Here is a 72,089-nt window from a genome sequence, read left to right on the forward strand (position 1 = left end):
TGGCAAAAAATGAAAAATTGAGAGTAAGAGTCAAGTGTAAAGGGGTGGTTCCAGATTCCACTGATGGTGGGCCCTCCACTGTAAGTAAAGCCACATCGAAGGGCAAAACTGTAATTTCACAAAAAGAGTCTTGTCCTTTTGCTATTCAGATATCTAGATCTACGGAAGAGGAACAATGGTTGGTGAAGACAGTTATTGATGAGCATTTATGCTTACAAAGTAGAAATGTGAAGGCATGTACATCTAGATATCTTGCAAGCACTATTCTCCAAAAAGTGGATTCCAACCCTCGCATCCCAGTAACAGCCTTACAAGAAGAGCTTCAAATGGATTTGGAATTAAGCATATCAAGAATGAAGGTGTTTAGGGCTAAATCGATTGCAAAGGAACAACTGTATGGTGACTATGAAAGGCAATATAATTTGCTGAGAGATTACTGTTTGGAGTTACAAACCAATAACCCAGGTACAACAGTGAAGCTAGAAGTGTGTGATGAACCAAATCCTGATGTTCAAACTCGTATTTTCAAGAGGATATACATTTGTCTTGGAGCACTTAAGTTGGGGTTCAAATCTGGAAAAAGGGAATTATTAGGACTGGATGGATGTTTCTTGAAAGGACCACACCCTGGACAAATTCTAACAGCTGTAGGTCTTGATTCCAACAATGGAATATATCCACTAGCTTATGCAATTGTGGAAGCTGAGACAACAAGTTCATGGACATGGTTCTTAGAATGCCTTGGTGATGATTTGGATTTGGATGCATCATGCAACTTCACTTTTGTATCTGACAGACAAAAGGTATAATACATATAACATAAGTATCTTTTAAAGCTTGTAACAATACTAACTATAATTTACATTATATGTAGGGCATAATACCTGCAATAGCAAAAGTGTTTCCAAATGCAGAGCATAGATGGTGTATGAGACATATACATGAAAACATGAAGTTGCAATGGAGGGGAGAAGAGTTTAGAGATCACTTATGGAGGTGTGCTACACATACAACCATTAGGCACTTTGAAAGGTCAATGGATGAGTTCAAAGATTTCAATGCAGAGGCTCATGAATGGCTAAGTAAGATTCCTCCAGTTCATTGGGCTAGGTCTCATTTCTCAGGTAGAGCCCATTCAGATTGTCTTTTAAACAATTTGTGTGAAGTATTCAACTCTAAGCTAGAGCATGGAAGGGACAAGCCTATAATTACATGTTTGGAGTACATAAGAGTGTACTTGATGAAGAGACATTGCATTGTACAAAAAGAAATTGATAAATGCAAAAGTCTATTAACCCCCACTGCAACTACCATACTTGACACAATCAAAACAGCTGCAAGCAAATATAGGGCACTCTTTTGTGGTTCTGGAAAATATCAAGTGACTGGTATGATGTTTGATCAGTATGTGGTCAACTTGAAAGAGGGTACATGTAGTTGTAGGTATTGGGAGATAACAGGGATAGTCTGCAGGCATGGAGTTTGTGCAATATGGGAACATATTCAAAATGGTGAAAAAGCCCAACAACCTGAATATTGGGTGCATCCTTGTTATAAGCTAGAAACATGGAGGGCAATGTACTGTAACAAAATAGATCCAATCAATGGCAGGAGCATGTGGCCAAAATCTAGATGTCCAACCACTCTTATACCACCTACACATCACACACAAGTAAGTTGAATGTTAGTTAACATAATTTATTATTCATCCAGTTTTAACATTTCCTTAATATTTTTGTAGGTTGGAACGCCAAAGAAAAAGAGGAGGAGGGCTATAGATGAGGCTAGTAACCAGTCAAAAAACCTATCTAGGAAATTCTTGACTGTTACTTGTTCCAAGTGTCATAACAAAGGACATAACTCTAGAACATGTAAGGGGCAAGGGGGGTCAAGTCAGAGAGCAGCGGGTGGATCAAGTCAAGGTGGTGTGGGTGGATCAAGTAAAGATGCATTTGGTGTAACAAGTCAAGGTTCAGTGGGTGGATCAAGTGAAGATTTCATGGGTGGGTTAAGAGCAAAGAAGATAGACAAGGGGAAAAAAGCCTCAAGTAGGACCTAAGTGAAGTTGGATACAAATGAAAGCATGACTAATCAAGTTATTTGGATACCTTTTGTTTAAGATTATAAACTTGTGTTGATGCTTTTGTTAAAAAATGTTTAATCTAGATAATTACATCTTTTTGCAACTACCTAAATTAGTGATGTAATTAAGTTGATACTAGCCATATGTCATGCTACATTTCTGGTTATAATGATCTCAGTTATCATGTTTTGATATGGTGTGTTTCTCATTCCATTCCATTGTTTAATAATGACCAAAACTCATTCCATTTCATTGTTTGATAATGTCCAAAACTCATTCCATTCCATTGTTTGATAAATGACCAAAACACATTCCATTCCATTGTTTACTTATAGGGTTTTGATTTTGTATTTTTCTCATTCCATTCCAATCTTTGATAAATGGACACAACTCATTCCATTCCAATCTTTGATAAATGGACACAAATCTTTCCATTCCATTCCAATATTCCTAATCAATAATAAAAAAAAACAATGCTTTATAATTAACATAAGACAAAATGCCATTAAACTGATTAACTAAAACCATACATTACATTAACATTCTAATACATGACATCCCATCCCAAAATAACTGGTAATATCCCATTCCAGTTCTACACACCATCCGACATTACATATCCAAAATACACTGACCAAATACATCCCCAAATCCAACTACTACTTAGTGCATACGTATATAAACGAAAAAAAAGAACCAAGACAGAATAAGCATCCACTTGAGCTTCACAACATCTGCACGAGCTTGAATCAACATCATTTGAACATTGTTCATTCTCCTCAGCAAGCCAGGAATCACCTCCACAGCTCTATGGCACATCGGATCATCCACCCACCCAAGAAATGGACAGCTTCGACCATTTCGAGCACAAGACCAGAATCGCCTTCCTGGGTTGAGGTCCGTCCAAGATGTGACTCTCACAGCAACACTTCCACACGTACAAATCACCATTCTTGCAAGAGAGGAGAGCTTCGATCTTTCAGAGATGCTAGCTTGATTTTTGTGAACGTTGGTTAGGGCTTATTAAAGGGGGTGGAGAAGCAAACGTAAAAAGACGAATATACCCCCAACTTAATGACCCTAAACGACTAAAATTGACAGTGTTATGAAAAAGGACCTCCAATGCAACTTTTACAAACCACAATGGCCAAATGCATCAAAAAAAATAGATAGGGACTAAGTTTGTTACTTTTGACAAACCACAGGGACCATTTTTGTAATTTTGTCAAAAAACAAACTAATTTCATTCTTTCGAACTAATTAAACATGCCAAAGAAAGAGGTGTTAGGGAGTGTTGATTTAAATGATTTAAACACTTATTTTTGTTAGCTTATTAGGTTATAATGGTATAAAAATGAAGTTTTTAAAAGAATGTTTTGGGAACTTTCGATAAAATTTGAGATAATTAACTTTATGTATAAGTTATAAAAAGAATACATATCCAAACATTTAGGGGAAAATGACTTAGGAGGGTAACTATCTCTTATCCGTGTTCACATATTAACAACTTCTTCTTTTTTGTACATAATAAAACAACTAACTTGTTTTAACTGTTTAAATTACACCAATATTATTGGCTAACACCTGTTTTAACCGGTAACTGTAACAACGGAAATTTTAAAACAAAATTTTCATTTCTTAAAAATGTATTTCCATTAAAATAAGGCATAAAAATCCAATGTATCATGTCATAGTACAAATCATATAATCCCAAGATCATAAATCCTCCATCAGTGTGTACAGATCACGTCGGCGCCTTCCCACGGTCCTTTCTAGTACCTGAAACACATACACAACAACTGTAAGCATAAATGCTTAGTGAGTTCCCCAAAATACAACCTACACACATACGCCTTTCCAGGCCCTGACCTTCCGGTCCATGTGTCTCAGGGAACTTCCGTCCCGACTGGGTAAACCTTCCGGTCCTACCCACACCAACCTTACGGTCCACAATACAACGCCTTCCGGCCGATAACATATTCGCCCTCCGGCCCATAACATAATGTCTGCCGGCCCATATCAAGCATATCATACATAGCACAAACAACAATTAACTTATCACACACAGCACATATGTCTCATACCATATCCGACCTTCCGGTCACACAGTCAAAACCCTTCCGGGTATAGTATAGTGAGAAGACTCACCTCGTGAATCTCGATAGCTCGCAAATCCTGGAATCACTCGCTCGATCCTCCGAGCTACTAAACCCTATAACAATCATATGTCTCTAATTAACACTTTTACCACTAAGGTTGACTACCCCTATCAAGTCAACACCAGTCAGCTCTGGTCAACGGTCAACGGTCAACTTTGACCGGACTCGGTGAGCGCACTAGGGCGACTCGGCGAGTCTAGACGTTTTCACCAACTCTCTAGGATTCCCTTTTCAACACGTCGAGTATTCCCTGACTCGACGAGTTCCACCTGGTAAGAATCGCGGCCACCCCGACTCAACTCGCCGAGTCTTAAGAACAACTCGGCGAGTTCCAGCTCGACTCAGTCCACCTGTCAACTTCTAACTCGCCCTGACTCACCGAGTCAACCTATAACTCGGCAGGACCACTCACTGAGTGGTTTGGGACAATTTTCATGCTACTCGCCGAGTCTGTTCGTTGGACTCGGCGAGTCCATGCCATGCATCAACTCAAACTTGCTTCTGAGGTCAGATCCGCTCCAACAATTCATAGATCTGGCCTTCCTAAGCTTATTCATCACGTAAAGTCCTTATCTTGGTGTTCATAACACACCCCATGACTCATAAATGGTGTTTTGACCTTAGGCATAAGGATCTCAATCCAAAACCCCCATGGATTCATAAAAAGCTTGGGCAAAGAGACACTCTGGACCTCCAAGGGTCCAGATCTATAGTCTAATTCGCTTAAGGGACCAAGGAAGCACTAGATCTAGCCACAAAAGGCTCAATAAGCCCTAAATCAATATAAACATCAACATAACAGAAAATAGCTTGAAGATAGTACCTCAAATGTGATGTTCTGGACCTCAAACCTTCAGGAAATGGCTCCTCTTGTTTTCCCTTAGCTATTTCTTCCTTTCCCTTGCAAGATGACACCTCCAAGGTCAATAATGGCTTCCTACTTTGCTCCAAATGCTCACACTCGCTAGGGTTTCACTCAAGGGACTGATGAGCACAAATGACGGCCTAAAGGCCCTTTAAATAGGTCCCAAACCTGAGAAATTAAGGTTTCATTAAACAGCGCGGACTCGCCGAGTCCATACCTTGGACTCGCCGAGTCCAGGCGCGAACCCGTGTCCAGAACATCGATTCTACTCGGCGAGTCTGAGCTTCAACTCGCCGAGTCTCCTCACAAAACATCAGATCATAAGCATAAAAGATACCTGGAAATCCGGGCTGTTACAACTCTCCGCCACTAGAACTAGACTTCGCCCTCGAAGTCTCGCTCTGAAAATAGCTCCGGATGGTACTCACGCATCTCACGCTTCGGCTCCCAGGTCATCTCTGATCCCTTCCGATGTTGCCACTGAACCAACACTAGGGGTACCTCCTTGTTCCTCAGAACCTTGATCTTCCGATCTCTGATGGCCACTGGTCTCTCGGCATAATTCAGGCTCGCATCCACTTGAATATCCTCTAATGGAACCACCGCCGACTCATCGGCTATACACTTCCTCAGCTGCGACACATGAAAAGTGTCGTGAATCTTCCCCAACTCTGCCGGAAAATCCAAACGATAAGCTACCCGGCCTACCCTTGCGATCACACGGAATGGACCAATATATCGGGGCCCCAACTTGCCCCTCTTCCTGAATCGAATCACTCCCTTCCAAGGAGAGACCTTCAGGAGAACAAGGTCGCCGACCTGGAACTCAAGCTCGGACCGGCGTCTATCTACATAACTCTTCTGTCGGCTCTGAGCGGTCAACAACCTCTGTCTGACTTGCTGAATCTGCTCTGACGTCTGAAGCACGATCTCTGTACTGCCCATCACTCTCTGCCCAACCTCTCCCCAACAAATGGGGGTCCGACACCTCCTCCCATACAACAGCTCAAAGGGTGGCATACCAATGCTCGAATGATGGCTGTTGTTGTAGGAAAACTCTGCCAAGGGTAAATACGCATCCCAACTACCCCCGAAATCCAACACACATGCTCGGAGCATGTCTTCAAGCGTTTGAATCGTCCGCTCACTCTGACTGTCTGTCTGGGGATGATATGCGGTACTAAAATGCAGTTTAGTACCCAACTCCTCATGAAATTTCTTCCAGAATCTGGAAGTGAAACGCATGTCACGGTCTGAAACAATCGAGATCGGCACCCCGTGCCGAGATACTACTTCCCTCACATACACCTCCGCCAATTTCTTTGCCGAAGAACTCTCACTGATGGCAAGGAAGTGAGCGCTCTTCGTCAACCTGTCTACAATCACCCAAATTGCATCAACTCCTCTGGCAGTCCTCGGCAATTTGGTGATGAAATCCATAGTGATCTGTTCCCACTTCCACTCGGGAACCTCCAATGGCTGCAACTTGCCATGCGGCCTCTGGTGCTCGGCCTTAACCCTATGGCAGGTCAAGCACCTCTCAACAAACCACGCGACGTCCCTCTTCATATAGGGCCACCAATACTCATTTCTCAAATCCAAATACATCTTTGTAGCCCCGGGATGAATCGAGAATTTCGATCTATGCACATCGTCCATCAAAATAGTACACGTACCGCCTACAAACGGTACCCAAATCTTACCCTGAAAAGTCATAAGCCCTCTACCATCCGTAACGAATCCTGATACCAAACCAACAACCCGTTCCCTCTTCTGCATCTCAGGTTGCACAGCCTCGGCCTGTGCCCCACGAATGGCATCCAACACCGGAGTCATCACGGTCAATCTCAAACATACATCCTGCAGTGGAGTGCTCTCCGCCCTGCGGCTCAACGCATCGGCTACCACATTAGCCTTGCCTGGGTGGTACAGGATCTCACAATCATAATCCTTGACCACATCCAACCACCTTCTCTGTCGCATATTTAGGTTGGGCTGATCCATCAAGTACCTCAAACTCTTATGGTCCGTGTAAATCGTACACCGAACCCCATACAAGTAGTGACGCCAAATCTTGAGGGCGAACACTACTGCCCCCAACTCAAGATCATGGGTGGGATATCTCGTCTCATGAGGCTTCAGCTGCCTCGATGCATATGCTATCACATGTCCTCTCTGCATCAGCACTGCTCCCAGCCCCAAAATCGATGCATCACAATATACCACAAAGTCCTCCATCCCTTCCGGGAGAGCCAATACCGGGGCTTCGCACAACCTTTGGCGAAGTGTCTCGAATGAGGACTGCTGCTCCGGTCCCCACGAAAAAGCAACACCCTTCCGGGTCAATCTGGTGAGTGGCACTGCGATCTTGGAGAAATCCTTGATAAATCTCCGATAATACCCTGCCAACCCTAGGAAACTCCTGATCTCAGAGGGTGACTTCGGCACCTCCCAACTCATCACCGCTTCAACCTTGGCCGGATCGACCAATATCCCTTCCTGGTTAACAAGATGTCCTAAGAACTGGACCTCCTGCAACCAGAAATCACACTTGGAGAACTTTGCATAAAGCTTCTCCGATCTCAGAACCCCAAGGACCTCCCTCAAATGCTCCTCATGCTGCTCCCTAGATCTGGAATATATCAGAATGTCATCGATAAATACAATCACCGACCGATCCAACATCGGCCTACATACTCGGTTCATGAGATCCATGAACACAGCCGGGGCATTGGTGAGCCCAAAAGGCATCACCACAAACTCATAATGCCCATAATGCGTCCTGAACACTGTCTTCTGGACGTCCTCATCCCGCACTCTCACCTGATGATATCCAGACCTCAAATCGATCTTGGAGAACCAAGATGCTCCCAGCAACTGATCGAACAAATCGTCGATCCTCGGTAATGGGTAACGGTTCTTGACCGTCAGCTTGTTCAACTCCCGGTAATCAATGCACATCCGGTGTGAACCATCCTTCTTCTTGACGAACAGGATAGGCGCTCCCCACGGCGAGCTGCTCGGCCGAATAAACCCCTTCCCTAGCAGCTCCTGAAGCTGCGAGGATAGCTCTTGCATCTTTGGAGGTGCAAGACGATAAGGCACCTTAGCAATAGGCGCGGCCCCCGGAACCAAGTCAATACTGAACTCCACTTGCCTCACAGGAGGCACACCCGGCAACTCCTCGGGAAAAACATCTGGAAACTCACGCACCACCGGAACCTCCTCAACTGAACTCGGCCTCTCGGAAGCCACCCGCGTATCCATCACATACGCCACAAAACCCTTACAGCCCTGTTGTAGACACTGCCTCGCCCTAGCGGCCGAACAAAAAGCTGATCCCGAACGTGTACCCTAGCCGTACACCGAAAGAACTCCCCCACTAGGGTCTCGTATGGTCACCAGCTGTCGCTCGTAGTCGATAACTGCGCCGAATCTGCTCAACCAGTCCATGCCCACAATGACACAGACATCACCCATCGCAATAGGAACCAGATCAATCGGAAACTCCACCCCGAAAATCTATAACACACATCCCCGGAGTATCTCCGTGGCACAAATCACTCTCTCGTCAGCTATGGAAACCCTCAGAGGCCGACTCAACGCCTCACGACTAACACTGATATGCTGACTAAAGGCCAAAGATACGAAAGACTGACTCGCACCCAAGTCAAATAATACTAAAGCAGGTACAGAATTCACAAGAAAAGTACCTACGCATAAACATGAAATAAGCATAACATCCCATAAAGAATAATAATTACATGAAAGAATACATACCAGCCACAACGTCAGGCGCCGCGCGGACCTCCTCCGCGGTTAACTGGAAAGCTCTCCCACGAGCCCTCGGGGCGTCGACCTTCACTGGTCGAGTCTCAGTAGTCCTGGCAGCAGGTGCAGATCCCTGGTGAAGCTGAGGGCACTCGGCCTTCCGATGGCCGGTCTGGTTGCAATGAAAGCAAACCATAAACCCCTTGGGGCAATCCCTAGCAATGTGCCCCTCCTTGCCACATTTGTAGAAAGCACCTGATCGACATGTCCCCTCGTGACCCTTGCCGCACTTTCCGCAAGTGCGACCCTTCTGACCTCCCGTCCTCGAATCGGCGGACTTAGTCCGCTTGGCTGTCGGCTGAGACTGAGCCGGCCGCCTATCCACCCGTTGAGACTCGGCCTCCTCCCTGGCCTGGGTCTCCAACTCGATCTCGTGCTTCCTGGCACTCGCCTGAAGCTCAGCAAAAGTATGATATGTCGAGTTCGATATGAACTCCCGGATATCCCTCCTCAACACACCCAAATACCGGCTCATCCGAGCCTGCTCCGTGGACACCTGCTCGGGGCAGAACATCGCCCTCTCATTAAACTTCCGCGTGATCACCGTGACAGAATCATTACCCTGCTTGAGGGTCAAGAACTCCTGAACCAACCGTTCCCTCTCCACCGGGGGAACGTACTCGTCTCTGAACATAGTGGTAAACCTCTCCTATGTCACCGCTGAAACCTCTGCCAGAGTGAAGTTCGCCGTCACGAACTTCCACCAATCCTTTGCTCCCAGGCGGAGCTGGTTCAAGGTGAACCGTACCCTCAGACGCTCCAGACATGAATAAGTGTAGAAGCATCCCTCAATATCAGCAATCCATCTCATCGCAGCGATCGGATCCTGCGTCCCGTCAAACTCAAGTGGCTTCGTGTTGCTGAACTCCCGAAACAGCAACGAGTCACCTTCCTGAGGTCTGGCAGCGGCCACAGCTGCGGTAGCTGCAGCGGCTGCAGCCTTAGTCAACACGGCGTACCGCTCATCAAAGGTCTCCATCAGAGTGGTCTTAATAGACCCAAACATCTCCGGAATCTCAGCCCGGATCGCTGCAGCCACCTCCTCATGAATCATCTGACGAATCTCCTCGTCACTCACACTGCTCGTACTAGGTCTGTGGTGTGGTCCAACCATGATGTCTCTGAAATACAACATAGAAATATCAGAGACTCTATCGAGCATAATCGCACTCGATAACGCAACCCTACTCAGTCTCCGATACCCAGGGATTCTTACTTGGGTTGCCCACTGACCCGGTGCCTTCGGTAGTACGGGCCCAATACTACCGACTACACCGCATCAGTATTCATCCCAAGTCCTCCTCCCCAAACCCCGGATCCTGAGTACTCTACTCTTGCCATGCACTACTATCCGCTCGCTCTCGAAGCATCTCATAGTAACAGATTTCCCTAGACTAAGGCATCACAAATTAGACCACTCTAGTCCAAATATGAATACCTAGTCTTCTAGCACGCATATCATATCATATCTCATAACACAACATTGTAAGGGTATTTTGGGGATTTTTACCGTTCGGGCGCTGGCTGATCGTACACACTGCTTCATTCTTGTTTACCACAAAATCCTTTATAAAAATTTTATGCCTTTGTTTTTAAAAGTTTTCCTCAAATCCTCGATTTGAGTTCAGTTACGCCCGAAGGTGTACCCGAATCCCTCAAACCTGGCTCTGATATCAACTTGTAACAACGGAAATTTTAAAACAAAATTTTCATTTCTTAAAAATGTGTTTCCATTAAAATAAGGCATAAAAATCCAATGTATCATGTCATAGTACAAATCATATAATCCCAAGATCATAAATCCTCCATCAGTGTGTACAGATCACACCGGTGCCTTCCCACGGTCCTTTCTAGTATCTGAAACACATACACAACAACTGTAAGCATAAATGCTTAGTGAGTTCCCCAAAATACAACCTACACACATACGCCTTTCCAGGACCTGACCTTCCGGTCCATGTGTCTCAGGGAACTTCCGTCCCGACTGGGTAAACCTTCCGGTCCTACCCACACCAATGTAACACCCAGGATTTTGAAAGCCAAGAAAGTAAAGGAAACCCTAAATTTAAGAGGGACTCGACGAGTCAAAGGAAGGACTCAGCGAGTCGGAGCGGGATCCGGGTCGATAAGAAAGTGATCAACTCGACGAGTCGGCCAAGTGGACTCGGCGAGTCTGGTCTGTGCGAGGAAAACCCTAAATCCGGGGCTTGGAGCCTATTTAAGCATCTTAATCTTCTTCCTAGGGCTCCTTTACAGTCTCTCGCACCCAGAACGCCGCACCTTAAGCCCCCATTGTGTTCACTCAAGCTTCTAGCCATTTTTGAGTGGGTTTAAGGAAGAAGAAGGAGTGGGAATCCTTGAAGCATCAGGGAGTGGCTTTGGATCTGAAGTTTGGGAAGCATTTCAGAGCATTGGAAGGTATCAATTCGTTTCTCTCCTCCATATTTTTCCTTGGTTATGAGTTTTGGGGCTTTTAAGCCATGTTTAAGACCAATCTTGAGCTTGAGGTCCAGATCTGAGGTTGCTACCTCAGATCCATGTTTATTTTGGTATGTAATCCCATAAAGTATCAGCCATTGGGTGGAAATTGGAGTCTCTTGGTCCTAAACCCTAGCTATGGATGTATTTTGCCTAGATCTCACTCTCTATACGTAAAGGTTGCAACTTTACGTGGGAAATAGGCTTAGGGAGGGTGGATCTATAGTTTGAAGCTCATGCATGACTCGGAAGTCCTCTGCATGTAAGTGGATCTTAGTGGACTCGACGAGTCCTTCGAGTGGACTCGGCGAGTAGCTTGGAGATGAGGAGGAACTCGACGAGTGGGATGAACAGCTCGTCGAGTCGGATGAAGATGGGCATGAACTCGGAGAGTTGGATGAACAACTCGTCGAGTTGGATGAAGTTTGTCGTGTGCTCGGCGAGTCTGTTCTTAGACTCGGCGAGTCAGGTCGAGTGGTCCTAAACCCTTCGAGTTAAGACTCGAGTCAGCGAGTCGAGCCAGGACTCAGTGAGTTGGTCAGGACAGGAATCGAGAACCAGTAAACTCGACGAGTCAGGGGCTGACTCGGCGAGTAGAGTCGCGAGTGGAAGGACTTCGGATTTATGGACTCGGCGAGTCAGCAGGGTGACTCGGCGAGTAGGGTTGACCTGGAGGGTTGACTTTGACCAGGACATCGACTTTGACCAGAGTTGACTTGGTTAACCTTTGGAGGTCAGTTAGACTAAGTGTTGGGTTGTTGTTGGTAGCTCAGGGAGCTAGCGGAGCAGCAATTCGGAGTTAGCGGTCAGGTAGCGGTCGAAGGGGTTAGCAGCGGCAGTTCGGCAATATCAGGTGAGTTACCTTCCAGTAGCGGTGGGTCTAAGGCCACAATGCCGACCCACCAGTAGGAGTTGTATGATAGATGATTGTCTTTGTGATATCATCTAAGTTCGCTAGTACCTGATATGTTATATGCTAGCATGATATGTTGTATGTGTTAGTAGCCGAGTGTTTGGTTGTTAGGACCGAAGGGTAGTCAGACACCCCAGATACGTCTGACAGTATGTGATGATATGTTTGCATGCTGGCTTGTTATGTTATATGCGATAGAGGTAGTATGAGGGGACCAGTCCCCGTGTTCGGTTGTTAGGACCGAAGAGTAGTTCAGGCACCCCATATATGTCTGATAGTATGTTTATGTTATGATATATGTGATAGTAGCAGTAGGGGGTGGAATAGTCCCCGAGGGTCGGTTGTTAGGACCGACGGGTTGGTCAGCACCCCAGAATGGCTTGACATGGGTTGGTCAGCACCCCAGAATGGCTTGACACGGGTAGGTCAGCACCCCAGAATGGCTTGACACGGGTAGGTCGGGCACCCCAGAATTGCCCGACAGTATGTATGCTATGTGATTGTATGGTATATGGTATGATGGGGGAACTCACTAAGCTTCGTGCTTACGGTTTTCAGTTTTGGTTTCAGGTACTCGGTTTGCGAAAGAGGAGCTCGGGAAGATTGCAGAGCACACACCATAGTCAGTTAGCCTGGGAATGTTTGACTCTGATAATGATATTACGTTTTGAATTTAATACTCAAAGGTTATGTTTGACTTATGATACGTTGTTATAAATCTATTTTTAGTAATGTTTAAAAGAAATTTTTAGTCATGATTTTTGGGTCGTTACAAGTTGGTATCAGAGCCTTGGTTTGAGGGATTCGGGCATACTCTCGGGTGTGCCTGAACTCAAACTGAGGGGTCGGATAAAAAAAAAAAGTTTTCAAAATGTGAAAAGACAGTTTTTGTAAAAAGAATTTTGGAGAATGAAAAACAGTTTTAGAAAAGCAAAAAGAATCCAGAAAGAAAAGAACTTTGAAAAGAGAAAAAGGTGTGGTGCATGCAATCAACCGAGCTCAAGTGAGTACTCCCAATTTACCCATACAAGTTATGTTATTATTTTCAATATCAGTTTCAGTTTCAGTTCAGTTTCAGTTCCAGCTTCAGTAGAACAGCATGCTAGAATAGGACTAAGGATCTAGGATGATGCCTTATGTGCCTGCTTTATGTGTTCCAGCTTGATGAGAATTGCATGCTAGTAATGAGTAGACGGTAATAGGATAGCCTGTGTAGGTTATGCCTGATAGTATGAGCTTAGCATTATGTGTTAGTGCAGTTTCTTGTTATAAGAATAGTTTTGCCTGAGTATGTTTCCTTTATCCGAATGTTGCTTGCTTTGTGCTTTGTGGGACTCTGAGTGAAGGGAGTTAGCCATTAGGTGAATACGTCACATCACATGTGATCAGGGTTGAATAATCTCAGAGTGCTGGATTTGGCCCTACTGCGCAGCTCTCGTCTGAGTCTAACCGTTGTAGGGACGAGACTTTTACTCGAAGGATTATCCGAGCCTCATTGCATGTGATGGTATTCAGGTGGTGGCTAATTGGCATTACAAGGAGGCCTTCAGCAGCTGAGGACTGGGTTGGGTGGAGTCAGAAGTTCCCTAGGGCAAGCCTAGGATGAGAGTAGCAGAGATCAGTAGTAGAGAAAAGGGGATTTGGTGGAGTTGAGGTAACTCTTGAGGAAAGTACGGATAGATGTGGAAGGTAGTAGGGGCCCATACTACTGAAAGCAGAGGATCCGTACTCGATTCAAGAGGGGCCAAGACGAAACCAGGGAATGGTAGAGTGTGTGAGAGGTCCCTCAGCAGTAGTATGTAAATTGATCAGGATTTTGTTATATTTTCAGCATGGTGACATTGCGCGAGCTACCAGTTAGCAGTTCAGGCGTCGAGGAGGGATCTGGCTCAGGTTTTGGAGTTGGGCAGCTTGATGATCAGATGAGGGATTTCATTTCTGCAGAGATCATGCGTAATATCATCGATCAGACTCCAGTGATTTTCGGTTCAGTTAGAGAGGCCATTGTGGAGCTCATGGACAGTCATCTTGAGGCCTTTAGGGCCGGGATAGTTTCAGGGCAGTTTGGGGCTCGTCTAGAGCCCGATTCTTATGGAGATCGGGGATCCATCAGAGAGGGGGATTCCATTTCTGACTTTTACCATCAGGGGTCAGGAGTGAGTGGGGCACCCTGCCTCCGGGAGAGACCCTTGCATGATTGGGTAGCTAATGAGGTTTCGCTAGTCATTCGTGAGGAGTTACCCAACATCATTGAGCGGGTCACTGATCGTTTGGCCGTTAAGTTCCAGGGACAACCAACTGCTCTTCATACGGTTGATGGAGTAGTCGGGGTCACTCAGGAGCAGGAGATTGGGAAGAAGTGTGGAGTCCTACTCAGCTGACTCGGGCGCTGGAGGTCAGGAGGACCTAGAGGTGTGTGGTAAGTGTGGAGGAACTCATGGGTTTGCTTGTCACAAGTTCAGGTGTTTCAAGTGCGGGGAAAGGGGGCATGTGTATCGGGATTGTAAGCAGGATCAGAGATGTTTTCATTGTCATCAGCCAGGTCATTTCAGGTCTCGCTGTCCCGTCTTGGTGGTGGAGAGAGTTCAGGGTCAGGCACCCATCGTTCCATAGGAAGTCAAGATTGAGCCGCACTAGATCTCAGGTATGTTGTTGAATTCCTTCCTTTGTAGTAACTTTATGGTTATGGTATTGCATCGATGTTAGTAAGCAAGTATCTATGAGTATTATGTTGCCTGCTTGTGAATGAGTTATATGCCATTTGCATACCTTGGTTTTAGATTGATAGTCAGCGGTTGCTCCCCAATAGAGCAGGTTATCTAGGTTGCGGAAATTGTAGCATGCTTGGGAGGGATTTGGTGCGTCACGCTAGTTCGGAGTGGCATAGTGTTAAGAGATGGATTGGTTAGATCCCTAGCTATGGCAGGCTTGGGTTCCTTAGCAGAATGATTATGGAATGGCAGCAAAGATCGGGATCTCTTTTGAGTATGAAGCAGCAAGGGGTAAGCAGGATCGAAGTGGGGGAGAACCCTCCGGGTGTATATGGATAAGAGTCTCGCAGACTCAGAATGAGTGTGCGACCTTTAAAAAAAAATGGTAGTAGCACAGTGATGGATGGATTGAGAAGTTCAGAATTAGGAGTTCGAGAATTTTTCCCAGCAGTTAGTTCATGTAATCGAGATGGTTAGAAGCTGGTTGGGAATCCAAGATTGGAGGACCACCTGTCGGACGCATGAGAGTCGGAATGAAGATCCTGAGAACGGGTAACAAGAGATGTTTTCGTATTAGTAGCCAGTGTCTGAGGCAGCATGCAGGTTGCGTAGATTCAGGACTTGGGAGGTTGGAAACTTCCCAACAATAGCTTCTTGTATCCGGATTAGTAGACGGTTGGTTTGGGAACCAAGCCGAAGGATTCCTCGACGAAGCGCTTAGTATATCAAGGATATAAGATGTCGAGGATGATGCAGAATTCAAAGTTTAAGGACTGTTTTTTTTTAGAAATCGGGATGAGGAATCACTAGCGGGACTAGGGATAGTCAGGATGTTCTCGAGATAGTGGTAGTGTTGTAAGTCTGCGGGGGGGGGGGGGGGGGGGGGGGTAGCCGTAGCATTCACTAGCAGTCAGATGGTAGTGGTAGTGGTGTTGTAAGTCTGCGGGGGTAGCCGTAGCATCCACTAGCAGCCAGATAGTATTAGGGAGTTGTAAGTCCGCGAGCGTAGTCGCAACCTTTTATCAGATTGGTAGGTAGCATGAGCGCATGTTAGACGCGGGAAAGCAGTTGTACCCACCAGTTCGGGTGCAGCAGTGAGGATATGGGAATCCACGGGTTAGCTTTCGGATTTCCCAAAGGGATCAGTTATGGCTAAGTCAGCAATTTGGGCTATAGATCGTCACATCAGTTATGAGATCAGAGTCGCAGTGGACCGTTGGGGTTCGGGTATGTTGTGGGCTACCGTCAGTCTGGGAGCCACCATGTTGTTAGTCGTGGAACTGATGATGTCAGGAGGTGACATATGAACCCGATCGGTTGGATCGGAAGGTTGCTAGAGCCACAGTGACAGGATAACTAGTGGAAACTAGTCCTAGAGGAAGATTTCGTTCAGGAGTCGTGGAAGCGACTAAGTGAGGAGTCCCTTGACTCCACAGTTGGGTTGGAGTTCAGTGTTTCAGGCAGCTCAGTGTTCCAGCCAGTTCAGTGTTTCAGGCAGCTCAGTGTTTCAGCCAGTTCAGTGTTTCAGGCAGCTCAGTGTTTCAGTCAGTTCAGTGTTTCAGGCCGTTCAGCGTTTCAGGCAGTTTAGTGTTTCAGGCATGTTCATTATTGCAGGCAGTTCAGTGTTTGGAAGGTTTCAGGGTTTTGGGTCAGTATTAGTTTTGTGTTGGAATGCAAGTGCTGTCGGTATAGTTGGTTGATTTGGAAATGGCAAGTCTCTCTGCAGGATCAGTTGAACCTTCTGCCAAGTGTAAGTGATCTGTAAGGATAGCTGGGCAGGTAGCCTTTCTTTCAGGATGGAAGGCTCGAGTTAGTAGGAGTTGAGTAATCAGATGGGATATAAGCAAGCTGTTCCAGCAGCATCGTTTCAGTATGAGCGGCATAATAGATATAACAGTTATAGATAGTCGAAGTATCTTCAGGAGTCGCTGGAAGAGACTAGGAGTTTGCGATGGAGTGTAGTGACCGGTGGGGGTCCGGTAACTCAGATATAGGGAGATTGGTTAGACCAGAGTAGTCTCAGTGCATCCGGTAGGCAAATGGGAGGCAGCAGGATTTTCAGTCGGAGGAAGTATCGTTGAGGAAATTATGGAAAAGAGAGGGATTCAGCATGTTCCAATGGTAATGATCGGCATGGTGAGTGGCTGGAGTGTCGGGCAAAAGGGGTGTTAGTTTTCCAGACAGAGAATTGGGGGCAGTTCGCAGGCAGTTGATCATAGCAAACTTCGAGGACGAAGTTTAGTTTAAGTGGGGGAGAGTTGTAACACCCAGGATTTTGAAAGCCAAGAAAGTAAAGGAAACCCTAAATTTAAGAGGGACTCGACGAGTCAAAGGAAGGACTCGGCGAGTCGGAGCGGGATCCGGGTCGATAAGAAAGTGATCAACTCGACGAGTCGGCCAAGTGGACTCGGCGAGTCTGGTCTGTGCGAGGAAAACCCTAAATCCAGGGCTTGGAGCCTATTTAAGCATCTTAATCTTCTTCCTAGGGCTCCTTTACAGTCTCTCGCACCCAGAACGCCGCACCTTAAGCCCCCATTGTGTTCACTCAAGCTTCTAGCCATTTTTGAGTGGGTTTAAGGAAGAAGAAGGAGTGGGAATCCTTGAAGCATCAGGGAGTGGCTTTGGATCTGAAGTTTGGGAAGCATTTCAGAGCATTGGAAGGTATCAATTCGTTTCTCTCCTCCATATTTTTCCTTGGTTATGAGTTTTGGGGCTTTTAAGCCATGTTTAAGACCAATCTTGAGCTTGAGGTCCAGATCTGAGGTTGCTACCTCAGATCCATGTTTATTTTGGTATGTAATCCCATAAAGTATCAGCCATTGGGTGGAAATTGGAGTCTCTTGGTCCTAAACCCTAGCTATGGATGTATTTTGCCTAGATCTCACTCTCTATACGTAAAGGTTGCAACTTTACGTGGGAAATAGGCTTGGGGAGGGTGGATCTATAGTTTGAAGCTCATGCATGACTCGGAAGTCCTCTGCATGTAAGTGGATCTTAGTGGACTCGACGAGTCCTTCGAGTGGACTCGGCGAGTAGCTTGGAGATGAGGAGGAACTCGACGAGTGGGATGAACAGCTCGTCGAGTCGGATGAAGATGGGCATGAACTCGGAGAGTTGGATGAACAACTCGTCGAGTTGGATGAAGTTTGTCGTGTGCTCGGCGAGTCTGTTCTTAGACTCGGCGAGTCAGGTCGAGTGGTCCTAAACCCTTCGAGTTAAGACTCGAGTCAGCGAGTCGAGCCAGGACTCAGTGAGTTGGTCAGGACAGGAATCGAGAACCAGTAAACTCGGCGAGTCAGGGGCTGACTCGGCGAGTAGAGTCGCGAGTGGAAGGACTTCAGATTTATGGACTCGGCGAGTCAGCAGGGTGACTCGGCGAGTAGGGTTGACCTGGAGGGTTGACTTTGACCAGGACATCGACTTTGACCAGAGTTGACTTGGTTAACCTTTGGAGGTCAGTTAGACTAAGTGTTGGGTTGTTGTTGGTAGCTCAGGGAGCTAGCGGAGCAGCAATTCGAAGTTAGCGGTCAGGTAGCGGTCGAAGGGGTTAGCAGCGGCAGTTCGGCAATATCAGGTGAGTTACCTTCCAGTAGCGGTGGGTCTAAGGCCACAATGCCGACCCACCAGTAGGAGTTGTATGATAGATGATTGTATTTGTGATATCATCTAAGTTCGCTAGTACCTGATAGGTTATATGCTAGCATGATATGTTGTATGTGTTAGTAGCCGAGTGTTCGGTTGTTAGGACCGAAGGGTAGTCAGACACCCCAGATACGTCTGACAGTATGTGATGATATGTTTGCATGCTGGCTTGTTATGTTATATGCGATAGAGGTAGTATGAGGGGACCAGTCCCCGTGTTCGGTTGTTAGGACCGAAGAGTAGTTCAGGCACCCCATATATGTCTGATAGTATGTTTATGTTATGATATATGTGATAGTAGCAGTAGGGGGTGGAATAGTCCCCGAGGGTCGGTTGTTAGGACCGACGGGTTGGTCAGCACCCCAGAATGGCTTGACATGGGTTGGTCAGCACCCCAGAATGGCTTGACACGGGTAGGTCAGCACCCCAGAATGGCTTGACACGGGTAGGTCGGGCACCCCAGAATTGCCCGACAGTATGTATGCTATGTGATTGTATGGTATATGGTATGATGGGGGAACTCACTAAGCTTCGTGCTTACGGTTTTCAGTTTTGGTTTCAGGTACTCGGTTTGCGAAAGAGGAGCTCGGGAAGATTGCAGAGCACACACCATAGTCAGTTAGCCTGGGAATGTTTGACTCTGATAATGATATTACGTTTTGAATTTAATACTCAAAGGTTATGTTTGACTTATGATACGTTGTTATAAATCTATTTTTAGTAATGTTTAAAAGAAATTTTTAGTCATGATTTTTGGGTCGTTACAACCAACCTTACGGTCCACAATACAACGCCTTCCGGCCGATAACATATTCGCCCTCCGGCCCATAACATAATGCATGCCGGCCCATATCAAGCATATCATACATAGCACAAACAACAATTAACTTATCACACACAGCACATATGTCTCATACCATATCCGACCTTCCGGTCACACAGTCAAAACCCTTCCGGGTATAGTATAGTGAGAAGACTCACCTCGTGAATCTCGATAGCTCGCAAATCCTGGAATCACTCGCTCGATCCTCCGAGCTACTAAACCCTATAACAATCATATGTCTCTAATTAACACTTTTACCACTAAGGTTGACTACCCCTATCAAGTCAACACCAGTCAGCTCTGGTCAACGGTCAACGGTCAACTTTGACCGAACTCGGTGAGCGCACTAGGGCGACTCGGCGAGTCTAGACGTTTTCACCAACTCTCTAGGATTCCCTTTTCGACACGTCGAGTATTCCCTGACTCGACGAGTTCCACCTGGTAAGAATCGCGGGGCCACCCCGACTCAACTCGCCGAGTCTCAAGAACAACTCGGCGAGTTCCAGCTCGACTCAGTCCACCTGTCAACTTCTAACTCGCCCTGACTCACCGATTCAACCTATAACTCGGCAGGACCACTCACTGAATGGTTTGGGACAATCTTCATGCTACTCGCCGAGTTTGTTCGTCGGACTCGGCGAGTCCATGCCATGCATCAACTCAAACTTGCTTCTGAGGTCAGATCCGCTCCAACAATTCATAGATCTGGCCTTCCTAAGCTTATTCATCATGTAAAGTCCTTATCTTGGTGTTCATAACACACCCCATGACTCATAAATGGTGTTTTGACCTTAGGCATAAGGATCTCAATCCAAAACCCCCTTGGATTCATAAAAAGCTTGGGCAAAGTGACACTCTGGACCTCCAAGGGTCCAGATCTATAGTCTAATTCGCTTAAGGGACCAAGGAAGCACTAGATCTAGCCACAAAAGGCTCAATAAGCCCTAAATCAATATAAACATCAACATAACAGAAAATAGCTTGAAGATAGTACCTCAAATGTGATGTTTTGGACCTCAAACCTTCAGGAAATGGCTCCTCTTGTTTTCCCTTAGCTAATTCTTCCTTTCCCTTGCAAGATGACACCTCCAAGGTCAATAATGGCTTCCTACTTTGCTCCAAACGCTCACACTCGCTAGGGTTTCACTCAAGGGACTGGTGAGCACAAATGACGGCCTAAAGGCCCTTTAAATATGTCCCAAACCCGAGAAATTAGGGTTTCATTAAACAGCGCGGACTCGCCGAGTCCATACCTTGGACTCGCCGAGTCCAGGCGCGAACCCGCGTCCAGAACCGCGATTCTACTCGGCGAGTCTGAGCTCCAACTCGCCGAGTCTCCTCACAAAACATCAAAATCATAAGCATAAAAGATACCTGGAAATCCGGGCTGTTACAGTAACTCAAAGGGAAAATGACTTAGGAGGGTAACTACCTCTTTTTCGTGTTCACATATTGGCAACTTCTTATTTTTTGTACATAAGAAAGCAACTAACTTGTTTTAACTGTGTAACATCCCAAAAATCATGACCAAAAATTTCGTTTTTAATTTAATACCAAAACCATAATTGTCAAACCATTAATTTAATACTTCGGCATCGGGCCCTGCTTGGCATCAAGCCCCGCTCGGTATACAGATCTGCCTCTCTTAGGCCCCGCCTGCTAAACACATACAATCATATAACATGCTAACACATAAATAAACATACTCTACTGTATCGCTGTCCTAAGAAACATACTCTGCTAATAATGAGATACAGAACATCGTCCGTACTCAGCTAGTGATGAGATACGGGACCTCACCCACACTCACCTCCTTACCAGGCACATACAAGTATCATACAAACAACAAGTATAATCTAACATGCAAACATTCCTCGGGCACCCGCCCGACATCAGACCTTGGTCTAGAATAACATACTAGCATACAATGCCTAGGGCTAACCCCCGGGTCTTCCTACTCATAGACTACATGGGCTGGCATTGTGGCCTTAGACACATTTTCATAGTGAGGAGACTCACCTTGCACTGCTGAAGCCCTGGCTGGAACTAGCTGAGTATGGACGAAGTTCCGTATCTCATTATTAGCAGAGTATGTTTCTTAGGACAGAGATACAGTAGAGTATGTTTCTTTATGTGTGGCCTAAGAAAGAAAGATTTGTATACCGAGCGGGGCTCAATGCCGGGCGGGGCCCGATGGCGGAGTATTAAATTAATCGTTTGACAATTATGGTTTTAGTATTAAATTAAAAACGAAATTTTTGGTCATGATTTTTTGGGATGTTATATAGTTAAAACAAGTTAGTTGCTTTTTTATGTACAAAAAATAAGAAGTTGCCAATATGTAAACACGAAAAAGAGATAGTTACCCTCCTAAGTCATTTCCCCACTAAAAGGAGTGAGAGTGTTAAAAAGGCTCCCTATACTTGCTAAGAGTGCTTGAACACTGCCTCCTAAGAGTGGCTAGTGGCTAATGCCCTTTCCTCCTTACCATTTTGGTGAGATGAGAGAGAGTATGTGAGTGTAATTTGATTGGTTCATATGCATTTGACCATATTGCTTATATATTGACCTAATTTATTATTTATGGAGTCTTTTGAATTGTTACAACTCCCATCAAATGTTAAAAATAGGTGGTAAATAGAGAAAAATAAGAAGGCCTAAACCACTCCCCTTAACCTTATTATAAAGTCATCACGTTGGGATGGATACTAACAGCCTTATTATAGTCTTACGATGTTTTATTCCATCACATTCATGTTACGACAGAAACAAACAAAGACCATTGATTTTAGACAAAATTCTGATTTTTTATTAGACTATTAAACGTCGGTAAATAATCCAAGATTAGATTTGTGGTTTACTCATATTTTGATGTATATGATAGCAAAATGACGAAAACGTCTAGATACGTATTTTCAACTAAACTTATCCTCAGACCTCAATATTCAAACAAATGCCGGTCTATCACTACCCGTTGACCCGGGTTAATACACATACACAGTTGATGTTTCCACTCCTACACTCATGCTTTACAACTTTATACATTGTTCAACAAAGAGAGTACTTTATTTTGGATTTGAATAAAAGAAATCCCCACATTAAATGATTTAAATCCATTTATAATCACACCTCATAATTTCTACAATAAAATCAAATAAAACCCGCCGGAAACCACCATGGCCACCACTCGAACTTCACCACTGTTAATGTTATCGATCTTCTTCATACTCAATTCCATTCCAATCCCATCATCCTCATGTCCAATTCATCAAAAACAAGCTCTTCTCCAGTTCAAATCCACCCTCACCACCATCCTCAATTCCAGTTCCCTTCTCGAATCATGGAATCCCAATTCCGACTGCTGTTCTTGGGACCTCGTCAATTGCAGTAGAACCAAAACAAGAACTGTAACCGAGCTCCACTTATCCGACATCGTCCCTACATTCACTCCAGTTCCGGTGTTCTCTCACATCTTAACCCCGCTTTTCCATATCCAGACATTGAAATTACTTGATATCTCCATGAATTGGATGCGAGGGGAGATCCCCGGAGATGGATTTGCGAATCTCACTGAACTGGTTCACCTTGACATGATGCAGAATAGCTTCAATGGCTCCATCCCAGACCAATTTTTCCGGTTAAAGAATCTCCGTTACTTGGACATGAGCGAGAATAGGCTTGAAGGTGGACTACAATCCGAACTGGGTTCTTTCCCGAATTTGACAACACTAAAGTTAAGTTTGAATCGTTTCCATGGTTCAATTCCTCCTCAACTATTCGAACTTGAATCTCTACAAGTTCTTAACCTAAGTAACAATATTCTTCAGGGTGTTTTAAGTAGTCGCCTTTCTGGGTTAAAGAATTTACGTTACTTGGACTTGAACAGCAATTCGTTACAGGGGATGTTAGGACCTGAATTGGGGTCTTTTCCGAATTTGATCTCACTAAGGCTAAGTTCAAACCTTTTCCATGGTTCAATTCCTTCCGAACTTTTTGAACTCGAATTTCTTCAGATTCTTGATCTTAGTAACAATACTCTCAAAGGTGTTTTAAGCCCTAAAGTTGGTAACCTTCGAAATCTTGAATCATTGAAGCTGAATGATAATTTTCTATCCGGAAACATCCCGGAAGAGGTTGGAAATCTAACCAAACTAAGGGAATTTTCGGTTGGAAAGAATCATTTCTTCGGCGGAATCCCATCTTCGATTGAAAATATCAAGGGACTCGAATCACTGGACTTATCTGAAAATTCATTCTCCATGGAAATTCCGGCGAGCATTGGAAAACTACCCAACATGATCTTACTTGATCTGAGCAAGAACCAGTTCCCAGGTCCTATACCACCATCGATTCGAAACTTGAGCAAGTTAGAAACCCTTCGGCTACACAACAATAAACTAGCAGGAGAAATCCCTACATGGTTATTCGAGATCAAAACTTTAAAGAATTTGTTCATTGGAGGAAAAGAAAGCAACTTGATTTGGAATAACAAAGCAAAGATCGTTCCAAGATGTAGTCTACAACAGCTCTCCATGTCATCCTGTGGAATTTCCGGTGAGATTCCTGAATGGATTTCTTCACAGAAAGATTTGATTTTTCTTGATTTGAGTGAGAATCAATTGGAGGGAGGATTTCCAGATTGGCTCGCGGAAATGGAATTTGAAGGTATAGTCCTTTCAGATAACAACCTCACCGGAGCTCTCCCACCTCGTTTATTTGAATCCATGAGTTTATTGATCCTTGCTTTATCCCGGAATAATTTCTCTGGTGAATTGCCGGAAAATATAGGCAACGCTAAAGGGATCATGGTTCTTATGTTGTCAGATAACAATTTCTCCGGTCAGATTCCTAAGTCCATGGCTAGCATTTTCTTGCTAATGCTTCTTGATTTGTCCAAAAACAAATTTTCCGGCGACAGTTTTCCTATTTTTAGAGATACCCGTCATCTTGTTTACATAGACCTATCCTACAACGATTTCTCCGGCAAGATTCCGATGAATTTCTCATTAGATACCCGGATTCTTTCTTTGGGTGGTAATAGATTTTCCGGCGATCTACCCAGAACTTTGACTAAATTTGTCAACCTCGAACATCTTGATGTTCATGACAATGAGATTACTGGAAATTTTCAAGATATCCTCCCTCAAATCCCAACCCTTCAAGTCTTAAGCTTAAGAAACAATTCCGTTGAAGGATTTATCCCGAGAACAATCTCCAATATTACTTCTCTTCGGATTCTTGATCTTTCCGGGAACAACCTAATCGGAAGCATTCCACCGGAAATTGCAAACCTTTCAAGCATGATTAAGACTCCGCAAATGTCAACATCTGATTACATTCTCCCATCTTACGTTACCAACGTTGACATTTTCAATAACGTCATTGAGTTTCAGGATTTGATTGTGAACTGGAAGAAATCTTTTCAAGGTCTTGCAAGTCGCAACCTTGATATCTACTCGTTATTGGACTTGTCTGAAAACCAGATATCAGGTGAAATTCCGGCGTCGTTAGGCAATCTCAAAAGCCTGAAAGTGCTCAACGTTTCACACAACAGGATCTCCGGGCAAATTCCGGTGTCTTTTGGGGATCTGAGGGATGTAGAAAGTTTGGATTTTTCATACAACGAGCTCTCGGGTTTGATTCCTCAAACACTATCGAAGCTTGACCAACTCACAATTCTAGATGTGAGCAACAACAGGCTGACAGGTAAGATTCCGATGGGTGGGCAAATGGACACGATGAATGAGTTGGATTATTTTCAAAACAACAATGGATTATGCGGGATGCAGATTGGGATCATATGTCCTGAGGATATCCCACCACCTGAAGAAAACAAGGAGGAAGATGATAAAGAGTTATGGTTTTTGTGGGAGGGGACTTGGGTTGGTTTCCCTGTTGGATTCTTCTCATCGATTTTGGTCATGGGCTACTTTCTGAATTTTTTAAATTTCTTCAAATTTTGGTGAATTTCTTTTAGCAATGTTTAGATCTTTGTTCAGTAATATATCATAGAATCTAGGATTTCTTATTCTTTGTAATCAAGATTCAGAATTCCATAAGTTTAATCCATATATAGCTATACTGTGAAAAATATACCTTACATTTACTTTAAGTAACACTACAATATCATGATTCAGACCCAACCTGCATTAATTTGATTCTTTATGCCCCTTAGCATTATTTTATAGCATAAGTTAAACATTTCAAATCACTTATATAGTTTTGATCAAGTCAAAATTAAAGATTTTTTTTTTCAAAATGAAGTTGCGAAATAAATAAATCATTCAATTTGAAACCAAACACACCAATGATATCTCTTTCAAAAAAACACACCAATTATATTTCAAATGGGTAACATTGGTTAAACAGAAAGAAAGAAAGAAAAAAAGAAAGAAAGAAAGAAAGAAAAAGTGAATAAGCGAGTATCCTTGATGTGTACGGTACAATATTGAAATATCATACCCAAAATTTGATGGAAAACGTAGTTTACAAAATCCTATGCACTAAGCGGAAAACATTTGACAATTAAAAGATTATGACACATGCAACCTATAAAGGATCTATGTCTTTCATGTAAAAGCAATATACTATGAACTATCAAAACTACAAAACTTCTTATCTAAATCTGAATTCATAAGATGAAATACATACTTTGTTGATTGTGTAAGCAAACAATCAAGAAACCCTTTTGTTGATCTTTTGGAAGCAAGCACTACAAGCAGGGGCGGAACCACTTAGTTGGCAGGGGTAGCCTGTGCTACCCCTAAAAAATTCCCGAGAAGAAGTCAGGAGAAGCAAATCAATGATATGTGTCTCGAGTACACATGGTGCTACTCCTTATATAAATTTTGTTCAACTCAAGAGCTTGTCGGAAACCTTAAATAATCATGAGTCTGCAATTGCTCTGGATCAAGGCTACCGCACAAGGCCAATATTTTGAGGGCCCAAAATCTTGTATGACTATTAAATACGTCCACAGGATATGAATTATATCACTAATAGCGAGACAAATTTTTCGTTCCTGAAAAAGGGGGAGAAACAATGAAACATATGCCAAATATTTATATATTGTGAGCGAGGAAAAGGCTCTCTATCACCCCTAACCACTACTCATATGCGGCTGCACGATTGTTGTCCTAGTATGTTTGGTGACTCTATTCCCTCCTTTTTAATTTCCCGTTTGGGTTTTCTATTTGGGAAGTGTTTGGTTAATTTTATTATGACTAAGATGATGAAGAAGCTTGATAGGCGAGTGTAATTTTTTTTGACCCGTAAAATCTTTGGATGATATAATATTATAATATTTTTTTTTGTATCTAAATTCTCTTAAATTGGGTAGTAAAGATGAGAGCAGATTGTTTTAAGAACCTAATTGTTTGAGAAAATGCATATTAATAATTTTTCGGTATGTTGACTTTCTTAAAGGTTGTGGTTTAATGTTTTTCTTGGATGATGATAGTTAAGTAGTGGACTGATAAATTTTATTGTTCACTTATTTTTTTGTTTGCAATTTGCTTTCAGTTAAGGGTTTTTGGCTTTTTAGGAACTTCTACATGTCAAACTTGTTTTTGTACCATCTAAAGTGATTTGCTTACTTTTATTCAAGTAGCATTATAGAAGATTTCACTAATGTGATGGTCCTTTATAGTTATCCTCTTTTTTCGTTGGTTTTATTAATATTCAAGGTTGTAGTTTGTAGAGTTTATGCAGTTTGGACCTTTTTACCCCTGCTTGGTTTCTTTGGTGTAGAGATGTTTTGATGCTATTTCTTTTAATGTTTCACCTCTCCTTGGGTGTTGCTTTCTTTGGATGTTTGTTGGTGTGTGGAAGTCTCTGTTGGAATAGTGTCTAAGGCAACAACTATATTAGGCAAGTATTTGACCCGGTTGTGCATGGTCCTTTTGGGTTGCCTTCACCATAGCAACTTGACAGGATGATTTATAATGAAAGAAGGAATATTATTAATATATTATAAGAATAATATAAGGAATAATAATATTGTTATTTGATTAATATAAGTCATAAATTAATTAGGAATTAATTTAGTGACTTAAGGAGATTAATTGAATAAATGGGCATAAACTGTCAAATGTGTGATAGTTATAGTTTGTGCTATAATTCCCTTATGGATAAAGGGTGGCCGGTTTTAAGGAATTTGGATAGGCATTAAAATCGTCCAAAGGCTTATCATGAAGGGATTAGGATTGCGTAGGGCCTAAGTTATCCAATTAGGGTTTAAGGGTGAAACCCTAGGAGCCTAACTAGTACAAATAGACCCTAGGAGTCAAGGGAAATTGGCACTTGTGCTTAGAGAAGAAACCCTGGCCGACTTGATCCCCTCTCCTCTCTCCTAAATCATCATCTTTCTAGTTGGTGTTTGTAAGCCATTAGATGAGTGACAGTTGTGACTCTAAAGCCTCAAGGACAAGAAGATCAAGCAAGTGATTCAAGGTAAACTTCTAATCTCTGATTTCATATTGTTATTATACTCTATTAGCCATTAAAAGTCTTGGATTCAATGTATGTTCAATTAGAGAAACCTAGATCCAAGCATTAGGGTTGCATGTGCACATAGGAATGTTCATATGGCCAAAACCCATCAGTGGTATCAGAGCCTAGATTGGTTTCTATTGAATTGATGCATTGATTGCTTGTTTGTTACTTGAAAAATCGTTTTTTTCCTCTGCCTGATGAACTCGGCGAGTCCCATGGTGGTACTCGACGAGTCCATCTGGGTACTCGGTGAGTTCGAGCGTCAGAAAGAGGAAACTTCGGGATTTCTTGCTGTTTGTCTTTGAGATACTTGCCTTAATCATATTAGATCAATATAAATCAGATTTTATGATATATATGAGTATATTCTTGACCTAATTGAAGACATTTATCAATTAATAAAATATTTATTTCCTTATGTGATAATTGATTAATTATTTTAATTTAATTGGTAAATTGTTTTGCAAGAAATCATTAAATAAATCAAATATGGATAATTATGTGATTAATTGTGAATTTAGATTATTTGTTATTTGATCCCCTATGTTTTAAAAAGTTTAAAACTTGCCCTCAAGTTTTGAAATTTATGTTTTGTAATTAAAAGTTTAATTTGGACAATTTAAATTTCAAACCCTAGAATTTTACAAGTTTAAAATTCAACCCTATACTAATATAATATTACAAGATTAATATATATATATATATATATATATATATATATATATATATATATATATATAATTAAAATGCTAGTCTTACCGTTAGTAGGCCTCATTCACGAAGCCGGTCTATAAGGTGGGTGTAAGGTTGTTGTCTATAAAATGACGCTTAATGGGTGTACACTCACACTCACCGCTTGCTTGATCGGTGGAGGGTCGTTAGCCAAACGGGTAGGATAGGGCAACATCATCTCTTCATTAAAACTATAATATGAAATACAAAGTAACTACATGTTTTTCAAAATTTCCCAATCTTAGTTACTTTAGGAAAAGTGAATTGATGGAATCCCATGAAATTACACTTTGCACCCTTGCTAAGAAGTTAGTGGAGCGTGTGTGATTTACCGGCACACTAATTGGTTCTAAGCAAAGGTGGCAAAGGGTGATTCATTGTTTATCATAGTTCGATGGAGCGTGTGTGGTTTACCGGCACATCGAATAGGTGATTGTTACAATGAAGGCACCATGTGAATTTGCATGGTAATTCACACCCACTTTGTGATCCTCGGTATCCCAGTCACAAACGAGAGGGGCATATCGACATTTAAACATGCCATTGAAAAGTTTCAATGAATCTCATCCAAACCTAGGAATTCTCAATACATTTAGAACTTAAAGTTATGTTTTCATGGCGGATAATTAGTGAATCGTCATTCACTTACCTTCATATTATTTGCATGTTGGATTACGGCATCCCTTTTCTAATATGTAAATATTGTTGTTGGATCCTAGCCCTAATTTTCTTATTGGGTGATAATTAGGGATTCAAATTCTAATCTATCTTTGTCCTTTCTATTTGTAGATGTTGAACGCAAACAACGCTGCTGCTAGTTCATTCACATTGATGAGCCTTTGTCAAAAGGTGACTTTCGATGGGACGAACTTTAGCGAATGGATAAGATACATTCGCACGATTGCTCGCTACGAGGACAAGGAGTATGTCCTCGATGAGAAGCTCGAGAAGATCAACCCAGAAATCGCTACTCCGGCTGAAATGACTGCTTTTGAAACTCATGAACGTGATGCCACGAAGGTACATTGCATCATGATAGCCACCATGAATGCCGAATTTCAAAAGTCCTATGAGGACATGTATCCGTACGAAATGCACCAAGACTTGCTGGAGAGATACCACCAAAACGCGAGGCAAGAGCGTTACAAGATTTTCACTAACATGATTTCCGCCAAAATGGGTCATGGAGAATCTCTTACTGTGCACCTGCAAAAGATGCAAAGCTATGTCGATTGTCTTCGCAAGTTGAATGTTGACTTTGGGGAAGACTTGGCGATCGACATGGTGCTTCACTCTCTGCCTCCGTGTTACAATCAATTTAGGATGACCTACCACATGAACAAAGAAGAGGTCACCCTAAGCAAGCTCCAAGGTCTCCTTAGGGTTGCTGAAAGCAACCTCAAGGACAAGTCTGTTGCACCCACTCCCAATCCACCCGCTGCTCCTGTTTTGGCCATTGGGCAAAGGAGAGGCAAGAAGAGGAAGGCTTCGTCTAAGAGCCACCGCAAGGGAAAGTCCCGAGATGGTTCCTCCTCTAGTGGGACCAAAGTTGATCCCGCTAAGCCTAACCCTAACCCTAAGGAGGCAGAGTGCCATCATTGCCATAAAATAGGGCATTGGAAGAGAAGCTGCCCAGACTACCTGCAAGCCATAAGGGAAGGAAAGATCAAGCCGTCTTCCGCAGGTATATATACAATTAAATCCAATGATTCATCTCATGCTATTTCTTGGGTCCTTGATACCGGTTGTGGTTACCACATTTGTTCTGAATTGTAGGGACTAAGAAGAAATAGGGATGTGGAGCATGGAAGAATAAATCTAATCATGGGGAACAGAAGATCGTCGCCTGTGACCAAGATTGGAGTGTATTCTTTAGTGCCTAGGAATGGTTTATGTTTAGATTTGAACAATTATTGCGATTCGCCAGAAATGGCAAGAAACATCATTTCATTTCATGGTTTGTTTAGACAAGGTTTTAGATTTTCTTTTAATAATGAGAATGGTTCTATTCTTGCTTATCTAAATGGTGTCTTATATTTTGAAGCAATACCGTGTAATGGAATTTATGAAACTGTTATGATTGTAGATAACTTAGGAAATGATGTTTTATGCATGGATTCTTCCAATGGTATGGATAGAGCATCCTTGTGGCATTGTCGTCTTGGATATGTCAACAAGAAGCGCATAGCCCGACTCCAAAAGGATGGAGTGTTGGAGTCATTCGACCTTAGGGAAGATTGTTTGGTGTTCATTTGATGAGCACCATTAAACGACCTTAGGGAGTCCATGGGGGACTCGACGAGTCCAAGGGAGAGTTCATCCTACTCGTCGAGTAGGTTCATGCACTCGGCGAGTAGGAGGCCCTGTGTGCAGATTCTCGATTTTTGTTGCTGGAATTAGACTAGAATCATTACCCTAAACTGTTTTGGACTTGTAAAATCTATTTTTGATGTGGTAATGATTATGCTAATCCAATTTCAATGATAATTATCAAAATTTCAAGTTTTATATTATGTTTATATGATTCTTGAAAATTGTTGATATGGGTGTTCATGCTTATGAGTTTTTGTAGATCATAAGAATTATTTGCAAATTATTTGTTAGTGTAATTCTTGATCTAAATGTCAATTAAAGGACTCCATAACTTGTCCTCAAATTATGGAATTCCAAAAGTAATTTCTTTAAAACCATTATGACTCATAAGTTATAGATATGAAAAGTTTTTGAATAGTTTCAAAACATGCCCTCAAGTTTTTGAATTTGTAAAGTCTCACACACACTTTAGTTCCAAACCCTAGAGTTTTAAAAGTTAAAATTCAACCCTTATACTTTATAGTATTATAAGTTAATTATATATATATATATATATATATATATATATATATATATATATATATATATATATATATATATATATATATATAAGATCAAGTCAGTCTTACCGTTAGTAGGCCTCATTCACGAAGCCGGTCTATAAGAGGGGTATAAGGTTGTTGCCTATTGTAGTGGCAAAGAACATGGTTTGGCATGCAGAATTAAAGATTTCACAATTGAACATGGTGATTTGGGTGATTAAGAGATATATTGAATATGTATGGTGTTACAAAAAGGATCTAGATCTAGACTACATAAATAACACACACTTACACACTCACTTCTACATCTCTCAAGCACACCTCTACAAGTGGACAAACCCACCTTATATAGAGGTGTTTACATGTCTCTCTCTCACTCTAACATACAAATGGATCTAAAGGATAAAGCACCACATGCAAGTGGGTTGTACAAAAGTTAAACATTTACAAAGTCATGAATGAAGAACTTTGCATCCCAACATTCTCCCCCCTCAAAGTTAGGAATGAATGACCCACTTCAAATCTTCCAAAATCAAGCACTACGCGGTTTGAGCCTCAAAGGTGACACATGTCGAAACGAACTTCAATCTTTAATTCTTCCATGACTCTTCAATTTGGGCTCTAGGATGTGAGACCTTACAAACCGAGCAGCAACGAATAATTAAGAGTATTCCAAACTCCAAATAATCACCCAAAAGTTGCGCATAAAAACACACCCCAAAATCTTCAATAAAACCAAACCCATTTCGAATACATCACTTCCGAACATCCAATTGCATCATCTCGTAATCTTCAAAACTTCAAGATCACTTCAATCATCAAATCCGCGTAATATGAAAAATTCAAGTTCGAATTTCCATATTAAACTTCTCCCCCTTTTTATAATCGAAATTTGATTATAAAACTCCAATGGAAAAAGAACGTGCTCTATTCGGAATTTTTCGTGTCAAAACTCCCCCTTAACATGTGGCATAAACTTTGTGCTTCAATCCGAAAATCCAAAAAATATTCAATTTTTATTGCCGTTAACGGATTGCCTTTGACAAAATTTCTCAAAAATGGGTAGAAATTGTCAATTTCAAAATTCTGCAGTGACCCGTTGCGCCCAAAACAGCAAAATATGCAAAACTCTCCCCCTTTTCCAAAGCTGGGTAGAAAGCGTCAATTTGCACAAAATGCAGGGGCCTGAAATGCACAATCTTCAATTTTTAGCAAAAAATAGTCCTTTTTCGAATTTGGGTGCAAACTGCCAAAAATTCGAAGTTTCAGGGACCATCTTCGTAAATTCTGCCCTTTCTCTCAAACATACGAAGACTTGTTCCACAAATGCTAAGCCTTAAACAATTTCCGAAGTTAGGTGAAAAGTGTCAAACATACGAAACATGCTTTAATTTTCAAAGTGTCAAAAATTTGAAGGTTCGGGGGCTGTTTTTGAAACTTTTTCCTTTTCCATGCCAAAACACACGAAGACTGCAAAACATACGAAGAGTTAGAAAAGGTGTTAAGCTGTCAAAAGTTTAAGGGCTAATTTCGAAACTTTGTGCTATTTGATCAATTCATTCGAAGACCCCAATTCATACGAAGTACGAAGCATACAAAGACTCATTAATGAACAGTAATAAACAGTAAAAGTCTTCGTATAAATTTCCAAAATACCCCCTTCGAAAATTCAGAATATACCCTTCGAATATTCAACATTAAACCCCTTCGAATCCAAATCACAAACACCCATTCGTTTATTCGAATCAAATAACAATTTAACCATTCGAATACCATAACATCCTTCGTTTTTTTTTCAACATAATCTTCGTTAATCAACATTACAAACATAAACTCCCTTCGTTCATATTCTTTATACCCCTTTGAATGAAACAAATCCATCCTTCTATATCAAAACATTCGAACATCAACTAATTCTTCATCTGTTCGTTCTTCATCCATTCAAATAAAATCGATTCCTATATACAAACAAACACCGATCCTTCGTTCTTCATTAATCATTCGAAAATTGACATCAAACCCAAAAATCGATCAAATCGGTGCTCCAAATCATTCCTCACAATCGATTCTTGCTACTCAACAAAATATCACCCATCTGTTCGTTATTAATTGTTGACCATCGAATCGTTGTTTTTCATTCACCAACCTAAAAATCAATCATCCTTCGCATACGAAGCCTCATATTGATTAACAGATTGTACCTCATCATTCGATCCTTTGATTAAAATCAGTAAGAATCAAAATTTCGAGACTCCAAAATCAAAACTAACACCAACTCAGCCTTCGCTTTAATCATCCAAACCAAACCATTCGAACCTTAACCCAAATCGATCTAAAACCATCGACAATCACTGTGACCAAATCAAACCTTCACAACTCAATATTCGATCCAAATCAAACAAGTTTTGTTCGATCATGAAAGTTCATTCCCTCGATGTTTAATGAACTCAAAAAAAAATCATCGTTGAATTTGAAATCAAACAGCGAACACGAAAGATCGATTTATCAACAAAGACTCACTAATCAAACTATTGAACATATTTGATTTATCGATTAAATGAATATCGACACAAGAAATATTAGAAATCAAGAACGAAACTGAGTATTTAAAGATCGATTGGCTCATGAACAGTGAATAGATGAAATAGAATTGACGCATCTGAAACAACGAAGTCGGTGATACACAAATCAAATGCAAACACAATGGATCAAAATAAGTATTGAATATTAATATCATTGATTTTGATTTTGGGCTAATTAATGAATCAAATCCGAATTGGGCTAAAAGGAACAAACAGTAATCTTCTTGGACACACTTAGATATGTACGAACAATAATGAACATTGAAATTTCACTTGTTTTGGGGCTCACAAATCGAATTACATGAAGAATAATTGAAAAGTTTGGGCTCAAATCATGTAAAATTTTGATTTAAAAGAATATGAGATTGGATCGGACCTTGATCAACAAAAAAAAATATTGGATCACAACAAATGGGTTTTTCAAAGAAAAATTGATCCAATGAGTCAAACGATCAAAAATCAAGAACGCAATGCATGATTCAAATATTACGAGAGATCATAGAGAGAGACTCACCAAAATTGATCAAATTGAGACAAAATTTGCCAAACCGAGAATCGTTCCTCAAATATCACCTTGATCTTGAAGACCCGCTCTGATACCAATTGTAGCGGCAAAGAACATGGTTTGGCATGCGGAATTAAAGATTTCACAATTGAACATGGTGATTTGGGTGTTTAAGAGATATATTGAATATGTATGGTGTTACAAAAAGGATCTAGATCTAGACTACATAAATAACACACACTTACACACTCACTTCTACATCTCTCAAGCACACCTCTACAAGAGGACAAACCCACCTTATATAGAGGTGTTTACATGTCTCTCTCTCACTCTAACATACAAATGGATCTAAAGGCTAAAGCACCACGTGCAAGTGGGTTGTACAAAAGTCAAACATTTACAAAGTCATGAATGAAGAACTTTGCACCCCAACACCTATAAAATGGCAGCTTAATGGGTGTCCACTCTCACCCACCGCTTCCTTGACTAGTGGAGGGTTTTTAGCCGAACGGGTAGTACAATGACTATATTTTTCCATTAAAAGTATAATGATGATGATAAAGTAAATAAACCTTTTATAAATTCCCAATCTTAGTTACTTTAGGAAAATATGAATTTGGTGCTAACCCATGAAATTACACTTTGTACCTTACCAAGTTGTTGGTAGAGTGTGTGTGGTTAACCGGCACACTAACATGGACTAGTAAGAGTGGCAAAGGGTAACTTAATGTTTATCATAGATCGGTGGAGTGCGTATGGTTAACCGACACATCGATTAGGTGATAAAGTTAGGGGTACCAAGTTAATTTGCATGGTTATTCACACCTTGTTTGTGATCTTTGACATCCCAGTCACAAACTTGAGAGGGCACAATCGAGATTTAAACATTCCATTGAAAAGTTCAATGAATCTCAAAAGATCTAGGAGTTTCAATCCAATTAAAACCTAATACCTATTAAAACGAGAGGGATGTCTTCAAATATTTTATAGCTTGGATTACGGCATCCCTCTTCCAAGTTATAAAGTATTCAGTTGGGTCCTAGCCTTAATATTACATTTGGGTGTTTTATTAAGGACTCTTTATCTACTTTAAACTTGTCTTTCTTCTTTTCAGATATCTTCCAACAATGCTTCTGGCTCAAACACTACCGGCTCCTTCTCCCTCATGAATCTTTGTGGGAGAGTCATCTTTGATGGTTCCAAATTTAATGATTGGATCAGGAACATCAGGATGGTCACACGTTACGAGGACAAGGAATATGTCCTCGAAAAGGAGCTAAAGGAGATTAATGAGTCTACTGCTACTCCATAGCAGATCGCTGACTTTAGGACTCATGAGAGAGATGCCACCAAGGTGGCATGTATCATGTTGGCCACAATGACAGTTCAACTCCAAAAATACTATGAGGACTTTTACCCTTTTGAGATGCACATGGACCTGATGGACAGATACCATCAGAGTGCTCGTCAAGAGAGGTAGGAAATCATCTCTTCCATGATAACAGCCTGAATGAAGGATGGTGAGCCCATCACAGTCCACATGCAGAAAATGCAAAGGTTTGTGGACCGTTTGCTGAAGTTGAATGTGAACTTTCCTGAGGAGTTGGCTATTGACATCATACTGCACTCCTTACCTACTTGTTATGATTAGTTCCGAATGACCTATAATATGAATAAGGAGGAGGTCACACTCAGCAAGCTTCAAGGACTTTTGAAGATCGTCGAAAATGGCCTCAAAGGTAAATCGGTTGTTACTACTCCTACTCCTAATACCGCCCCTGTTCTGGCAATCGGGCAAGGTAAAGGGAAAAAGAGGAAGACCCCTTCGAAGGGTACCAAGGGAAAGTCTCTTGATGGCTCCTCTTCGAGTGGAACCAAAGGTGGTTCTGTCACTCCCTATTCCAACCCAAAAGAAGCTGAATGCTTTTATTGTCATGATAAGGTGCACTGGAAACGAAACTACCCCAAGTACCTGCAAGATGTTAAGGATAGGAAGTTTAAACCTACCCATGCAGATATTTACATTATATTGTCTAATAACTTACCACAAACTAATTCTTGGGTCCTTGATACAGGTTGTGGTATTCACATATGTTCTGATTTGCAGGGCCTAAGAAGAAGTGAGGATGTGGAGCACGGGAAGATAAACTTGATCATGGGGAATAGGAAAGCTTCACCTGTCACCAAGATTGGAGTTTATTCTTTATTGTTGAGTAGTGGGTTAATATTAGATTTGAATAAATGTTGTTACTCGTCTGAAATGGCGAGAAATATTATTTCTTTTCTCGGTTTGTAAAAACAAGGATTTAATTTTTCATTTGATAATGAATGTGGTGGTATTAATGCTTTTTATAATGGTGTTCTTTATTTTAAAGTATTACCTTGTGATGGTGTATATGAAACTGTGTCAATTGTAGACAACTTAGGAAATAACATGTTGCATATTGATTCTTCCACTAGTTTGGACAAAGCATCCTTGTGGCATTGCCGTCTTAGACATGTTAACAAGAAGCGTATAGGCCAACTCCAAAAGGCTGGAGTCTTGGAAGCATTTGACTTATAGTTGGATGATAGTTGCGAGTATTGTTTAGTTGGAAAAATGACTAGGTCACTTTTCACTGGTAATTGTGCTAGGGGTGAAGGTTTGTTGGACCTCATACACACATAAGTGTGTCAACCCTTCAAAACCGCCACAAGGGATGCAAGCCGCTTCTATGCGACTTTTATTGATGATTACAGTAGATATGGTTATGTCTACTTAATCAAGCATAAGTCAGAAACCTTCGAAAAGTTCAAAGAGTTTAAATAGGAAGTGGAGAATCAGTTGGGCAGGAACATTAAGATGCTTCGATCCGATCGAGGTGGAGAGTATCTTAGTATAGAGTTCCTTGACTATCTTAAGGAATGTGGAATTGTTTCACAATTGACACCTCCAAGAACACCACAACTTAATTGTGTGGCTGAGAGGCGCAATCGAACCTTGTTGGACATGGTTTATTCCATGATGAGTCGAGCTTTGTTACCAATCTCATTTTGGGGGTATGCCTTAGAGACTGCCTCCCATATCCTTAATCTAGTCCCTACCAAGAAGGTTGCCAAAACATCTCACGAGTGGCAAATTGACTTTGAAGAGCTTCAAGATTTAAGTGGTGAAGGAACCTCAAACCCTAGCAATCAACCTGAGGAGGACACTCCTATTGAGCCAACTGACGAGTTTGTACCTCTAAGGCGTTCAAATAGAGTTAGGAATCCACCTGAGCATTACTATGGTTTCCATATTAGTGTGGAAGGTGATACATTTATCAGTGATAGTACACTGATAAATTTGGATGAACCTAACAACTATAGGGAAGCCATGGTAGGCCCTGAGTCTGCTAAATGGAAAGAGGCTATGGACAACGAGATTCACTCCATGTATGACAATCAAGTTTGGAACTTGGTTGACAATGTACCGGGTCGTAAGACGGTCGGGTGCAAAATGGATCTTCAAGAAGAAGACCTAAATGGATGGGAAAGTGCACACTTATAAGGCGCGATTGGTTGCGAAGGGCTTCACTCAAACTTAGGGAGTTGACTATCATGAAACCTTCTCACCAGTAGCGAAGATTAAGTCTATTAGGGTTATGCTAGCCATTGTTTCATTTCATGATTATGAAATATGACCAATGGTCAAAATCGCTTTCCTTCATGGAATGTTGGCTAAGGATGTTTACATGAGTCAGCTAGAGGGTTTCATCAATGCAGAGTACCCTGATAGAGTGTGTAAGCTTGAGAAATCGTTTTATGGATTGAAACAAGCATCTCGCAGCTGGAATCTTTGTTTTGATGAGAAAGTCAAAGAGTTTGGTTTTTCAAGAAGCAAGGATGAGTCATGTGTATATGTCAAAGCTAGTGGGAGTATAGTTAGTTTTTTGGTACTATATGTGGATGATTTACTACTCATTGGAAATTACATCCTAACTTTGCAGGAGATTAAATCATGGCTTGGGAAGTGTTTCGCTGTGAAGGACCTTGGAGAAGCTGCCTATATCCTAGGGATAAGGATATTGAGAGATAGGAGTAAAAGACTAATTGGACTTAGTCAGAGCACCTACTTGGACAAGGTGTTGAAGGGGTTCAACATGCAGAATTCCAAGAAAGGTGATTTACTGATCCAAAGCAATGCCAAACTGAGTAAGGCTCAGAGTCCGAGTATAGAGGCTGAGATATCTAAGATGAGTCGATTACCATATGCTTTTGTTGTTGGCTCAATCATGTATGCTATGACTTGTACCCACCCTGATGTGGCCTTTGCTTTGAGCATGGTCAACATATATCAGGGGAACCCTGGCAAGGCTCACTGGACTGTGCTAAAGAACATTCTCAAGTACCTGATAAGGACTAAGGATTGGATTCTTACCCTTGGTGGGAGTGATGACTTGAGAGTAGTAGGGTATAGTGATGCCAGCTTTCGTACCGACAGGGATAACTTCCACTCTCATTCGGGCTGGGTGTTTACCCTGAATGGAAGAGCGATTACTTGGAAAAGTTCCAAGCAGGAGACAGTAGCTGACTCGATGTGTGAATCAAAGTACATAGTAACGAGTGAAGCGGAGAAGGAGGTGATATCACCGAAGAACATCATCGGAGACTTTGGAGTTGTACTAGCTATAAAGGAGCCTATAAAGAGTTTATGTGACAGAAATGGTGCGGTTGCCTTAGCTAAGGAACCGAGAGATCATGGCAGATCCATACACATTGACAGAAAATATCACTTCATAAGACACAAGATAGAAGGACTCCTCATGACAAAGAGGGTGTCGTCAAAAGAGAACCCAACAGATCCCCTCACGAAGGGACTGACTAGGGTTAGGCATTTGCAGCATGCGATGCGCATCAGGCTGAAGGACGATATTAGTTTTATAGATTAGATAGTTGTCTCTGAAACTTGTAAAATGTAATTGACATTTGATGATTAAATAAAAGTTGTTGTTTATTTATAAGTAAGGTGTTGCTATCTTGTGTCAATCGTTTACTATTGTTTCAACTTTGCATGTTTTGACTTCCAGAATAATTACTTTATTCGAAATCTCCACAGTCAATCATACTTTGGAAGTAGGTATGAATCAAGACTGTCATGAATTGGGCTTGTAGATGTCTAAGGTGTTAGACATAGAAAAAGTTGTTACAACATTCATGAGTGCTCATAAGTTCTGAGTATTGGATTAAACCCAGGCTTACTTGTATCACTTCATGAAATTTATCTCGAGTGATCGTGAGACAGTAATATCATATAAGTCTCCAAACCTAGAGATATGAGTTGTTGACTATGATTTGGTTGTGCATTGATTGTACGAGAACACATCAGTAACTTGATGTTATAAAATGTACCTTTGTGTATGATTCAACAAGTAGTAGTACAAGCATATGAGTTAAAGTTTATCTGTTCCTTTTAATCGTTGGAGGATTAGAAGCAATATATGGGCCCCGTCGATGATTTTGTTTTGAACTATGTGTCAGGCCCAGTTAGAACTAAATTGATGTGTTCAGTTTAGTTCTATGTCAAACAAATCGGAAATCAGGAAACAAACTGCTGGACAAATGACGTTGTTCCATGTATTTTTCCGACTGATATCTTGAGAACAGAGGATTATATGATCACTTATCTAAAATGGCACTTCATAGTTCAATAGAGTTTTAAGAGCTACGATTGTTGTCGGTTCCTGAAGTCATACTTGCAACTATAGTTATCGGACTTATCCAAGTGGGAGACTGTTGGATAAGGTGTCTAAGTCCAAACTATATTTGGTATGTACTTGACCCGACCCGACATGGTCCATTTGGGTTGCATTTGACCGAAACTATTTGTATGGATAATCTTTTGAGAAAGTATATTTATGATTTATTAATATATTATAAGTTATAATATATTAATATGAAATCATATTATTTAATTAGTATTGACCAAGAATTTATTTGGAATTAATTTAATGATGAAAAGAAACTAATTAAATATGGACTCTTATGTATATAGAATGGGCCAAAGTTCATTTAGGATGGGCTAAGATTGCATGGATAGTCCATGGAGTTTTTAATCCATGGATCCTGTGGAAATGAAAGGTCATGGGTATTAGGGTTTACATGGATGCAACCCTAATCCACCATACTATATAAAGAAGTATTTGGCACATGAAATGGCACTAGTGTGTGTGAGAACAAGGATGGGCCGAATTCTAGAGTGCTTCATATTCTCTCAAAGTCTTCCAAGTTGTTTTGGAGATTTTTGGTTCCACTTGAGGCATCCACATTATTGGTGCAAGGATCTTGAAGCTCCAAGAAATCAACCACAAGAAAAGGTAAGTCATTCTACTAGTTTTTATATTTCAAGTACCCCATAATATGCTAGTTTGAGTGAGAACCTTGGATAAATCAAATTTGCATGTATAATAGAGAAAACATAGATCCAAGGGTCTAGGGTTGCATGTACACCATAAGAGTGTTAGAATGCTCAAAACCCTTCAGGATTTCCCTGATAACGACTGACCATGCTAAAAGCAAAAGCTACATCAGGATGAGTACATGTCATAGCATACATGATATATCCAACGACATAAGCATATGGAACTCTACTCATTTCTGCTATCTCTTCATCAATACTCGGGCTTTGAGTCGTACTCAGTTTGGTATTACTTTGTATAGGTAGTTCTCCTTTCTTGGAATTCTACATGCTAAAACGTTTTAGCACCTTTTCCAAGTATGTAATTTGACTAAGTCCAATTAGTATTTTACTCATGTCTCTCAAAATCCTTATCCCACTACTAGAAAAAAGGCCTTTTACGACGCTCATTGCGCGTCGTAAAACGCTCAGACGACTCGCAAATGCGCGTCAAGGAAGGCCCTATCATAACGAGAGACGACGCGCGTTTATGACGCGCAATGCGTATCATTAAAACTGCTGTCAAGAAAGGCCATGTCATAAACGAATATGACACACATTTTTGCGTATCGTAAATTTAAATGTTAAAAAAAATATTTATATATTTATTAATTTTTAAATTAAATTTACATTTAATGACTCATAATAGAAATAAAATACCATATGCAAAAAATACAATCCATTGCATATAATTTAATTTCATACAATTCTATTTCTTACAATATATAAATTTTCATTCATCTAATCTACTCTGTGTTTCATACAAAAAATCTATTTCATGCGGCTTCTTCCATTTCCTTTATTTAGCAGCTTCCATCATTAGTAGTACAACTAACAATTCAAATGAAGAATGCAACACTTGCATTTGCAGCATCTTATCTCTTTTAGCTTGAGCTTTCTTTTCCTCTTCTAACTCCATAAGACAAGAAATATTCCCTCATCTTATCTGCAAATCAAATTTACAACACAATATCAACACAATATTCCCCTGCATCCATTTATCTCACTTATATTATTCCATTTTAAAATAAGAGATTAATAATAAATTTAAAATAATATACAAAAGAAAAATATGAATATTGGTTATTATATTTAAACCTTCCATACTTTGAAATATATTAATTGTGTTGATGGCAATGCACTTGTTGTTTGTTGTGTGAGACAAACATTAGTTGTATTGTATTTCACACCACCAGTTTGCATGAAATAGATAAAAAAAATGACACACCTGCAAAAAGAATGAAATTTGTCAATTAATTTGTAATTTTTAAGTTACTTTGTTTCTAATAACATTAGTAAGGGTACAATTATGGAAGAGATGCATAAAAATCCCTTTAATTAAGCAAAAAAAAAAGTACATATATGTGTATATGAATGTAGATATATGTATAATTATATGTATGTATGTATGTATAGAGAGATGAAACATGTACTCACGAACAATTAGAATAGACACAGAAGCGTGCATACAACATAGCATCAGTAACCTCAGGGCTAAGATCACCAACAAATATGTTATAATGACTTGAAAAGGAAGAAAGTAATAATGTCATGAGGAAAGAAGGTAGAAAAGAATATGGGTATATAAATTATTCCAAAAAGGGTATTAAGTCCTATACCTGATGTGTCCTCCCTTTGTACTGTGACATATGCCCAATTAACTTTGATAGGTTGTCCAAATCCTAAGCGAAGCATTACACTAAAAGACCCTGCTGGGTTTGATCCAAAATTATATCTCAGCAACATGACCATTTGTTGCTCCTATTCACATTCATATTCCTATCATATTATCAGATTAAACATATCATTTCTTTACTCAAATCCCAATGATTGATTACCATACCTTAAGTTGCTTCGCCACATCTCTAGCACATGATCCCGAAACTTCAATCCAAGTTTTTGAGAATAGAGAGAGCACAAGCTGTCAGCATGAACACCAAGTACAAAAGAGCATGAAATGGGTTTGCTGCCATATATGCCAAACTGATCCATCAAACAACACAACACATTATTTATTAATTATACCACTCGAAACTCAAAACAAACAAAAACAATAACACGACTAAATTATATGCTTTACACAAAATCACAACTTCATTCCAAATCTTCAAATTGTCCCAATGTTATTATTTCATTTGGTGCTTTACTCAAAAAAATTGCTAGTTTAGTCCAAATTTTCAAGTCATTTTATATGGTTGGTATCCGCAACAAAATGCAAACATAAGGATAACATTAAAATTTTGGACCAAGCACAATGATCATATTTCTAATTTAGTCTTAATTATAAATAATATCACATTTACCTTGAAGGTGTAGTGACATAGTAAGCGATGCCACCAACAGGGACAGATTGTCCAGAGTATTCAGACTCCTTCCACTTTCCTAATAGATCAACCAAGAAATTTCCACTGTATTTTCTGTGTAGCAACTGCCAATCAAGCAAATAATATAAGCAACACAGATAAAGAAAATAATTCAAATATAAATATAATTATATGGGTGCCTGAGAGATGAAATAGAGGTTGGAAACAAGTGCAAAATGAAGAATGAAGGCTACTCCATCAAGATTCTCCATCCTGAAGATTGAAAAAGTTGTTAAACTTTTCATCTGATATCTAAAAGATAAGAAGATAGATGTATCCTGGCATTCGGGTCTGCACCAGCAGCTACTAGTGAAACGCCAGGTCATCATGGGGACATGACAATGATGACTCAGACTGTTCCAGTGTCCCAGGAAGTGAGACGCTAGGTCAACAGTGGCAGTTCTTCTGGGACTGGGACTACATCGAATTTAAGAGATTCTATTCCAAAGTTGTTTGCATCTTTCAAGTCTCAGAATCATGTCCTTTCCTTTGTTGTTATACTCATGGCTGTAATCATCCTTCTCATGCAGGTTTGTTACTGTTAAGGGTAGTTTGGTCTTTTTCATATGTGGATTAATGAGGGGCAATAAGGTCCTTTTGCAATTATCATTCATTTTGTTTTTGTTTTTGGTTTTCTACAGATACGCATTGTGGTGTTGCTGCTAAGACCACAAACTGTCCAAGTAGTTTCCAACACAAGTTGGATGAGCAACATCAACTCAGCATAGACATGAGGGGCGGAACAGTCAATTTACTAAACAAACAGATCGACCGTCTAAAAGAGGAGACACTAATCGTTGAAACATTGCTACAAAAAATGAGACATGAACAAGATATGTGTACCCAACCTATAATCCCCATCCAAAGTCCCCGCACCAGAAAAAGGAATTACACTAAAAAGAGGGGTTCATTAAATCCTGAAATGCCATTGGAATGGAAAATATGATTACACGATAAATAAAGTTCTTTATTTTGAATCATATTATTTGATGAATCCATTCTCATTTGTTGAAGCAATTGTAACAGAACCTTAAATCACATAGAAAGGACAAAAAGAAAAAGAAAAAATATTATGTTTACTACAGCCCCTATACGTGAAATCAAAAGAAAAGAAGGAAATAAATAGAAATAAGTGTGTGTGTGTGTGTGTAACGGATTGGAAAACTTCTAGCTTATCAAAATTACCAGTTTTTGTTTCAATTACAGGCCATGGTTCAGTCGTTTGGGCATCCCCTGTTCGTAGATGACTTAGGCAGTTAAACATGTCTTTGACAACTAGAAGTAATTGGGCGAATAATGGGGATAGATTCAAGAGTTATAAATCAAATTAAATAAAATTAAAAAGAAACGAAAAAAGAAGAAGAACAATGTTCATGTGTTTTTTATTGAGCAGTTGGGTCTCTAAACTTACCAGATATCAATAGCTGATTAATGATGAAGAAGGAGCCAATATTTCTCTCGATGAAGAAGTCGTGGCGTACAACGATGAAGATTTCAGACCATATTTGAGCTGGTTGACCATGTTTCTTCTGACATTTTTGTGCATAATACTCGAAATTCAGAAACCCTAGATGTATAAAGCACGCTTTGTGAACCCCATAGGAACAGATAAGAAACTCATAATCCATGTGTGTTTGTGAAGGAAAAGTGGGGGGGGGGGGGGGACGAACTAGGGTTAGAATCGAAGGAAAGGAAATGTATATGGAATGTAATAAACCGGGACACTGCGTCGGAATTGAACTGCAGTTCCGACTGATTCCAGGGCCAACCACTCCGACGATGCTAACGAGAGAAAATCTCTAGGAATAAAAGAAGGTGAATCGTTGTTTGTAAACAACATACTCCATTTGCATACGTATGTGAAGGAGAGAAGAGGTTACCTAAAAATGATACTTCATGCGATCAAGAAGTTAGGGACGACGCTGCCAACGGTGGCGGAGCAAGACGCCAACCACAACGGGCCGTTTTTCTCGGGACGATTTCTTGAATCTTAACATTATTTTTCGGTGATATTTGATTCATTAGAAGCAAGAATGGGGAGAAACAGTATGGAGAGGATGAAGATTGAGAGGAATCACTGTGCGGAGGCTTGTCAGCCAAGAAATCGACCTTTCCTTTTCTTCTTGGCCCGATTTATTACATTCCATATACAACAAAGTGGTGGTATGTACCAAGGAGAGAGAGAGAGAGAGAGAGAGATGGTGGTAATTCTGATCGAGGTGATCGTTCCTGTGGAATGAGGAGACACAATAGGCGGGGTCTTTAATTTTTTCGATTTCATTTCCCCCTGTTATTAAAAAACGAAAACACGAGCTCAGACTAAAATTATAAAGCGACAAGGTAACACGACACGCTTTTTAGGATAGGTGCCCTCCGTGTTTTTAATTTCTTTTTGTTGGACACTAATTTTAGGGCGCCCACAAAGTGCGTGTCTTCTATCGTTCAAAATTTGCAAAATTGACATTATTTTTTAGGGCACGCGGAAATGTGTGTCCACTATCATCGCGTGTCATTGTTTGCGCGTCATTAAAGGGTTGTTTTCTAGTAGTGTCCCTAGAATATAAGCAATGTCTCCCAGATCCTTCATAGAGAAACACTTTCCTAGCATATACTTAACCTCTTGCAAAGTTTGAATGTCGTTTCCTATAAGAAGTATGTCATCAACATACAATACCAGGAAAGTTAGTTTACTCCCACTAGCTTTGACATATACACAAGATTCATCTTCACTTCTAGAGAACCCAAACTTTATGACCTTCTCGTCAAAACAAAGATTCCATCTATGAGAAGCTTGTTTCAATCCATAGATTAATTTCTCAAGCTTACACACTCTATTTGGATACTTTGCATCTACAAAACCCTCTGGCAGTCTCATGTAAACACCCTCAACCAACTTCCCATTTAGGAAAGCAGTTTTGACATCCATCTGCCAAATTTCATAGTCATGAAACGTAACTATGGCAAAAATTATCCTAATAGATTTAATCTTAACTACTGGTGAGAAGGTCTCATCATACTCAGCCCTTGGGGTTTGAGTAAACCCCTTGATAACCAGTTGAGCCTTGAAAGTGTGTACCTTTCCATCCATGTTAGTCTTCTTCTTGAAGATCCATTTGCACCCAAATGTCTTACGACCTGGTACATTATTAATCAAATTCCAAATTTGGTTGTCATACATGGTTTTGATCTCACTGTCTATTGCCTCTTGCCATTTGGCAGCCTCATGGTCTGACATTTCTTCCTTGTAGTTAGCCAATTCATCGAAATTTACCAGTGTACTATCACTGATAAATGTATCACCTTCTGCAGTAATATGGAAACCATATAACTCAGGTTGCATTCTAACTCTAGTGGAACACCTAAGAGGTAATGACTCATCAACTAGTTCAACTGTAATTTCTTCATCTGGTTAAACCCTAGTGTCTTCAGAGGCTCTTTCATCGTTTGATTCTTGAATGATGAGTTCGAAAACTCTATGATCGATTAGATCTTTGTAACAGGTAAATAAATGAAACAGAAACAGTAATGTAAAAACACAAGTATGGATCTGAATGTGTCGAATGATTTGATTAACTCAATCGTCAGCAGAGCTCGATGAAGAACTTCCGCTATAGAGGATTCTAGGGTTACAAAAGATAAGAACTTGTATGCTATTAAATCTCTATCAATCTTACGTTAAGAATGCATGCAAGCATCTATATATAGTAAACCCTAAACAAAACTCACGGATGGACAGACCCATACCGGAGACAAAACTTGGACTAGCTAACGAGCCCAAAAGACGCAACACTAAACTGGACCTAACAATCTCCCCCTTTGCGTCAATTTGGAGCGAGACTATCATTTCTTCTTGCTCGGACCAGCTGTAGGAACCTTCTTGGTTGTGTCAAACAGACGAGAGATGAGTGCGAGAATAGTCTGTCTGAAGCGAATGTACCATTGAATCATATCATCAAAGTACTTCTTGTCATCCGCCGAATTCTGCTTGCACTGATGAATGATCCCTAAGACATGTTCCAGACATGCAGTGGTATAGAGATGTTTGTCTGCCAAAGCGAACAGGCATTTTTGGCCTTCGTTTCTGGTAAACATAACAGAGTTTCTCTTCGGGTCTATCTTTCCCATCTGCATCATGTTTAGGTCACTTGCTGAGCCAACAGGAGATATGGTAGGCTTTTTCTTGAATACGCTCGCTATCTCCTGATCCATCTTGGCAACTTCCATGATATAGCAAACAAGCATCCTTTTGAAGTGGTCAATGATCGGACCATATTCTGCTTCATTAGTAAGAAGGATGTTGTGCAAAATAATCCAGTCGTGTGGATTCAAGTTAGGAAGATCAGCAAGCAAGATGGCATGTTCAGTCTTGGCAGATCCTCTCAACACCTTAAACCGAACGTTGGTGAAGTTTCCTTCCTTATACGGCTTTAGAACCCGAACATTGATAATCTTCTGAGCGCTCCATGTTTGGTACTATGGTTGAGCGGCCCTCAGATAGAATTCGACTAAGTCCCTGTCAACCTTTGGATGAGGATGAGGGAACTCAGCAATGTTGTACAAAGGCATGGAATACGAACGACTTTCGGGTCAGTGGCATGTCGAACTGAGAATCGATAGTATTATCACGATCAAGTGAGATCACCGGTTCTAGCCACAAGATGCTTGAAGTTTCTAAGGCTTCTTTCAGCAACTTCTCAAGAGTCCAAGGAGGAAAGAGAGTTTTCCTGCTCTTGAGAAGGTCATGAGCTTCTTTCTATCTTCTTTCAGCTTCTTCAGCCTCTCTAGCTGCATGAGCGCTGATGTGAGCATCTTTATCTCGACCTTGCTTCTTCAGAAGGTCGGCAATGGTCTCCTTATCTTCATCACTCTCCTCAGCAATTTGCTTGCCCTTGTCTTTAACACCCGAACCTGAGGCTTGGCCTGTAGGAGGAGGTTCGGTTGTGTGTGCTGCTGTAGAAGTAGGAGGCGGTTGAGACACATTTTCTTTTTCTCCCCCTTGTTTCGGAATGGACACGAAATCAAGGAGCCCTTCAATCTTGCTCAGGAGAGAAAGGGCAGGAGCAAGTTTTTCTGCAAGAGTTCGCCTCACAGAATAGTTGAGTATCGGGTCATGTGCTTCCAGGATGTTTGAAATGGATGCGTGGACATCTGAAACACACGATGAAATCACCTCTCTTTCAGATCGAAGAGACTCAACCTCCTTTTGAGAATTGGAGAGTTGAAGACTCTTGACCTTCAGAGCGGTGGTCTTTCTGGAAAGAGCGTCCATGAGTGAGTTTTCAGCAGCAAGGTCCTCATGGAGCTTAGTCAACCGTTCCTCGATCGTTGCCTTAAACGCTGAGTTGTCGTCTGAGAGAGTCTGACGAAGAGAAGCAAAAGACTTTAGTTCTGATGCAACTGAAGTAGCCAGCTAGTTAACAATGGGTTCCAGCTTTGTTTTGGTAGCTTCAACATTTTCCTGTAATAACTGTAACAAAGAAGAAGCATCAGTGAATAGTTTATCGACTTTTTCGGTCGCTGCTTCACAGGCTTTGGTTGAGGCATCAATGGTTGTAGTGGCGGAGTCTAGAGAGACTTGATGAGCTTTGGAAAAAGCATCAACAATCTTCTGAATGGCAACTTCAGAGATGGTAGACTGGGATGAAGAAGAGGAGGCGATGAGCGAATCTATCTTTTCGTGAAGCTCCTTGAGATGCCTCTTTGTGACAGGAGCATCATCATCGTCGTCACTCTGTACTTGAAACGGACTGTAATAGACCGAATCAAATGTCATATCCTCCCCGCCGAGGAATGGTTCTTCGTCCTCTGCTGCCTGAGCAGGAGATGAGGGTGGTGGTGAGGGTGGAGGCTCGGTAGTTGTAGTAGGTTCGGGTTGGGTTGTATGTTCGGTTGTGGGTGTGGGTTCGGGTGCTGTAGTAGGAGCCCCCATATCAGATACGTTGGTTCTTACGTCAGCGGTTGTGGTGGTTGCTTCTATAAAAATGGGAGGGGGTACTGGGATGGAGGTAGATGGTATTTGAGTGGTGGAGGTTATGGGGGGAATGGTAATTGGTGGAGAAGAGATTGGTGAAGTGGAAAAGTGAACATATGGAGTAGGCGATCATGGTGGAGTGTTACCACGAGGAGAGTCGTCAGAGTCAGAACTCTCTTCCTCAGATTCGCTTGAGGAGGAAGCAATTATCAGCTTTCGCCTTGGTTGGGTTTTTCTCTTTTTCAGCGGAGGGGATTGGACAGCCTTGGTGGTTTTTCGTTTCTTGGGAGATGGGCCTTTCGCTCCCTTACCAACTTGCTTGTCTTTGCCTTTGTCAGTGTTCTTTCCCCTTGGCGCAGGCTTGTCAGCTTCATGGATGGACTTGAGCATTTCAGGAGTAAGCTCTCTCGGACCAGAGCGTCGAAACTCCTTGTAGGTTCGAATGATCCGGTGGTCGGCAGGAACATCTCCATACACCGTCTCAGGAATAGAGCCAATGAATTGAAATTTTGAGGCATTGGAGACAATGATCTTCGTGGTATGCAAAGTACCAACCGAAGACATTGGAGAACCAGCAACAATGGGGACGCGGTACTTGTCCATCATCCATTTTGTAATGAGAGTCCAAAATTGAGCATAGGAAATCTCGGAATGCCGAGATGTAGAAGACAGACTCTGAATGAGCTGTTGCCATAGGACCGACCCATAGTCCAAGTTGATACCATTGTAGATCCCGTATAGAATCGAGATGAACAGACGAATTGCTCCGTCTGATCCAGCACTACGTTCAGACAGCCCCTTGAACAGCATTGTAAACAACCCATTCCACTGAGGAGGCAGGCACGATTTCTTGAACTTCGTGACCGTTGTCAGCACCTCAGTATACCCCATGTTGTAAAACATAGAGAACATGTGACCCACCGGAATCGATTCAGGGTTAACCTTAGTTGAATCAGGTTCAAACCCTAAAATTGAGCAAAACCTCTACTTGGAGATTGACGCCTTGTGATCGAGCATGTCGAAGAAGATCCTGTCGACTGCCTTGTCGTAATGAGCAGTGGCGAAGATCTGAGATAAGAACTCCATAGGAACTGCTTCAACTTTGGTGAGAGCAGGAGCAATCGGTGAGTACTTGAGGCATTCGATTATCGGGAACATGAAAGCATCATAGACCTGAGGAGTAAGATCGATGATCAAACTCTGTTGGGGACGAATCGGGAGGATGTGGGAAGTGGCATGAACTGATGATGAATCCGCCATTGTTGTGAAGAAGATGGGAGAGATGATGAACAGTAGAATGCTTGAAGGTTTTCTTGCTCTCTGAAATTTGGGTGCAGTAAAGAGGTAAACAATGGTTGACGTTACCTTTTATACTATGGGTAGAGGAGAGAGAAGAATCTGTCCCAAATCTTCGAGGGAAATACGAAGGGTTTTTCGGAAGTGATTGATGCGTGACAGTTGGTAGCACCGATGATTACGCATGAGAGAGAGTGTTAGTACCGATTCACACGCCTTCCCATCAGGCGCCGTTTTTAAGCGAAACGGTTCCAGTTCACATGCCTGGCTTTCAAGCGCCGTTTGAAAATCAAATCGATTGGACTCCCGCCTGAGTCAGCATCTTATCCGTTTAGATTAAACGTCATCTTAAATCAAAATTGACCGCGTGGATCAATATTAACCACAACTCCCTTATAACTGCACATCCCATTAAAAATTATGCCTTGTAACTAATGAAACCAGAATTTTGGAAAATCAAAAAGATTTTCGTGCTTAGTGTGTAAAAGAAAAAGAAATAAAGCAACACATTTGAGGGATTTTGTGATGTCAGTAAAGACACGAAACAAAGGATCCCGGGCATAGATCTCTACCTTCAAAGTCAAGAGAGACTTTAAAGTGTTTGTGTGGTTTCCCGTTGAATAACGATCATACACTTATTGAGAAGTGTTGAAAGGCTTCTTTTAATCAGGCTAATTTGGGTGGCTTTTGCTTCAATTCAGAATTCCTGATCTTGATATAAGACAGAAATCGAACGAAGTACTTGTGAGACCAATGCAGTTTGTTGAACAAGTAGGTTTGAAATAATTTAAGTGGCTAGATAAAATAGTTTATGTAAAGTGTCAAAAAAATTTTAAAACTGGATTTCAAGGGAAGAAATGTTATAGGATTTAACAATTTCATAGGAATCACTCAAAAGGAAATTAGAGATTTTACTTTCCATCCCCATGGATAAGTCCGTCAATTCATTAGTTATAGCTAAAGCAAAGATGATTGATCACCGTCAATTCATAGTAGGTATTGAATTGTGGGTTTCACTTAGTTCGTAGTGGCACGAAGCTAAGATCATAAACACAGAAATTGTGTAACCATAAACCTCAGTGGTAATTTCTGAGAGTCTCAAGGGTTACGTTTATGAAGAGAATGGGATGGAGAAAAGTAGTGTAGATGGTGTAAAGAAACTAAAGTACCTCTGCTGTTAAAATAAGGACCAAGCAGAAAACTCTTATCTCATGTGATAAGAGAGTTAGGTAGCTCATGATTAGAATAAATATGAAAGCCTAATTGGGAAGACAAGGTTTGTATGTACCAAGTCAGTAAGGCTATTATTCAGAATCAGGTGAGGCTTTGGACACATACAGCAACATGCTTCTAGGGACACTTAACTAGTGAAATGATTTCCCCACAAATAGACACACAAAAAGATAAGACACAAAACAAAACAAAATAATAAAAAATAATAAAAAATATTTTTGGAGTTTTTGAATACACGAAAAGAAAATAATTTTTTTTTGGAATTCTTGATTTAAAGAAAAAAATAAATAAATAAAAATAAAAAAATGAGACACAGAAAAAAAAATTTGGAACCGAACCCGAGCGTTCGGTCTATTTCGGTTGCCAAAAAAAAATAAGTTTGAAAAAGAAAAGAACTTTGAAAATAAGAGAAATGAATTTGAGAGAATAATGCAAAATGTTTACAACCAAAGAAACTACCTTAGAGTGATAAGCAAGGATCAGATGATACGACCGGACCCGAGCATTCGGTTCATTTCGGTATACCAGAACAAGACCCGAACCCGAACGTTCGGTTCATTTCGGCACACATGAGACCCGAACCCGAATGTTCGGTCTATTTCGCTTCCAACTTTTAATTTTAAGAAGTAGTCTTTGGTACTAACTTCGATTCCATCATTCCTATCCCATGTAGAATTTTATTGAAAGATGCTTCAGGAAGAGCTTTGGTGAAGATGTCAGCCAGTTGATCAGTGGTTCGAACAAAGTGAATTTCGACGTTCCCATCTTCCACATGATCCTTAATAAAGTGATATCTTAGTGCTATATGCTTGGTCTTGGAATGTTGCACTGGGTTATGACAGATCCTAATTGCACTTTCTGAATCGCAATATAGTGGGATCTTTTTCCTATTGAGTCCATAGTCCCGGAGTTGGCTTTGGATCCAAATCACTTGAGATGTACAGGAGGCGGCTGCGATGTACTCTGCTTCTGCTGTAGACAGAGAGACACATGTCTGTTTCTTTGATTGCCAGCTAACCAACTTCCCGTCTAGGAATTGGCAGCCTCCAGTGGTGCTTTTCTTGTCTAAACCACAACCTCCAAGGTCTGCATTTGAGTAGGCTTGAACGAAGAAACCTGAGTTTGATGGACACCATAAACCAAGAGAGGTGGTTCGTTTCAGATACCGGAGTATGTTTTTCACTGCAAGCATATGTGGTTCACGAGGATTCGCCTGAAATCTAGCATAGTAACACACAGAAAACATTATATCAGGCCTGCTAGCAGTGAGGTACATCAAAGAACCAATCATCTGGCGATATAACATAATATCGACTGCCGGTTTTTCCAAGTATGGTGTGAGCTTGGTGCCGAATGCCATTGGAACTTTAACCTTTGAGTCTCCCATCATGCCAAATTTAGCAAGAAGTGTCTTGGTGTAAGCTTCCTGGTTGTAAAAGATGCCTTCGGGTCCCTGTCTAATATTTAAACCAAGGAAAAAGTTAATCGGACCCATTGAGCTCATTTCAAATTTAGTCTCCATCAGCTTTCTGAATTCAGGTGTTAAGCTAGGATTCGTTGAGCCAAAGATGATATCATCGACATAGATTTGAACAATCATAAGGTGGTTACCTTCCTTCTTACGAAAGAAGGTTGGGTCAACCGAACTTTTTTTGAATTTTGACATCTTTAAAAATTTGGTTAGTGTTTCATACCATGTCCTAGGTGCTTGTTTCAGACCGTAAACTGCCTTGTCCAAAATATAACAGTGATTTGGGTACTTTTCATTAACAAATCCAGGAGGTTGCTCTACGTAAACTGTTTCTTCAAGTTCTCCATTCAGAAAGGCGCATTTCACGTCCATTTGGTAGACCTCAAAGTTCTTGTGTGCGGAATAGGCCAAAAATATTCGAACAGATTCCAGCCTCGCTACTGGAGCAAAAGTTTCCTCATAATCAATTCCTTCCTCTTAGCAGTATCCTTTCACCACGAGACGAGCTTTGTTTCGAATCACATTGCCTTCCTTGTCCATTTTATTTCTGAATACCCATTTGAGACCAACAACTGAGGCGTCTTTAGGAGTTGGAATGAGGCACCAAACCTTATTTCTTTCGAACTCGTTGAGTTCATCTTGCATAGCTTGAACCCAGTCAGAATGATCAAGAGCAGTATTAACTGTCTTCGGTTCAACCTTTGAGACGAAAGAATTGTACATGCAGAATTCTACTTTGGAGAATAGGGATGTTTGCTTTGCCTTTAGTTAAGATCGGGTCAGGGCCTTTTCAGAGACATTACCCACTACCTGGGATACCGTATGATCTCTGGTCCGCTTAACAAAAGGAGGGTAATTTGGATCATAGGATGGATCCAATTCAGCGTTGACCATTTCTTCCAATTCAGATTGACTATCGTCGTCGTAGAACATATCAGAGTTCTCCCCCTCGACTGATGAGCCTTCCGGTGTAGCTGGACTTTCTGGTGCTACAGGACTTTCGGGTATTGATGAGCTTTCGGGTGCTAAAAGGCTTTCGGGTGCAGTTGAGCTTCCGGGTGGAACTGGAATAGAATTCTCCCCCTCAATTTGTGAGCTCGGTTGTTTTGAAGAAGGTGGATTCTCCCCCTCATCTGAAGCACCTTGCTCAGGAGGTTCGTTTGGAACTTGTTCTCCTTCACCCATTCGTTTGGCGGCATCTTCGACAATTTTCTTCAGATGGTTGACTTTGTTGTCTGCTGCCTTGGCTTCCGAGAGAGTAGCTTTCTCAGGTTCATCGAATAATTCTACAAACTAATCAAACAGATTAGCAATTGAGGCCGTGACTTGACCTTTTTGAGTAAAAATCTCTCCAATTGCTTCTTCAGTAGCCTTTAGCTTTTTGACGTAGTTGTCATCGAAAGTCACATAATATGTTTCTTCGATCTTCCTCGAACGCTTATTTAAAACACGGTATGCTTTTGAAGTAAGTGAGTATCCCAGAAAAATTCCTCCATCAGCTTTAACGTCAAACTTGTTACGATGTTCTTTGGAGTTGAAGATGAAGCATCATGAGCCGAACACATGGAAGAATTTTACGTTCGGCTTCCTGTTATTGATGATCTGTTAAGGAGTAAGAGAGAAATGCTTGTTGAGATAAGACTGGTTCTGTGTGAAACACGCTGCAGCAATAGCATCAGCCCAGAAATATAACAGAAGAGAAGCAAAACTTAGCATCGTTCGGGCCGCCTCACACAAGGATAGGTTTCGTCTTTCGACAATTCCATTCTGTTGAGGTGTGCATGGAGCTGAGAAGTTGTGACTGGTTCCTTTTTCTTCCAAAAAGTCTTCAAATTCTTTGTTCTTGTACTCCAGTCCATTGTCGCTCCTGATGTTGCGAACGACTTTTCTCAGTTGCACTTCAACCTGATTAATAAACGTCTTTAGCTTAAGAGTAGCCTCTAATTTGTGCTTCAGAAAGAACACCCATGTAAAACGTGAGAAATCATCAACAATAACAAGAATATACTTGCTACCACCAATGCTTTCTATTGATGATGGACCACATAAGTCGATGTGAAGCAACTCAAGTGGTTCAACAACTTTTGTGTTTATAATGGATGGATGACTTTGACGACTTTGCTTCCCCATTTCACATGCAGCACACAAATGTTCACGATCAAACTTGAGCAATGGGAGACCCCTAACATGACCTCCTGTGACAAGCTTGTTGATGTCTTTGAAATTGAGATGTGAGAGCCTTCGGTGCCACAACCAGCTTTCGTCAGAATGAGCTTTGGATAAAAGACATATAGCTGGATTTCCTTTGATTGGTTTGAGATTGAGAGGAAACATTTCGCCTTTGCGTTCTGATTTAAGAATCACCCTTTTTGATTTCTTCTCTATGATTTCTGAACCTTCATCGTCAAATGAAACTTTGAGACCGGTACCTCCTACTAGTTGAGATACACTGATGAGATTATGCTGTAGGCCTTCAATGTACGCCACCTTTCTTATTGTGAAGTCTCCATTGGTGATCATCCCATAACCCTTTATCGTTCCATATGAGTTGTTGCCGAACTTGACATTCCCACCATTCTGAAGAGATCGAAATTCCCTTAGCTCCTCCTTCCTTCCTGTCATTTGACGTGAGCAGCCACTGTCAATGTACCATTCTTCGTCGAACTGCTCAGCACTTATAACCTGCAAAAATTAAGCAGATTTAGGAACCCAAAGTTTTTTGGGTCCACGTGAGCCTTTCACAGGAACAGGAATAGTAAGAGAAACATCAATAAGATATGTTCTTTTTATTTATGTTGTTTCATCTTTTCTTTTAATGGTAAACACTTTGATTTTGTTAGGATTAGCAATAGTGGGTTTGGTTTCAGATTTTGGTGTTGGGGCTTTAGATTGCTTTCGGTCTTCCTGGACAGAGGAAATCTTCGATTTTCCTTTCAGATTCGTTGGCGATTTAGAATTTTGTGCATGAACAGAATTAGGTTTAGAAGAGAATTGAGAACTAAAAGAATTAGAATGGGATTTTCTTCTGACTTGCGGTTCGATATGACCCTTTTGTTTTTGGTCATTGGAGGGACCGAACCTGGACGTTCGATAGCTATTGCTTTCGGGACCGAACCTGTCCTTTCTGTTGCTGTTGCTCTCTGAACCGAACCTGTCCTTTCGATTGTTGTTGCTCTCTGAACCGAACCTGTCCTTTCGGTTATGTTCCTCATGTGGCCCGAAAGCCTTTTTCTCTGACTTTGAATTTCTATCATGATAAAAGAAATGATTGTTTTGAGAGCGCCAAAACTGCTTTCGCTCAGAGAGATTCTTTTTGTATCTTAGGTTTCTTTGCTGCTTTTGATCTTTCACTTGTTTTGGCTGTCTGTGGATGTTGGCCTTTTGTTTCAGCTTCTTTTCAGCCGGTCCACTTTTCACAGATGATGTTTTGCTTGTGGAAGTGACTTCTTCTACAGGTATTTCTTTTGTACCACTTGTGCTTGGCACGTCAAAGTTGTCAGGCTTGTTCAGCGACTCTGGTACATATCTTCCTTTTGTTTTCCAGGACGTTCGCTCTGACAAACCAACTGTTTCGTCGGCATTATCTATAGGAGCAGACCAGAAAAACTCATCACAGCCATCTGCGTTATATTCATTCACTATGGCAGTGAGTTCAGCTGTTTGATGCTCGGTTACTCCTGTGACCTTGTACACCTGATTTGGTGTTGTTCTCACCTTTTGGTACACAACAACCTTTTCTTCAAGAATCGGGGACTTATTTTGGGACAAACGAGCGAACTCCACAGAATTTTCAAAAATAAGATTTTTGTGGTTTTCGGGTTCGCTCTTGATAAACTCAGAACAGTCGACTACATCCTCTACAAAAATTTCACTCATGTCCTTATTAAGTTCAGATGCGTTTTCAACATCAATTTTATTTTCTGAACTCAAATTGGCACTCAACGATTCAAATTTTTGTATGGTTTCGGTCCTTAGTTTTAGCTTATCGTTTTCATCCAAAAGATTTTTCAGCATGTCCTTATGGTCTTTGGACTTTATGAAAGATTCTATTTTGTCCAGACCATACATGTAAGTCGGATTCACATCATCAGACGATACAACACTTTCGCAGTTATATGCTTCAGCATCGATTTCATCCTCCTTAAACTCAAGGAAGGGCAAAATCATGCGATGAATTTTCTGTCCTATTTCACAATTCAGATGTAGTTGAGTGATGTTAGCATAAAGTCGTTTAGCAATCAAACAAAAAACATTTCTCTGTTTTAAAAGTTTTAAATTGTCTCTTTGTAAATAAATGTTTTCATCCTTAGACTTTATCAGCTCCGACTCTTTTTGCTCTATCCACATCCTTCGCTCCTCACTCTTAGAAGACACCCTACTTATTTGGTCAGTTAGGTTAGAATTGGTGACCCGTGTTTGAGTTAAACAACTATCCAGATTTGAGATTCTTGAATTTAAGCTTTTTAATTCTTTTTCATATGATTTCTGTGGGACTTTGAATGAAATAAAGAGAGATTGTATCTTCTTGATCAATTCATCAAGCTCATTGATTTTCACACTGAGAGGTTTTGCTGTGAAGCATAAGTCCTCTCGCTCCTTGGTGTCCTCGTTTCCACCATCAATATTGTATCCCCTTATGTGAGATACATCAGTCACCACAAAATACTTTTCACTGCTTTCGTCACCTCTTGCAACATATGCCTTTCCATGTGAAGGCTTTCTCACTTCATCATCCTCTGAGTCGGTTGACCATACCTGCACACCACCGAACTCGTCATCCTCTGCCGAACCCTGTACAATAAGAGCATTCATAGAAGGGTTAGTAGCAGCTTTCTTCCTCTTGATCTCTTCCATCTTTTTCATCAAGATAGCCTCTTCATCTTTTTCCTCATCTTTCTCTGCCATTTTCTTCAGAACACAATCTTTAGCATAATGGTTATTTCCTCCACAGTAATAGCAGCTAACGCCAGAATCTCCTTCAATTTCACCTCTTTCTTTGGTTTCTCTGTCTTCGGCTCCTCCCTTACCTTTTTAGAACTACAGCTTCCCTGCCAATTTCTGTTTTATTGGTAGGAAACATCTTCTTGATGAACCTCTTGGGATTGGATACCATCATAACATAATCTTCTGACGTAAGATCATAGTCCTCTAGGTTCAGATCTTCGTCTTCTACTGCATTCCTTCCTTTTGATAGGAGGGCCAAGGACCCCCAAACTTGAGACCATATTCTTTTCTTGCATGACAATCTTTTCTTGGGATTTCAGAATTCCCACCAGCTTTGCCAATGAATATGACTTGAATTGCTCATGAGCTTTAACTGTAGAAACGACAGCTCTCCATTCAGATCTTAGGCCATTCAAAAAGGTGACCTTCTGTTCAATCAACTTCCTTTCTATATCATGTTTGATCATCTTGCTAAGAAGATGATTGAAGCGATCAAACGTCTAAGTGACAATTTCATCAGAATTCTGCTTAAATTCACCAAACTCAGACAAAAGCAAGGTCTGAATAGAATGCTCCAAATCTTCATCTGTGGAATATAGCTCTCGCAACCTATCCCAGATTTCTTTAGCGATACTGCAGGAACTCACCAACCTAAACGTGTTGGATTGAAGAGCGAATCGGATCAGTCTCAATGCTTTGATGTTGCACTGAAACTTCTCCTTTTCATCTTGAGCAACGTCTTTAACATCTTTTAACAGATCATTATATTCTTTCTGAGTTTTAATGATCTTGGATGTTCCTGAGTGAGCAAATGGTCCAGACACGATGGCTTCCCAAATAAGATACCCATTATCTTCAGATCCGATGACATAGTCTTCAAAATGATGAGCCCAAACTTCGTAATCCTGGGTGTATAGAATAGGAATCTTCGTCGTTGATCCAATATTGTTTGAGATGTTGATAGGATTAGATTGAGAATCGTCCATGCTTGATCGTTTAACCTGTTTGAAAGATCAGACTTGTAATATGTAATATTAGGGAAAACGAATAATTAAAGAGATATGTCAATTATGGAGTGACGACTCAATAAATATCAGTAAATGCGGAATAACCCTAATCGCTTCTTTCACAGAAGAGATGTGTATGAATTACACAGCCTCCTACTCTGATACCAATTGATGAGTTCGAAAACTCTTTGATCGATTAGATCTTTGTAACAGGTAAATAAATGAAACAGAAACAGTAATGTAAAAACACAAGTATGGATCTGAATGTGTCGAATGATTTGATTAACTCAATCCTCAGCAGAGCTCGATGAAGAACTTCCGTTGTAGAGGATTCTAGGGTTACAAAAGATAAGAACTTGTACGCTATTAAATCTCTATCAATCTTACGTTAAGAATGCATGCAAGCATCTATATATAGTAAACCCTAAACAAAACTCATGGATGGACAGGCCTATACCGGAGACAAAACTTGGACTAGCTAACGAGCCCAAAAGACGCAACACTAAACTGGACCTAAATTTGAATCTCTTCAAGATCAATTATACTCACACTGTTTTGTTTCCATATGAGCTCTCTCTCGCGAAAGACTCCACTTTGTGCTACAAAGACCACGTTCTAACTTGGTCTGTAGAACAAATATCCAAAGGACTTCTGTGGATAGCCGATGAAAATACATCTCTCACTTTGAGCTTTAAGCTTGTCATGAGTTTGTCCTCCAACGAAAGCTTCACAACCCCAAGCCTTGATATGTGCTAACAAGGGAACCTTCCTTTTCCATATCTCGTGAGGTGTTATGGCAACCTTCTTAGTTAGGACAAGATTAAGAATGTGGGTGGCAGTCTCTAAGGCATACCCCCATAATGAAATTGGAAGAGAAGATCGACTCATCGTGAAACGAACCATATACAACAAGGTTTGATAGTGCACCTCAGCCACACCATTAAGTTTTGGTGTCCTAGGAGGTGTTAGTTGTGAAACTATTCCAAATTCCTTGAGGTAGTCGTGGAAATTGATACTAAGATACTCTCCGCCTCTATCGGATATAATCATCTTTATCTTCATGCCCAATTGATGCTCGACTTCTTGTTTAAACTCTTTGAACTTTTCAAAGGTTTCTGACTTATGCTTTATTAAGTAGATATAGCCATATCTGCTATAACCATCAGTAAAAGTCACATAGAATCAATTAGCATCCCTTGTGGTGGATCTGAAGGGCCCACACATATCTGTGTGTATGAGATCCAACAAACCTTCACCTCTTTCAAAAGAACCAGTGAAAGGTGATTTTGTCATCGTACCCAAAAGACAAGATTCACATTCATCATCTAACCTTAAGTCAAATGATTCCAACACTCCATCGTTTTGGACTTGGGCGATGCGTTTCTTGTTAATGTGTCCAAGATGATAATGGCACAAGCATGCTTATCTATACCATTAGACGAATCAATATGAAATACACTATTACCTAAATTATTTACACACATCACAGTTTCATACACACCATCAGAAGGTAAAGCTTAAAAAAAATACCATTTTATAAGCAGAAGTAGAACCATTCTCATCATTAAAAGAATATATAAAACCTTGTTTAAACAATTCATGAAAGGAAATAATATTTTGTGTCATTTCTGACGAGTAGCAACTATTCAATAAATCTAAACTAACTCCATCACTAAGAACTAGACTATAAACTCTAATCTTGGTGACAGGTGAAGATATACTATTCCCCATGATCAAGTTTATTCTACCATGTTCCACGTCCTCACCTCTTCTTAGCCCCTGAAAATCAGAACAAATGTGAAATCCACATCTCATTCAAGGACCCAAGAACGAGAAAATGATGAGTATTTAGATAATATAGTGTATATACCTGTAGAAGTCAGCTTCATCTTTTCATCTTTGATGTCTTGTAGATACTTTGGGGTGCTTCGTTTTCGATGCCCTTTGTTGTTGCAGTAAAAGCAAGTGCCCTCTTTGGGACCAGAGACAGGGGGAGCATCAGAACTGGATTTTCCTTTTGGTGCATTACTTAACAATCCAGCTTGAGACTTTCCCTTCCAGTTTTCCTTAGGGGACCTTTCCTCTTGTTCCCTTTCCCTTGACCAATGCCCAGAATGGGAGAACTAGCACGAGTGGAGGCAACATTTTTTCCCTTCATCCCTGTTTCTACTATTCGCAGGAGGTTGTGAAATTGAGACAAAGTAGTTTCATTGTTGTTCAAATGATAAGTCAAGATGAACTAATCATAACAACTTGGCAAGGAGTTCAACACTATGTCGATTGCCAACTCTTCATCAAAATTCACATTCAACTTGACAAGCCTATCCACATATTATTGCATTCTATGTACGTGGCTGCTAATAGATTATCCCTCTTTCATATTGCTAGCTATGAGGTACTTTACCACCTTATACTTTTCTTGACAGGCTTGCTTATGGTACTTCTTAATAAGGTCGTTGTTCATCTTGTATGGCAAGTAATCCTCATAGTATCTCTGCAATTCAGGAGTCATTGTGGCCACCATGATGCAAATACTATTGTCACATCATTTTAGTGTTTTTTGTAGGCGACCATTTCTTTAGGAGTGGCTTTCTCTTCGTCGATCTCATCTAATGGTCTCTCAAGGACATACTCCTTGTCCTAAAAACAAAGGGCCATTTTTATGTTGTGCATCCAGTCATTGTAGTTGGTGCCATCCAATTGCACCATGGAGCAGATGTTCAACAAGAAAAAGTTATGGGAGGAGGAGGAGGAGGAACCAGAAGCATCATATGGATTAGACATGTATAAAAGAAAGGTAGTTTTATTTAGATAAGAACATGTAACACCCTATTCTGAAAGTACCCGATTGTGGTCTCGGATGCCAAAGGGAATAGGCAATTTTGTCTTTTATGGGTCTCGGGTCTTATTCGAAAGGTTTTAGGCTTGGGGGTGTGGCTAGGTGTGTAGGGCTTCCAGCCACCTTTTCATGGGTATAAATTTTGTCGGAAACGGACTTAGAATGAAGAACTTATATCTCTTTGAAGTTATTGGCATTATTAATCCTTAATGGAGAAGGACGAAAATAAAGGACCATGCATGCAAGGTGGCATGTAACATCCAAAAATTTTAAGCCAAATTTAAACTTTTTCAACCATAAAATCCACATAGTGTTTTACAAAATGTTTTCAAAATATTATTCATCAGACTATCCCAATAACAAAATCATAAGGATGTGGAGCGGTACGGTAACGCATTCGCTTTGTCATGATCTCCTGAACTACCTGAAACAATAAAATTAAACTGTAAGCCCGAGGGCTTAGTGAGCTACCCCCAAAATACCAATACAACACCAATAATACCATATCAGTAACAGATAATCAACAACATGCATATTGGGCCTTCGGCCGGACTGGACCGCCCTACAGGCCCTACAGTCTAACTGAGTCTATCCTAAGCCTTCGGCATGACTGGACCGCCCTCTTTGGGCCTACAGTCTCTCCGGACCGCTTGTAGGTATGTTGGCCTTCAACACAAAGCAGGACCGCCTCAACCCAACCTTCAAGCAAATAATCAGGTGCGCATAACTAACATATACTGGCATACACAAGTATCAAACATAACTATCTCACTGACCATCAATACTAGCAATCCCTCATAATCCGAGCACCAACCTAGCAGGTCACTAACATATCAATCCCTACGGATCCTAAGGGCATAATAACATACTGTCTATCCTGATACCGAACTATCAGATCATAACTACATATAGCATACCATAACCAAGATAACAACTAAAGGGACGACCTTGGTACCATAGACCCTATTGATATAGTGAGGATAAATCACCTTGCAAATGTTGGCTCGGTAAGTAAACTCCAACTCTTAGATCACGGCCACAAACTCCACCACCTATTATCATAATAGAACCGTACTCGTAAGTTCTCTACCTCCAAAGGTACCCCATAAGTCAACTAGTCAACCCCTGGTCCAAGTCAAAGTCAACAGTCAAGGTCAACAGTCCATGTTGACCCTTACTCGTTGAGTACCCTTGGCTACTCGCCGAGTTCCTCGAGATACTCGTTCACTCGTCGAGTCTCCGGAGTGACTCGTCGAGTTCCTAAGGTTTGCGATCGAACCCTAAGGTCACTCGTCGAGTTTCCTTCTTGCAACTCGACAGGTTCACACGTATTCATCAATTTGGGGAAACATTAACCGACTCGCCGAGTTGTTCATCCAGCTCGTCGGGCCTACGGTAATCTTCACCGGACTTGCTGAGTTGTTCATCCAACTCATCGAGTTCAATGCCTATCTTCATATGACTCGCCGAGTCCCTTCAGCCCTTTAACCATGCAGACACTTTTTAAGCCATGCCAAGGCCCCAAATTGTGGATCCAAATTTATCAGGCATGCGTATCACGTAAAGTTACAAACTTTACGTGCATGTAAGGATTTAAGACCCTAAAATGGCACAACTAATCTTGCAATGAAGTCACATCCTTGGGGGAAGGCTCATACTCGACAAGGCTGATGGCTTTATGAATCTAGAAGCCATGGGGAGTCCATATCCGAAGTTACAACTTTAGATCTTGGCTTAAACACAAGAACCCTTTCCTAAACTCATGCACAAAAGGGTTTAGGAGAAAATGAGCCAAGGGAAAAATGATCTAATACCTTCAAGAGAGCCCTTTCTGATGCAGAACTTTAAACCCACAAGCTCTTGCTTCAACTAGCTTGCTTCCCAAGTGATTCCTTCACCAAAACTTCCTTCCAAGCTTAAACCTCCAAAGGATACACACACTTGAGGTAGGGCCTTTCTGGACTCTTAATGGACTACAAAGAGGCCAAATGAGGCTTGTGCTTCTTTAAATAGGGTGCAAAACCGCGGGATTTAGGGTTTCATCTACCAGCTCCTACTCATTGAGTCCCTTCTTGGACTCGGCGAGTAGGTCACTAAAACATGTGGACCAACCCGCTACTACTCAACAAATAGGGCAACCAACTTGTCGAGTAGACCCAAAGACTAAAAAGATTCAACATAATCCAATACCTGAGAATTGGGGCGTTACAACTCTCCCCCACTTGAATTAGACTTCGTCCTCGAAGTTCGGTGCGATGAGCAATGTCGGGTAATGCTCCCGCATCTCTACCTCTGGCTCCCACGTCCACTTAGATCCCTTCCGATGCTCCCATTGTACCTTCACCAAAGGTATCTACTTATTCTGTAAAACTTTCATCTTCCTCTCAAGTATGGCCACAGGCCTCTCCATGTAATTCAGGTGCTCATCTGCTTGAATATCATCTAATGGCACCACTACCTCCTGATCCACAATGCATTTACGCAGCTGCGAAACGTGGAAAGTGTTGTGGATCGGACTAAGCTCCTTCGGAAGCTCTAACCTGTATGCCACCTTGCCAACCCTGGCAATGACCCTGAACGGACCAATGTATCGGGGACCTAATTTCCCCCACTTCCTGAAGAGAACCACACCCTTCCAGGGTGAGACCTTCAGGAGCACCATATCATCTACCTGAAACTCCAAGTCGAATTGGCGTCTATCAGCGTAACTCTTCTGCCGACTCTAAGCGGTCTGCAGTTGCTGCCTAATCTTCTGAATCTTCTCGGTAGCCTGTAGGACTACCTCTGTCCGCCCCATCACTCGGTGTCCTACCTCACCTCAACAAATTGGGGTTCTGCATTTCCGACCATACAACAGCTCAAAAGGCGGGGCGCCAATACTGGAATGATAGTTGTTGCTGTAAGCAAAATCTGCAAGAGGTAGATGGGAATCCCAACTCCCTCCAAAATCAATAGCACACGCCCTCAACATATCCTCGAGGGTCTGAATGGACCGCTCACTCTGCCCGTCGGTCTGAGGGTGAACGTTGTACTAAAGTACATCCGCGTACCCAGTTCCTCATGGAATTTCTACCAGAAACAGGAGGTAAACCTGATATCCCGGTCGAAAATGATGGAGACCAGAACTCCATGGTGAGAGACAATCTCGTAGACGTACATTTTGACCAATTTCTCGGCCGACGAACTCTCCCGGATAGCCAAGAAATGGGCACTCTTGGTCAACCGATCCACAATGACCCATATAGCATCGAAACATTTCGCCTTCCTCGGCAGCTTCGTAATGAAGTCCATCGTGATATGCTCCCATTTCCACATGGGAATGTTTAGAGGCTGCAGCTTACCATGCGGCCTCTGATGTTCGGCCTTGACCATTCTACAGGTCAAGCACCTTTCGACATACCAAGCGATTTCTTGCTTCATACATGGCCACCAATAACTCAAACTCATATCATGGTACATCTTGGTGGCCCCCGGGTCTATAGAAAAATGAGACTTATGAGCCTCCTCCATCACTGTCTGTCAAACCCCACCCGACATCGGAACCCAAACCCGACCACATCGGGTCAATAATCCACGGCTATCCTGAACAAACCGGGCGCTCTCGCCCTTGACCCTTTCCGACTTCTAGTTCTCTGACTGCATGCCCTCAACCTGGGCATCTCTAACCAAGCTCACAAGCGGGGAATCCACCGCTATCCTCATGCACCTTGCTGGGGTAGGAGACCCCGCTGACTTGCGGATCAAGGCGTCCGCAACCACGTTCGCTTTACTAGGGTGGTAAAGGATCTCGCAGTCGTAGTCCTTGACTACGTCCAGCCACCTACGCTGCCTCATATTCAGGTTCGGCTGATCCATGATGTGCCTTAAACTCTTGTGATCCGTGTATATGGTATAAGGGACCCCATATAGGTAATGCCTCTAAATCTTGAGAGCGAATACCACCGCTCCCAACTCCAGATCGTGCGTAGGGTATCTCGTCTCATGTGGCTTCAACTGCCGCGATGCATAGGCTATCACTCGTCCTCTCTGCATGAGGACTGCCCCCAAACCTGTGATGGATGCCTCACAGAATACTACAAAATCCTCAACTCTCTCGGGGAGTGTCAAGCCTGGCGCCTCACAGAAACACTGCCGGAGGGTCTCAAACGCCCTCTGCTGCTCAGGGCCCCACTGGAAGTCCACCCCTTCCTCATCAGACGAGTGAGGGGTACTGCTATCTTGGAGAAATCCCGAATGAATATCCGGTAGTACCTTGCCAATACCAGAAAAGTCCTCATGTCTAAGGGAGATTTCAGAATCTCCCTCTACATAACCGCCTCAACTTTGGCTGGATCGACCAAAATCCCCTCATGGTTAATGAGTTGTCCAAGGAACTGGACCTCTCATAACAAGAACTCACGCTTCGAGAACTTGGCATAAAGCTGTTCTCACCTCAAAACTCCCAATAGCTCCCTGAGGTGCTCCCCGTGCTGCTCTTGGGTCTTGGAATCCACCAAGATATCATCTATGAACATAATGACCAAGCGATCAAGCATCGACCTATAGACCCGATTCATCAGATCCATGAACACTACTGGTGTGTTGGTGAGCCCAAACGGCATCACCACGAACTCGTAATGACCATAACGAGTTCGATCTTGGAAAACCAAGATGTACACTGCAACTGATCGAAAAGATCATCTATCCTCAGGAGTGGATAACGGTTTTTCACCGTGAACTTGATCAACTCCCTATAGTCAATGCACATCCGGTGCGATCCGTCCTTCTTCCTAATGAAGAGGATCGGTGCTCCCCACGGAGAACTACTCGGACGAATGAACTGCTTAACTAGTAGTTCCTGCAATTGATATGTCAGCTCCTGCATCTTAGGTGGTGCCAACCGGTACGGCGCCTTATCAATAGGAGCCGCACCCAGCACCAGATCAATCCTAAACTCATCCTGCCTCTCTGGAGGCACTCCAGGTAACTTCTCCAGAAACACGTCAGCAAACTCTCTAACCATCGAGACCTCTGAAACTGAATTCTGGTCCCTGACTCGCGTATCCACCACATACACCAAATAACTGGCACACCCATGCTGAATATATTGTCGAGCCCTAGCTGCCGAACAAAACCCTGATCCTACTCTGGTGCCCTCACCATATACCACCAGTTCTCACCCACTTGGGGGTTCGAACTACTACTCGCTGTCCTTCACAATCAATCATGGCGCCAAATCGACTGAGCCAATCCATCCCCACGATCACACTTACTTCCCCCATGGGAATAGGAATCATATCTATCGGGAAGGATACCCCGAAAACCTCCAACTCACATCCCCGATAGATCAAAGAAGCGGAAACCCCGTGCTCGTTGGTGATAGACACTCGCAATAGACACTCAAGCTCATCTACCGACACACTGAATCCCCTACTGAAACTTTGAGATACAAATGACCGACTCGCCCCCGAGTCGACTAAAACCAAAGCAGGCAAAGAGCTTACTAAAAACGTACCTAACATAGGTACAACAGATAAGCATCATACAAATTTAATAACTGAAATAGAGAATAGAAACATACCAGCAACCACATCTGGTGCTGCCATGGCCTCCTCGGCAGTGAGCTGGAAGGCACGCCCCTGAGCCTTTGGAGGCTCCACCTTAACTGGCCTCCCATCTGCAATCCTTAATGTAGCTGGTCCGAAAACCTGCACGGGCTTGGCGGCGAGTTATGGATAGTTGGTCTTCACATGACCAACCCGATGACAGTGATAACATATCCTCATATCTACAGGAAGGGCGGACTGGCGAGAGTCCCTGGCATAGTGCCCCTCCTTGCCACATTTTTGGCACCCACCTCCTACTCGACAAACTACAGAATTCCCCTGCCACACTTTCCACAAGTGCAGCTTTGCTGACCTCCGATCCTAGTATCAGCGGTCTTAGACCGCTTAGGTGCCAGCTGAGACTACGTCGGAAACTGACACTACTCCTTCAATTGTAGCTCTATTTCCAACTCACGCGGCCTTGCGGCCTCCCTGAAGATCCAGGAGAGTAACACAACGTTGTGTGGCAATAAACTGTCGAATATCGGTCATGAGCATACTCGGATAACGAGTCATCTAAGACTGCTCTAAAGCAAACTCCGGGAAAAACATAGCCCTCTCCATGAACATGCGAGTAATCTCCATCACCGAATCCCCATCCTGCCTCAATGTCAAAAACTCCTGAGCAAGCTGCTCTCGCTCCACGCATGGAATATAGCGGGTGCGGAACATATCCCTGAACTGCTCCCACATAACAGCAGCTCTCTGATCATCGGTGTATGACCCAGTCGTCAGTCTCCACTAGTCCTCGACCCCAAGCCTCAGCAGGTTTAGGGCGCACCTGACCTTCTGGTCAGTAGGACACGAGCACATGAAGAAACAACCCTCCACGTTAGATAACCACCTCATATCCTTGATCGCATCCTGAGTACCATCAAATGCTGGGGGCTTCGTGTTATCAAAGTCCCGGTAGTGGAAAGCCCGACTGGCTCCCCCTCCACCCCTTGCCGTTGTTACAGCCGATGTGGCTGCAGCGGCAGCCGTCTCTGCCAAGCCTGCATAACGCTCATTAAAGTACTCGACCATCGCGGTCTTGATCGACCTAAACATCTCTGGTAGCTGCGCTCGAAATGCAGCAGCAACCTCATCATGCAGGATCGCCCAAATCCTGGCATCTAACTTCTCTGTCCCTATCTGCACCACGGGCTCAGGTGCTACAGGCACATCCGGGCCTTCGTCCCCTGATCCTAATCCTGATCTCGATCCGGATCCTGATCCAGAAGCAACGCGCCTCGTCACCACCATACTGAAAATATACCTAGGGCGTATGATAAATAACATAATATCGAGAAACCAATTCACACAACCCTAGGGGTTATGACTTCCTTGCTACGCGTATGGGTCCTATTCTTTCAGTAGTATGGGCCCATACTACCTTCAACAGCTACCCATATTTGTCTCAAGTATCACCACAACACCCCAACCATAGACATCAATACAACAAGCGCTCAACCCTCACTCCTAGGGATATGCAAAACTATCTCACAACTGGCCTCACGGCTTCTCACGACCCATCCATCCATGAAACTTCCACCAACCCTGTAGTATTAGTGTATGCTAGCAACACATAATGTTGGACCCGATAGACTTTCGAATATCCAATCTTACCCTAAGGCCGAATCGAACATTCTCAGGCTATAAGATCCTAATTATGCACAGCCGTGATGCATACACTAAACAACAACAGTAATGATGTCAATTCCATGCAAAAGAACCCTAGGCTAGTAGGCAACATATAATCAGGCAAGTTTATCCACTAATTCCTGAAGATCCCTAACCTAGCACTAGCATGTTGTTCTAACGTATCATAATATCAAATAACTGCATGGTATTTCTGTTGGAATAGTGTCTAAGGCTGTAACTATATTAGGCAAGTATTTGACCCGATTGTGCATGGTCCTTTTAGGTTGCCTTCACCATAGCAACTTGACAGGATGATTTATAATGAGAGAAGAAATATTATTAATATATTATGAGAATAATATAAGGAATAATAATATTGTTATTTGATTAATATAAGTCATAAATTAATTAGGAATTAATTTGGTGACTTAAAAAGATTAATTAAATAAAAGGGCATAAACTGTCAATTGTATGATAGTTGTACTTTGGGCTATAATCCCTTATGGATAAGGGGTGGACGGTTTTAGGGTTTAGAAGGACCTAGAAATTGTCCAAGGCTTATCATTAGGGAGATTGGATTGCTTAGGGCTTAAGTTATCCAATTAGGGTTTAAGGGTGAAACCCTAGGAGCCTTACTAGTATAAATAGACCCATGGGGTCAAGGAAATCAGCACTCTTGCTTTTGAAGAAACCTTGGCCGACTTCCTCCCCTCTCCCCTCTCTCTCTAATCATCCTCTTGCTAAGTTGGTGTTTGTAAGCCATTAGAGGAATGACATTTATGACTCTAAGCTCCAAGGACAAGAAGATTCAAGCAAGTAATTCAAGGTAATCTTTTAGATCTGTTTTCATATGTCATGATTTGAATGTTTACACTAGATCTATCAATCAAAGTCTTGGATACATTACATGTTCAATTAGAGAAACCTAGATCCAAGCATTAGGGTTTGTATGTGCACATAGGAATGTTCTTATGGCTCAAACCCATCAGTGGTATCAGAGCCTTGAGTGGTTTCTATTGAATTGATGCATTGGTTGCTTGATTAATGGTTGCAAAATTCGTTTTTTGTCCTTCTACCTGATGAACTCGACGAGTTCGAGCGTCAGAAGGAGCTAGTTTTGGGATTTCTTGTTGTTTATCTTATGGAAACTTGCCTTTATCTTAATGGGTCAATATAAATCCGATTTTAACATATATTTGAATATATTCTTGACCTAATTTAAGATATTTATCAATTAATTGAATAATAATTTCTTTATGTGATAATTGATTGCTTATTTTAATTAAATTGGTAAATTGTTTTGCAAGAAACATTTAAATAAATCAAATAAAGATAATTATGAGATTAAATGGTTAATTTGAATTATTTGTTATTTGATCCCTTATGTTTTGAAAAGTTTAAAACTTGTCCTCATGTTTTGAAATTTATGTTTTGTGATTAAAAGTTTAATTTAGACAATTTAAATTTCAAACCCTAGAATTTTACAAGTTTAAAATTCAACCCTATACTGATATAATATTACAAGATTTATATATATATATATATATATATATATATATATATATATATATATATATATATATATATGTATAATTAAAATGCTAGTCTTACTGTTAGTAGGCCTCATTCACGAAGCCGGTCTATAAGGTGGGTATAAGGTTGCGGCCTATAAAATGGCGCTTAATTGGTGTACACTCACACCCACTGCTTGCTTGATCGGTGGAGGGTCGTTAGCCGAACGGGTAGGATAAGGCAACCTCTTCTCCTCATTAAAAGTATAATATTGAAATACAAAGTAACTACATGTTTTTTTTTTCAAAATTCCCAATCCTAGTTACTTTAGGAAAAGTGAATTGATGCAATCCCATGAAATTACACTTTGCACCCTTGCTAAGAAGTTAGTGGAGCGTGTGTGGTTTACAGGCACACTAATTAGTTCTAAGCATAGGTGGCAAAGGGTGATTCATTGTTTATCATAGTTCGGTGGAGCATGTGTGGCTTACCGGCACATCGAATAGGTGATTTTTACAATGAAGGCACCGTGTAGATTTGCATGGTAATTCACACCCACTTTATGATCCTGGGTATCCCAGTCACAAACGAGAGGGCAATATCGAGATTTAAAGATGCCATTGAAAAGTTCAACGAATCTCATCGAAACCTAGGAATTCTCAATACATTTAGAACTTAAGGTTATGTTTTCATGGTGGAGAATTTGTGAATCGTCATTCACTTACCTTCAAATTGTTTGCATGTTGGATTACGGCATCCCTTTTCTAATATGTAAATATTGTTGTTGGATCCTAGCCCTAATTTTTCTTATTGGGTGATAATTAGGGATTCAAATTCTAATCTATCTTTGTCGTTTCTATTTGTAGATGTCGAACGCGAACAACGCTGCTGCTAGTTCATTCACATTGATGAGCCTTTGCCAAAAGGTGACTTTTGATGGAACAAACTTTAGCGAATGGATAAGATACATTCGCACGATTGCTCGTTACGAGGATAAGGAGTATGTCCTTGACGAGAAGCTCGAGAAGATCCATCCAGAAATTGCTACTCCGGCTGAAATGACTGCTTTTGAGACTCATGAACGTGATGCGACGAAGGTTCATTGCATCATGATAGCCACGATGAATGCCAAATTCCAAAAGTCCTATGAGGACATGT

General features: G+C 41.5%; 1 protein-coding gene across 1 annotated transcript; it reads left to right on the forward strand.

Moving 5' to 3' along the window:
- The first annotated feature begins 22,566 nt into the window (after positions 1 to 22,566).
- Positions 22,567 to 25,574, forward strand: LOC111890044 (receptor-like protein 46). The gene has a single exon (XM_023886203.3). The coding sequence runs from the start codon at positions 22,682 to 22,684 to the stop codon at positions 25,469 to 25,471; it is 2,790 nt and encodes a 929-aa protein (XP_023741971.1). The 5' UTR covers positions 22,567 to 22,681; the 3' UTR covers positions 25,472 to 25,574.
- Positions 25,575 to 72,089: the final 46,515 nt, after the last annotated feature.

This window comes from Lactuca sativa, chromosome 6 (genome assembly GCF_002870075.4).
Source record: "Lactuca sativa cultivar Salinas chromosome 6, Lsat_Salinas_v11, whole genome shotgun sequence".
NCBI lineage: Eukaryota > Viridiplantae > Streptophyta > Magnoliopsida > Asterales > Asteraceae > Lactuca > Lactuca sativa.

Bases quoted from the DNA above. Each gene is read 5' to 3' on its own strand.
- LOC111890044 (XM_023886203.3), top strand. From the start codon at position 22,682: ATGGCCACCACTCGAACTTCACCACTGTTAATGTTATCGATCTTCTTC.